Source organism: Stenella coeruleoalba (genome assembly GCF_951394435.1).
Source record: "Stenella coeruleoalba genome assembly, chromosome: 1".
Lineage (NCBI taxonomy): Eukaryota > Metazoa > Chordata > Mammalia > Artiodactyla > Delphinidae > Stenella > Stenella coeruleoalba.
Window position 1 is genome coordinate 118,195,300 of NC_137169.1, and position 72,089 is coordinate 118,267,388.

The 72,089-nt window shown below is 36.5% G+C and overlaps 1 protein-coding gene and 1 long non-coding RNA gene across 7 annotated transcripts; one reads left to right on the forward strand and one right to left on the reverse strand.

Annotated features, from left to right (window-relative positions):
• Nucleotides 1-3,531: 3,531 nt before the first annotated feature.
• LOC307192308 lies at nt 3,532-8,527 on the reverse strand. The gene is made up of 3 exons (XR_013830031.1): nt 8,413-8,527; nt 6,766-6,827; nt 3,532-5,761 (listed from the first exon to the last, which is right to left on the reverse strand). It is a non-coding gene; the product is annotated as an uncharacterized lncRNA (long non-coding RNA).
• A 204-nt stretch (nt 8,528-8,731) lies between these two features.
• On the forward strand, nt 8,732-38,590 carry NUF2 (NUF2 component of NDC80 kinetochore complex). 6 transcript variants are annotated; one of them, XM_079933056.1, is made up of 15 exons: nt 8,732-8,863; nt 11,501-11,618; nt 12,263-12,405; nt 13,606-13,680; nt 14,664-14,740; nt 15,253-15,314; nt 21,065-21,162; nt 22,366-22,439; nt 23,801-23,897; nt 24,788-24,850; nt 27,623-27,760; nt 29,765-29,905; nt 30,905-31,080; nt 32,039-32,174; nt 38,159-38,590. In XM_079933056.1, exons 3-15 carry the CDS (start codon nt 12,283-12,285, stop codon nt 38,291-38,293), a joined length of 1,395 nt encoding a protein of 464 aa, XP_079789182.1. In that variant the 5' UTR covers nt 8,732-8,863; nt 11,501-11,618; nt 12,263-12,282; the 3' UTR covers nt 38,294-38,590. The 6 variants fall into 6 exon arrangements, with proteins under 6 accessions (XP_079789182.1, XP_079789186.1, XP_079789184.1 ...); XM_079933060.1 differs by having other exon boundaries at nt 12,306-12,405; XM_079933057.1 differs by having other exon boundaries at nt 8,749-8,867.
• Nucleotides 38,591-72,089: the final 33,499 nt, after the last annotated feature.

Genomic DNA, 72,089 nt, shown 5'->3' on the forward strand with positions numbered 1-72,089 from the left:
GACACATACAAATATTCAATGAATTCCTGTTGATGGTATCATGGCCGTTATCTCTAAAATTTAGACAAAATCTTTGCAATCTTGTCAATTCTGATTAACCTAGGGGTTAGAATCTTAGTTTAAATTTCTATTCCCTACTAAGCTACCACCCTATGTGGTTTGCCACTCTGCTTTCTGTCTCCAAGTCTAAAATGACAACATAACACAGTGAAGTAAAATGTCCTCACCCTTCCCCCCAAACAACCACACCCCCACTGTGGTTAGGGAAGAAATAAAGTGATTTTGAGATAATTCATTGTCACTCAAGTTGGGAATGATCTGCTAGCATAATATAGTCTGCTTTATTCCTAATAAATAAGTCAAAATTATGTTAATACTGTGATTATGAATTTCTCATGTAGAGCAAATAGTTGTTTTCCTAAGGAAATTAATCGTTGGGGTGGAGAAAATGCATTAAATGTGTCGTTTTAGTTAATATTAACTCCACGAAAAAGCTTTTGGTGGAGCCCACATCAATGAGCAGAACCAGAAGCAAATGACAACCAACAAATGGCTATAGCTGTGAAATTTCCTGTTAAGACAAAGGCAGAAACAGAAAGCCTGGAACTTTATTCTTTTTCTTTGGAATGATCATAGGTCCCAGGGAAATAAGGGCTGGGAGAGACCCTGGAAGCTGCCAAATTGTCGGAAAAGAGGGTTAGAAATGTGAGAATACCTACATAGGACATCTCTGAAAGCCTGGAATGCCCTTGTGAGGTAGGCTGCCAGTCTACCCAAAAGCCTACAAGGGGACATAATCCCTAGAACACAAGGGAAAAGTAGTTCAAAGAATCCAATCAACTAAATCCCACCCCAAAGAACCGCTCAAGGCTTCATAGGTATTTTGTGAGTATTGTAGGGGGGTGGTAAAGGGTGGAAGGTATCTAGGGATACAATCTTTCCTAGAAGGACCCAGGGATACAACCTGAGGAACATAAAAAGAAGGGGTCTACTGCTCACCAAAATTAACACTGTCCCTACCAGTTACAGGGTTCAAGATTAGGTAGCACAGTACAGCAGATAAAGACAGAGCTTTCTCCAATTAGATTACGTGGGTTCAAATTTTGGCTCCATTTTTCTAGATATATGACTATAAGCAAATTAAGTTTTCTTTAGTAAGTTAAGTTTTGGTTTTTCATCTGAAAAATGGGAATGGAAACTACTTCATGCAGTTGTGAGAATTAATGAAATAATACATGGAGAGGACCTAGCACCCAGAATATCTTCTATGAATGTGAATTATTATTTAAGTACTGTAGGCAAAAGGTATATAAATGGAAATTGTCATAATGGGTTATCTTAGGAGCAATATTCAGGTATCAATTTTGAATTTATATGGTCAACCTGTTTATCAGGTTGCCTGCTTAATAGTCAGTGAAAACTGAAGGGTAATTTTTTCAAATACTAACGATGAAATTAGATACTCTTACTTGGTATTTAATGTAGAAATGTTTTGATAAAACACTCAGATACAGTCTCCTTCTTGAGAGAAAACAGGATTAGGGGCTATGAAAAGATGTTGAGAACTCAGAAGTTATTTCCTTCTAAGGGTTCATTAAATAAAGTCCATACTAGAAGATTTACTCTAGATAATAGAAATCACTAGTAAAAAAGAATCTATAGGAATGACAACATGACACTAACACTCTGACAAAAAAAAAAACTAGTTATCTCCAGAGTTTTCTGATTTGTGATACTCTGTCATTATTGGTTCTGTTTTTAACTTTCTTTTCCAAAATTTGTTATAAATGATTAATTTTAACATAAGCGTTCATTAACACTTTCCCCCATGAGAATCTTTTAAACTCCTTTGAAATAACTGGAAACACCACAGAATATTATGATACCAAAATCGGTCATACCCAGGGAATAAAAATTGCATTTTAAAAAGTCAAATTGGATAAATATTTTTATCAATATCCAACTTTTTGGGCTATTAATTCCTAAGGCTCTCCATACTGTGTTAAAATAATATAGGTTGACGTGAAAGCTGGGGATAGGATACTAGGAGGTTAGAGTATAACGTACCAAATTTTTGCTTCCTTAAATCTGCTTTAGAGTTCATCGTAAATTAACAAAAGATATATATTTTATGGTTTCAAACTGAAAATTTCATCTGAATCCAAAACAAAGATACTGTTTACAGTACCTCAAATGTATAGCTCAGTTTCCAAATCTACTAACAAAGATGAACACAGCTGAGGAATGAAGTAGATTAACAGGTCTAGAATGATTAAAAGGTAATAAAAAGCAGACAGCTACTTTGAATTCAATGCTGCTTGTCTTCTTAAGCCTGAACTCTAAACACGTATCTTAAAGCCAATAAATTCAGAATCTAATTTTTTCCACCTAGAACATTGTGTTCAATGTTTATCACTCTAATTCTATTTACTTATGTAAAGGAAAATGAAACAGAACTTCCAAATTGTAAGGTTAACATTAATACAATAGCGCCACCCAGTGAATATGCTGTGCAAATAAAAATGTTACTAGAATTTACCACTTTAAATATTAGTGCATCTTCAGTATACCTATAACCCCAACCTTTTAAATAAAATTATACACTAAAATGTCAATTCACAAATATATAAAAGCATTTTTACCTATTCATTCATAATTAACTACAGTTAAGATGTGTAAAGGATATTCCAACACTTGTAAATAAAGGTTTTGCATATTAGATACTACTTGTAATGTTGGCAAGCAATGAATGTTAGCTGCCAGGTCAAACAGGCATGCTGTTTCCTCTCACATGAATTGTTAGGCAGATGTAAAACTATGCCACTCAGTTGCTTTAGTAGGTTTTACCTATCCCTCACGATACATCGTTTCAAAGATTTTTTGATGCCCTTAATATAAAGTATGTGTTCATAATTTCACTTTAGCCTGCTACTCATGGTTAGTCATTATTTTTAAGACATGAATAAATATTAATTATTTGCGTAAGTGAATTGAACAATGGCATCAATGATAGTCATCAAATTTGTAAACCAACTGATAATGTGATGTCGTCAAAAATGCTAGTATGACCTTAGATATCATTACTATTCTACTCTATACCAATCAGATCATAGTTGGAGTAGTTTTCAGTATAAAGTTCATAAAAATAGAACACTTCTTTCTCATCTTTTTATTCTTCATAGGAAATATAAGCACATGGGGGAAAAGTATAAAGAACCAAAGTATATTCAATAAAAAGAAAATCTTTTCACTCTGAGCCCCAGTCTCCCTCCTCAGAGGCTACTACTATTACTAATTTCTCCTGTTAGATGGACCATGTTTAAAAAGGAGTAGTTCAATTCAATAAAAAACATTGACTGGGTACCCAGTTTGTGCTAGACACAAGTGTTAGGTGCTAGGGAATCAAGTCATTTAGCATCAGCCCTGTGCAATAGTGGAGACAGATACAAAACTGATCATTTCAATAAAGTATAAACTTTTATTTTTTTCAGTATACAAAGAATACACGTGAGATCTCTCCCAATCGCACTGTATCTATCATTTTCATGTGTATCTCCCACAGGCATCTTGAGCTATACATGTCCAAAACTCAATCATCAGTCACCTCCCAAAATGAGTTCACCTCTATATTTCCTAAATCAGAGAATAGCATCCCATTTATCTAGGGGCTCAAGCCAGAAAACTCTCACTCAGCAGATATTTATCAAGCATCTACAATGTCTAACGACGTCTAGGCCATGAACATATGATAGCAAATAGGGTCCTCACTAAAACTTGTTTATGGAACTCTATCCTTGATTTCTCTCACCTCTGCCCTCCCAATTCAGTCACCAAGTCCTGCCACTTCTACTTCCTGAATTCCATCCATGCTGGCAATACCCTAGTATAGGCTGCCGTCTTCTTTCCCCTGGATTACTACAATGAGGTCGTAACTGGTTTTCCTTCCTTCAGTCTTGCCACTCTTCAATTCTATTTTCTCATAGCAGCCAGTCATCACCTAAATACAAACCTAATCTTGTTGAAGCCCTTCAAACTTCCTATTACTTTTAAGAAGTCCAAACGCCTTAACATGACTAGTAATACTCTTCATGATCTGGTGCCTCTTTACCTCCCCAGCCCTGTGTCTAGGATCTCTGTTCCTAGGCTGTGCTCTCCTCTTATGTCTGGGCCTTCACAGTTGTTACCTCTTTCTTGCCCTCCACCCTTTAACCTGGCCAATTCCTAGCTATTCTCCTGCATGGAGCCACTCAGACTAAACCACAATTTTTTTTTAATTACTTTTCTCCCTTCCCTATGAGAATATAAGATCTATTAGGTCAATTATTAGATTGATTATTATCACATTTGCTTGTTCATTATTATACTTCCAGTACCTAGCTTAGTGTCTGGCATAAAATAAGAGGATCAATAAATATTTTTGAATGAATAAATCTATACCTAGAAAGTCAGAAGGAAAGTCAACGAGTTCAGACTGTGGATTAGGGAAAGGCTTCTTAGAAGACATCTGAAAAGTAAGTAAAGAAAGTAGGGATCAGGCAAAGAAAATCAAGACAGTCCAGACGGAGTCTACAAGAATAAGAAAAGGTCTCAAAGTATAAAACAGCCTCATGAATGGGAAATGGGTGTGATGGGAGATGACAGTGGAAACATAAACAGTGGCAAGATCATGGAGGTCCCAGGGTGCAGGCTATGGAGTTGGATTTTGTCTTGGAGTTGATGGTGGGAGGGGTTGTAGAAGTTTAACCAGACCAGTGAAATAGTCAGATTTACATTTAAGACTGATCATTACAGCAGCTACTTAGAAGACAAAGTGGGGGATGCAGGTAAGGGTTGTAAGGCTAGAGACAACAGTGAGACAGATTGGGCAGTTGAAAAAAGGAAAGGGATAAATTAGGATTTGAATGGCTCACGAGCCCTCCCAAATGCGTCTATCTAGTAGGCAAGAAAATAAAAATCTGAATCTCAAGGAGTAAGTCAGAGATAGCAGTAGTTTTTGGATCCTTGAGCAAATAGATTAAAACAATGAGAATGGATGGTACTCTGAAGGAGAAGATTTATGCAAAAAAAAAAAAAAGAAAACTCAAGGTTGAAACTTATACTGTATAAAGGGCAGGCAGAGAAAGAGCCCCCTAAGAAGCACACGATAGGCAGAAGATACAGGAGAGAAGCAAAGGGACTTAGGTTTCAAGGAGGGTCTGATTAATGGTGTCAAATGTAGCGGAGAGGTCTAGAAAGAGGCACTGATCAATAGCACAGGAGAAGTAGGCACTATTCATCTTCTGAGATCAGTAAGAGAGAGGCAGATAAATGTGGTGGTAAGGGAAATGGGTGGGCAGGAAGTTGAGGAATATGTTGCATGATGGCTTGAATTTTCTCAGTTAACCGGGAACGAGGTTGCTGGAAATGTCTGTGGCCCCTGGGAAATCTCTATATTCAAATAAGTGGGTTCTTGATGGCAAGGAGGGTGTAGGACCCAGTCTGAGTATTTTATCTATTCCTACCACACTAGACCAAGTGAATCAACTGTTCATCCTCACTGACCCACTTAAAACAAAGCAGAAACAACAATCTGGAATTCTTGTCACTTAAAAAAGAGATTTAAAAAATTTTAACCCAAAGCACTAGCTACCACAGGACCGCCACCTGAATTAAAGATAAAGTCCTAGTTGCAGGCTGCCATGGTCTCACTGAGCATCCCATCTTGTCAGTCAAAGGTCTGCTCAGTCCTTACAGGTCTGTCATCCAGGATCTAACGTGCAATCTAGAAAAGGAACATGGAATTAAAATTAGAAAAGAAACTGGCATAAAGGTCACAGATGCATGTGAATGTGTGTTAAGTGCTTGAAAAATATCTTTTACACTACTCTAGTCACCTTCGAATAAAAAGAGAAGTTGAAACTGAGGACGAAGGTAGTTATGAGCAATCACTGCAAGTTATAAGACAGGGAACTGACGAATGATAAAGGAGTGTCAAGAATTGGGGGTGAGCTGAAGCTGCAGACCAAGAATCTGTTGTACTTCGGGTGATTTTCTCCAGAGTGCCCAGCTGGGGATTTATGGGACAGATTCAGGGCGGGGATTTATGGGACAGATTCAGGGTTAGGATTTTGACAGGCACTGGGGTCAGAGGCAAGGGATGCAGGGAGTTTGGATGTTGATAAGCCATGCAGTCTAGGCTGGGAAGGGAGGTAATGGCAGGAGAGCTGACAGGGAAAATGAAATATAAGAGCAGATATAGAGCATGTGAGGGTATATAGGTCCAGGGGAAAAAAGGTGCTACACCCGTAAAGAGTACTGGAATCTAATTTTCTGCTGTAGTTAATGTCTTTATGGATAATGACAAAACTCTAGAAAGTTTAGGCTGGGATTTCTGGATTTCTGCCCTCTAATTCACAATGACCAGTAACAGACAACTGAATTTTGAAAAATCAAATCTACCCTTATAATCGAGACAATCTGAATAAATACCCATTCGTTTTTTCTTAATTTTACTTCTAATATAACTATCAATTTGCAATATCTACAGTAAAATTATCCGCCAAAGAAACAATTATTTTATTGTAAATACAGTCATCCTGCTCTTCCTTCTCCTCATTTTTCTCTTTCCATATGGTCCATTCTATTCTTGGTTTACATATAGGTCACGCTTTCCTTGTCTGGACTCTTAACAATGGTTCAGGCATTTGTCGAGTACTTACCATTTGCAAGATATTTTACTAGGACAATGTATAAATAATAATAGTCAAAATAACAGGTAATACCTACCGAGTGCTTACAATTCTGCCAGACACTTTACATGAATGAATCCATTTAATCTTCATGACACCCTATAAATAAGATATTATCGCTACTTTAAAGATGCAGAAACCAGTTTAGTTAGGTTAAACAACTTGCCTGAGTTCATACAGATAGTAAGCAGTGTGATGAGGGATTTTTTTATATTTTTTTGTTTGCATTGGGTCTTCGTTGCTGCGAGCGGGCTTTCTCTAGTTGCAGTGAACAGGGGCTACTCTTCGCTGCGGTGCGCGGGCTTCTCATTGCGGTGGCTTCTCTTGCTGGGGAGCACAGGCTCTAGGTGCGCGGGCTTCAGCAGTTGTGGCACGCGGGCTCAGTAGTCATGGCTCGCGGGCTCTAGAGCGCAGGCTCAGTAGCTGTGGCGCACGGGCTTAGTTGCTCTGCGGCATGTGGGATATTCCTGGACCAGGGCTCGAACCAGTGTCCCCTGGGTTGGCAGGCGGATTCTTAACCACTGCGTCACCAGGGATGCCCCGTGATGAGGGATTTAAACCCAGCTCTTTCTGACTCAAGAGCTGAGCTCTCAGTCATTACGCTAGCTATGGTCCTTTACCCTGCCTCTAAGAAGATACTGCCTAGTGGAGTATGCGCATGCACAAGTAATCGGTTTGATTTGGTAAGTGCCAATGAGAAAGGTCTTTTTTTTCTCCTCTCCTCACTCCAAGTATTTTTTTAAAAATCTATTTTCTAACTCACTTTTGAGTTTTACTAGATTCTGACTTTTGAGAATTACATCAGTAAATGGTCATAGAAAAGGGAAAAGGAAGCCCTAATGAATATAAAATGTATTTTTATTTCAAATCGGTATAAATTTCTATATCAATAGGTATAGCCTCCACCACCCCCCTACAACAAAGCACCAGAATTTGTGTACTTTCAATAGTATTTCCAGTATATTTTTCACTTGATTCAGTGCAGACTTCCCATCCAATACACCACCCTCACTAGATAATACTGTACACTGCAGTCAGAAGCAAGTCCTACTACGGCTTCTAGGGCTCCAAGCCATAATAAAACTAAATGGTTTCCCCCCGCTGACAATTAGGCCAGTCGTATCTTCTGCTGCAAGACCCAGACTTGTGATCATGTATGAAGTGCCACGCATCATTTGAAGAATGCAACTCACTCGCGGATGTGCAAATTTGGGGAAGAGTTCAATGTTGTTAGCACCGGGAGTGCCTTGGTCCTGTAGAGGGATGAATGAAGGGAGGGAGAACAAAGGACACGGGCTCTACACTAGATAGTGCCACTTACTATCCAAATGGAAACAAATCACTTCTGAGTCCCAGGTTTCTTGCCTGTAAATGTGAAAGGATTTGACCAGATGAACTGTTAAGACTGCTCCCACCGCTTGAAGTTGGGCTCACCAACGCAGAATCAGATGATCTGTGTCCAAATCCTGGTTATGCTACTTGTGAACTACTGCGCACAGCTTTGGGCCAGTTGCACAATCTCCCTGATTTAATCCCTCATTTGATGATAGTATCTATTAGCCCCCTTTCCCTTTTTAATGAAGCCTAAATGAGATAATGCCTATAAGCATCCAACACAGAACCTGGCGTCTCAATCAACGCTCAAAAAACATCGGTGTTACTACTCTGAGACTCTATGACTTACCCGGTCCCACTGCCCCACGTCCTCTTTCCCTTGTCACCTTGAGTTTAGCTCGTCTCCAGAAACCCTCTATTCACTTCCGCTCTTCACCTCGGACGCCAAAACCGTTCAAAGGTCTAACGAAACTTCGTATTAGCCTCGGACTCCTCCCCCAAACCGCGGCGCTCCCATTTCCTGCTGAATTTAGATCCGATAGACTCCAACTCCGCGAAAACTAGTTCCGCTCGTAGCCCAGCGTCCTCTCTCGCAACTCCAGCACCAGCCGTCTCGTGTCTATTGAGCCCAACCGGCACCCGGCGCGGCGGAGCGCAGGAAGTGGGCGGGGCGGAACGGGGCGGGAGTTCCAGTAGGAGGCGGCAGGTTTGAAAAGTGACAACGGTCGGTGTTCGCTGATTTTTGAGTTCGTCTGTAGCTGCTCCGCGGACTCGCAGCCTTCCTGTGGGCGGCTGGTGCGGTAGGTGAGCGCAGACACTCGCGGACAGAGGACGGCCGGAGCTGGGACGCGGAGCCTGGCAGTGTTTTCGTTACGCGCAGAGCTGGGGAGGAGGCTGGAGAAGCCAGCCCCTGGGAGGTGGGGGAAAGCTCATAGATCGTGTTTATTGGATTTTAGTCCCCCAAACAACCTGAGCCCAGTTGCTACGAAACGAATGGGTCTTTGCTGGTACAACATAGACTACGGGTGCAGCTGGTCAGTTAAATCTTGTATGTGTATATTTTTAACCCAGTTATTTAGAAGGTTATGGGGTTGCAGATGCTGGTCCACTGTCTTTGTAGATAAGTCTCCGTTGCTCAAACATCGCTTAACCAAAGTCAAACCCAAAAATCAAAAAGCAAAAATATCATACTTAATCCAAAAGTCAGAGGAAGAGAGCGGTGTATGCATGGCGCTTTGCATACGTGGCACGATCATTTTCCCTGATGAGTTCAGGAAACTGTTTACCTAATTTTTTGATGTTGGGAATCTTTGAGTCTTTTCTCTTTGTTTTTGTTTAGCCTCTGCTTCCTGGGATTTTGATTTCCACGATCTAGTTTATTTTAGAAAAATGAAGTGTCTGAAATTTAATCAGTATTCTTTCAATACCTACTGTGTACAGGATCATGGTGTTGCAAATAAATGAGGAACGGAGGGGTAATTTAGTAGTAAATGCCTGCTACTTGGTAGGCGATCTGAGGGTCACTTTACATATACTAGGTCACTTATATACTTTATCCCACCAGAGCTCAAACTGTATTGAAAGGCCTCTCTCTCCCTCTCTCCCCTCTGTCCTTTTCTCTCCCTCTCCTCTGTCCGGCACTCCCTCCCTCTCTACACACGTGAATGAATTGGAACTGAAGTTGTACTATCAAAGAAAGGTAGAATTTGGATATGGGAGGTGGTTCCAAAAGGAAACATTGGAAGTTTGGGAAACGTCTTGAAGGAAACTAACTTGTAACAGAAAATTCATTAGGTTATTTGATGTGGTAGGTAGGATGAGTAATTAAAGTATTTTTGTAAAGATGTTACATGATGCATTTGGTGTTCTATACAGATTCATCTGATAGCACAGTGTGCAAGACTTTAGAAGAGAAGGATGTGCGATAATAATTAATGAAGATATTTTAGACCTCTTTCTCTATTGTGATCATCTCTGATCCAGATATAGTTTGTTTTGGAAAGTTGACTTTTTCTGCAGTCTTTGGGCAATTGATGATTTTTAAATCTATGACTTAGGCGAAAACATAGAATGCATATTTATGTTGAAAAGGACATATAATATATGAGGTGTGAGAATCTGGATCCAAAAAGATTCTGGCTGTAGAAGGAAAGCTTGGAATTATGAAATTCAATAATAGGAAATAGGAATAATAGGAAATTCAATGATAGGAAATGCAAATTACAAAATTCAATAATAGGAAATAGGAATAATGGGAAATTCAATAATAGGAAATGCAAATCCTTGCTTAAGGTTCAAATAATCAATTATGTAAAAAGAACATGGAGAAGTCCTGGCTTGTTGGCTACAAAGTGATGTAAGAATTCATGGAGAAGCGGGCTATGTTGAAGAAGTTCTGGGAGTTTCAGTCAATCACACACACATATATATATTTGTCAGTAAGTGTTATAGTAGCACAAGATCAGCAGTGACCATCATCAACTGTGTTGATATTCTGCCCTAAGCAGACCATATCTGGAGTATTGTGTTCAATTTGAGCATTACACTTTAAGAAGACATTGACAAAACAGTTTTAGAGGAAAGTGAGTAGAATGGTAAACTTTCTAAAACAAAGTCGTAAAAGGAGTGGCTATTCTTAAATTATACTTACCTTAGACAAGACAGGGCTAAGCAGAGATATGATAGCTTTCTTCATGTTTTTGAAAGTGGAGTCATAAAAACAAGGATTATTATATTCTATGTAGTTGCAATGACTAGAAGTAGGACCAGAAGGTAAGAGTTACAACAAACATATTTCTACACAGTATGAGAGAGAGTTATCTGCTTATTAGAGACATACTAAGGTAGACAGAAAGTTTCCTTGAGACAGTGAATTCTGTGATGTTTGCAAGTGTTTAAGCAGAACTGAGAAGTTATTTGTTAATCATCTTTTAGAATGGCTTCCTGCATTTGTCAGTGGTTAAAGTTGACAAGGCTGCCTTTTAACCCTGACATTCGGAGAAACATTAGGAGCCTAAAGAAATAGATTTCCAGAATTGTGGGTCATTTCAGTTTGTTTGCAAAAGTGAGTGTATTCACTTTGTATCTCTGGGATCACACTACTTCCCTAGAGAGTAGGAGATCCATAAGCAATGAACGAAGTATTGTTAACTGAGTGGCGGAGAAAGTGGCTTCTGTTGCTGCTGCTTCTACTACTACTGTTACTATTGCTATTCTGTTAGGCATAGCTAGAGATATGGAGAAAATGAAAGTGTCTTAGCTTACTGTTGGCTCACAGTGCAGTGCCAGAGTTCTATAAACATTATCACAATACACTGTGGCAAGTATTATAACAGAGTTCAGTGCTAGCTGTAGGGTAGGATTTCTTAACCTCAGCATTATTGACATTTTGAACTGAGTAATTCTTCGCTGTTGATTGGCCCCCTGATGCATTGCAGGATGTTTAGCAACATTCTGGGCCTGCTACCCACCAGATTCCAGTAGCATCCTCACTCTAGTCCTGACAACCAAAAGTGTCTCCAAAGTTGTGAGAACTACTGCTCTAGGAGAACACAGGTGGGAATATTTTACTATCTAAGGACATTAGGGGAAATGGTTTTTTGTTTTATTTTATTTTTCAAGTTCTCACTCTAGTGATTGGAATTCCTGCCAATTACAGTTGTTGTTTTTTTCTCTCTCTTCCTACTTACATCTCAAACCTTATTAATCATCTCACTGTGTGTACATTGAATAGAATGTTAAATCATAGTACAGTTTTATTATTTATGCTGTTTTGCTGTTGTTTGTGTCTAGATTCTGCTGATAGTGTTGCCTATATATCTTGCTTTGAGGATTAATTCTCAGGATAGATCTTATTAAATTCTGTGCCCCCCAGATTTAAAGAAGTTTCTCATCTGTCTGTTCCACCTGTCTTCTTTCCCATAAGAAAGAAAACAGCATTAGGAAAACTAGAAAATGACTGTGTTGCTTTAGAATAAAAGTTATTTTAGGATATATATATATGTGTGTATATATATATATATATATATATGTCTTTAATGTTATCTTACTAGGATGTTTGATGATTTGGTGGTAGTTAACACTACTATGAATATAGTTCAACCTTGGGTTGTTAATTTTGTCCTTATATTTATCATCTTCTAGATAATGAAAACTGCTAGTTGTGCCATGTTTCTGATCTTTGTTTTCAATTCCTTCAGACTAACAGGAGACTCCCAAGATGGAAACTTTGTCTTTCCCCAGATACAATGTAGCTGAAATTGTGGTTCATATTCGAAACAAAATCTTAACAGGAGCTGATGGTAAAAACCTCTCCAAGAATGATCTTTCTCCAAATCCCAAGGTAAAATGTGGTTGTGTTTGCATGTGGTTAATGTTATTTGAAAAGAAATTAAACTACTAGGTCTATAGAATGTGGAGAAAGACATGTATATTACTATTTGATATAGGCTAGTCATCTTAATCCAGAGAAACTCTCTCATCTAGTGTAATTTTAAAATAACATTAAGTTTATATGTGAGGCAACTTCTACATTCCCATTAGGAATTCAAATCTTTAATATGGTTGTTTTCTCCCCCCGCCCTGAAAAAAAAGCTTCTAAACCATAGGCATATTAAAGTATATTAAACTTTTCATTATTGGGGTAGTGGTCTGAGGGTATCATTTATTGGTAAAGCTTGAAGGAACTTAACTCCACAAGTGGTTTCCAATCAGAAAAAGTGCTTAGAAACAGTCTTCTTTGGAAGCTTACAGATTAATTTTCTTGCATTATGCCCCAAGGGGGAATTGACTTGTTTTGACAGATACTGTTCTTTATATCTTTAGTTATTAAATGCAAAAAAGAACTATTCATGTGTCACAGAAAACCCCAAAGTCTCCTTCCAGTTTCCTGTGTTCATCTTGAAGTGATAACATAATAAAACCTGGTTTAATGATGTAGAACTTAAACTTTTGATATTGATGCCTCTTTAATTCTTTAAAATAGAACAAATAATCTCAGAATAAATGAACTTGTATATGGATGAGAACAGGTTGTATAGGCCAGCATTTGGGAACCACTGATTTAGAAGATAAAAGTTAAAAATCCCATACTATCCTATTAAATTTATACCTCCTGGATCATAGTAGTCACTTTAACAGCTAAGGCATCTTAGCCTTAACATCTGAGGCATCAAACAAGGTTTCCCATGTTCTTTTTAAAAAAATACACCCTCATTATTTTTGTCATATGTCTGACAACCTGTTCTGAAAGACTAACCCATCTTCCATTCCCTAATGTGGATAGATTGCCTGGAGTGGATTTGAATATACTTGCTAACATTCTGTATATAAGCTTAAACAACTGATCTTATTGACATTTATCACATGTGAGCAAACTGATAAGTATATAAGGTGTTTTAAAATTTGGAAAAATTAAGAAATATTTCAAGGGGAATGGAGTAATGTTATCACTCTTTTCTTCTTTGTATCCATTTACTATAATATTGGACAGTAATGGTGATAGTGGTGCAACAGAGTATTAAAAGTTATTTTTCTCTTGTAGCCTGAAGTCTTGCATATGATCTACATGAGAGCTTTACAGATAGTATATGGAATTCGACTGGAGCATTTTTACATGGTGGGTTTAAGATGAGGCAAAATTATGTTTTTTGCTGCATTTCTCGTGCTCACATCGAGTACTGGTTTTCAGGACGGGAAGTTATTGACTTTATTTTTACCAAAATCAAGGCTTATTTAAAATTAATGTCACTTACACGGGAATCTTAGGCATAATAATGGCCTATACTGATAGCTTTAGTAAGATGAAAACATTACTAAAGACCTAAATGACACAAGTTATTGATGCTATGCAGTTATTGACAGATTTACAGTTTGTCTTCAGAGACTATAGTAAGCAACAACGAAGTCTTTACAGATACTGTTCTCTTCTCAGTAAGGACTCCCAAATTAGAGTAGGAGATACACACTAAGATTGAAAACAATTGAAATAAGGCAATTGAGCTTTTAGCAAATTAGGTATTTCTAGTAGGAAGATTATTTTTCTTAATCTTTTTTTGCTGTTGTTGTTAAATCATCAGGGCATCATCTGAAGATGTACAAAAATGTAATATCTGTAGAGTCTCACCAATATTATATATTATTTAAAAATCAGAGGGTTTGTCACTTATTTGCTATGAAACCTTGCTAAAGCTTAGTTTCTTTGTCTATAAAATAGGGATAGTACTCTGTCCTACTGTGGTTATAAAAATTAAGAAAGAATATATTGAAAATGCTTAGCATAGTACCTGATATTTAGTAAATGCTAACCATTACCCCTTTATTTATTTATTTTTAACATCTTTATTGGAGTATAACCCCTTTATTTTTTAATTCATTTAAAAAGTCTTTATTGAGCACTGACTGTGAACCTAGCATTATTAATATTAATGACAACTCTAGTTTTGTGCCAGGATCTGTATTGTTTGCTTGTTTGTTTTAAATTAATGATAATAAGTTAATATATTTTGATTGTAATCTATGATTAAGATTTCTTGAGGTTGAAGATTTTTCTCATTTTGTCTAATCAATGTGTAACTTAGATTTTCTGTTTATTACATTTAGATGCCAGTGAACTCTGAAGTCATGTATCCACATATAATGGAAGGCTTCTTACCAGTCAGCAATCTGTTTATTAATTTGTGAGTAAAGAGTCATTATTTTCTTAGTCCACATTCGTATTTACATTACATTCAGCTTTCTTAAAGACATGATTTTCTTTGGGAGGGAATTTCTACTATTTTTCTTTCCACTCCATCCCATAAATATCCAAGATTGTACACTTTCAGCAAACACATCTAACTGCCTCCACCTGTGGCACCTTCAGTTCATTCAACTGATGTATTAAGATATTGTGAGTCTAAAATCGTTGGAGGGTTTTGCATTCTTAGAGAGTCCTAGTACCTCAAAGAGTGTGGGTTGTTTATTAGAATCTATAACGATACCTTGGTATTACATGAATATTTGTGTAATATACAGAAAAAGTAGATTTCAGTGCTGTAGGATTATATATTGTAGTAGACTTCTGACTTGGTCCTTTGACACTGAGAAATATATCCAGAAATCTTTTTGAAAATAAGATGTTTATGCCCTTTGGCTTAGTATGTAATTCACAGTACACTTTTCAATATGCTTGCTCCACTTTATCTTCAAGGGACTCATTTCTGCCCATCTGTCGGGTGAATGACTTCGAGATTGCTGATATTCTATATCCAAGTAAGTGAGAATTTAAAACAATTTTTAACGTTTGGCTTCAATCTAACATTTTACCTTTCCATCAATAAATGTGAAAAAAAAAAAAGAGAAAAGACTTCAAGGAACTTGGATTTAGAAAGTGTATCTGATTCTCAAGGATGAATTTTTTCATATCCTATTATTGGAAATTTTTCCTTTGTAAAGCCACAGAGAAGCTGTTTTTCTGATTAGTTTTTCTTAACTCCTTACATTTGAAAAATGTCCTGTAAATTTGAGAATATGAATACAAATAATATGCAAGCTATGATGTTGCATAGTGGGTTAATTATACCAGTTTTATCAAATATAGTAATTACTTTTTACCATGAAGAAAGTACCTTTTAACACTGATAATAGCCGTGATATTATATTAAAATGTAAAATTCTCCTAACTTTGTGTCCGTTTATTCATTTGACCCTTTTGTATATATATCAGGTTATCTTATGTTGGAAGATATTTGGTGTGCTATTTAAAAATTTGTTTTTTATCCTCTTTTGGATCTCCTCCTTTTTTTGTTGTTGTTTATTGACATAATTTACACAAAAGTTCACCAATTTTAATGCATAATTAATAAATCTTAACAAATATATACTGTTATATAACCAGTGCCACAATCATGACCCCCCGAAGTTCCCTGACATCTTTGAAAAGATGTCTTTTCAAAGCAAAATATATTTCAATTTTGAATATTCTAATTGATCATTGTTTTTCTTTTGTCATTCATAAAACTATTTTTTGGTTTCTAGCAAGAAATCTTGGCCTCAAGGATTTATTTGGCTAAATTTTATCCTATATTTTGCTGTAAGTGTATTGTAGTTTCAGCTATTATTGTTTAATGCCTGAATTTTTGTATATCATCTGAGGCAAAGGTCAAGGTTCATTTTTTTTCCTTTATGCATATGGTTATAAAATTATTCTAGCACCACTCATTGAAAAGATTATCCATTCCCCATTGAATTACCCTGGCACTTTGGTCAAAAGTAATTGATTAACCACCGTACATCTATTAGAATGGCAAAAATCGAAAACACTGACAATACCAAATGCTCATGAGGATATGGAGCAACAGGAACTCTCATTCACTGCTTGTGGGAGTGCAAAGTGGTATAGTGACCTTGGAAGACACTTCTCAGTTTCTTACAAGACTAAATGTATTCTTACTGTATGATCCAGTAGTCATGCTCCTTGGTATTTACCCAAATACCAAGTGTTGGAAGCTCACGTCCACACAAAAACCTGCAAACAGATATTTGTTGCAGCTTTATTCATAATTGCCAAAATTTAGAAGCATCCAAGATGTCCTTCAGTAGGTGAATGGATGAACTAGTACATCAAGACAGGGGAATATATTCAGTGCTATAAATAAATGAGCTATTAGGCAATGCAAAGACATGCAGGAATCTTAAATGCATATTACTAAGTGTAAGAGATCAATCTGCAAAGGCTATTTACAGTACCATTCCAATTATGACAATCTGGAAAAGGCAAAACTTATGAAGATAGTAAAAAGATCATTGTTTGCCAGGGACTGGGGGAGGGAAGAATGGATAGCCAGGGCACAGAGGAGTTTTAGGGCAGTGAAACTATTGTGTATGATACTATTGTGTCATTATACATTTGTCAAAACCCATAGAATGTGCAACTCCAAGAGTGAACCCTAATGTGAACTATGGTCTTTGGCTGACAATGATGTGTCAGTGTAGGATCATCTTTTGTAACAGATATACAACTCAGGTGGGGGATGTTTATAGTGGAGTAAGCTGTGCGTGTACAGGGACATAGCGTATATGGAAACTACTTTCTGCTCAATTTTTCTGTGAACTAAAGTGCTCTAAGAATTCTGTTTTAAAAGGTCAATGATTATATATATATATATATATATATATATATATATATATATATGAGTATATTTCTGGCTTCACTCTTTGCTCCATTGATCTATATGTCTGTCTTTACACCAAGCATACTACCTTGATTACTTTAGCTCTATAGTAAGTCTTGAAATCAGACGGTGGAAGTCCTGCAACTTTGTTCACTTTTTCAAAATTGTTTTAGTTATTCTGGTCTTTTGTATTTCCATATAAATTTTAGAATCAGCCTGTCACTTTCAACCCCCCTCCACTCCCCATAGCCTAGTAGAATTTTGACTGAGGTTACTTTGAATGTATAGTTCATTTGGGGGATAATTGACAACTTGATAATATTGGGTCTTCTAATCCATGTGTATATCCCTCCATTTATTTAGGTTGTCTTTAATTTTTCACAACAGTGTTTTATAATTTTCAGAGTACAGGTCATATACATTTTGATAAATTTATCCCTAAGTACTTCAATTTTAAGGGATATTGTAAACTTCTTTCAGTTTAAATTTCTGATTGATTGGTCATTGCTAGTGTAGAGAAACAATTGATTTTTATATATTGACCTTATTTCTAGTAGATTCTTTAAAATAGATTCCTTAGGGTTTTCTACACGGGCAATCATATTGTTTGAGAACAAAGGCAGTTTTACTTCTTTTCCAGTCTAGATGTATTTTACTTATTTTTCTTTCCTTCTGCAGTGGCTAGGACTTCTAGCGTAATGTTGAATTAAAATGGTGAGAGCAGGCATCATTGTCTTGTTCCTGATCTTAAGGGGAAAGCATTTAGGCTTTCACCAGTAAGTATAATGTTAATTTTAGGATTTTCTTAGATTGCCTTTATCAGGGTAAGCAACTTCTATTCCTAGTTTGTTTCGTGAATGGGTGTTGACTTGTTTTAAATTGCTTTTCTGCATCTAGTGAGAAAATCAAGTGGTTTCTCTTTTTCAGTCTAGTGGATTACATTGTTTGATTTTTGAATGTTAAACCAACTTTGTATTCAGGATGAACCCCATTTGATTATGATACATTATGTGTTTTAATATATTGCTGGATTTGATTTGCTAATATTTTGTTGTGTTTTTGTGATGATGTTCATAAGGGCTACTGGTCTGTAATTTTTTTTGTAATTTTACTGCACTGACAGACTTTGGATATCAGGGTATCGCTGGCCTCTTAGGATGAGTTTAGAAAGATTCCCTCTTTCATTTCCAGGAATAATTTTGTAAAATTTGTGTTATTTCTTCCTTAAATGTTTGGTAGAATTCACCAGTAAATCCATCTGGGACTGGAGTTTTCTCTGTGAGAAGGTTTTAAATTAATTAATAATTCAATTTTTTTTTTAATAAATAAAGGGCTACGCTGTTTGTTTATTCCCAAAGCTACTGAATGAGCTTTTGTAGGCTACCTTTTTCAGCAAGTTTATCCATTTCATTTAAATGGGCAAATTTATTAACATAAAGTTGCTCCTAATTTTCCCGTATCATTTTAATAGTCTTTGGGGTTAGTAGTGATGTCCCATCTCTCATTCTGACATTAGTAATCTGTTTTTTCACTCTTTTGTTTTTCCCTGATCAGTCTGGCTAGAGGTTTATCAATTTTGTTGAGCTTTTAAAAGAACTAGATTTTTGTCTCACTGATTTTTATGTATTTTGTTTCTGTTTTCTGTTTTATTGTTTTTTGTGCTATTGTTATTCCTTCTTTTTTCATGCTTGCTTTGGGTTTGCTCTTCTTTTTTTTTTTTCTCCTAGTTTTTTAAAGGTTAGAAGCTGAGGCCATCAGTTTGAGATATTTCTTCTTTCCTAAATAGGTGTTTAGTGCTAATAAATTTCCCTTTAGCCCTGCTTTAGCTGTGCCCCACAGACTGATCATAGACGGTTTCGTGTGTGTGCGAATGCGCATGTGTACACACACACGTGCATTTTGGATTATAAATTTAAGCTCATCTTCAGCAGGATAGTCCTGTGCTTCTTTGGCTTCTGGGGTTGAGGCCATATCCCTCCTGAGATATCTTTTGCTTTTGGAAGTTATTCCAGGATTATCATTGGCTAAAGATCACTTTCTATCTTAATTCCTAATTTCGATAGTTCTTGGGTCAAATATATAGTTTAATTTAAACCAAAAACCCATATGGCAATGGGCCCAAGGTTTAGAATTCTCAGAGGAGACTATTTCCTTACTAGAGACAAGGCTGAGCCACTAGTAACTTTGTCATTTCCCTGCACTGTTATGAGAAATTTTACTTTCCTTAATCTACCTTTTCTCTAAGGATGTAGCCTTTCTAGAGTCCCACGTCTAGTAGGGATCTCAGTTCCATTTCCCTGTGTCATGTGAGTCCAAAGCATCATCAACTGTTTCTATATGAAAGTTAATAATCTGAACCACTTGCTTACTCAACCTGGAGTTATTCTCTCTTGGTTCTCCTCCTTTCTGGCTGTTTTTTGTTTTTTTAAATAAATTTATTTATTTATTTAATTTTTGGCTGCGTTGGGTCTTCGTTGCTGTGCGTGGGCTTTCTCAAGTTGCAGCGAGCAGGGGCTACTCTTCGTTGTGGTGTGTGGGATTCTCATTGTGGTGGCTTCTCTTGTTGTGGAGCACATGCTCTAGGTGCGCGGGCTTCAGTAGTTGCAGCATGCAGGCTCAGTAGTTGTGGCTCGCGGGCTCTAGAGCGCAGGCTCAGTAGTTGTGGCACACTGGCTTAGTTGCTCCGCGGCATGTGGGATCTTCCTGAACTAGGCCTCAAACCCATGTCCCCGGCATTGGCAGGCGGATTCTTAACCACTGCGCCACCAGGGAAGTCCCCGTCTGGCTGTTTTTAATAAGACTTTCTCTTTATCACACGTTTTCAGCAATTTGATTATAATGTGCCTTTGGGGATTTTATTTTATCTTATTTTTTTACCCCCACTTAGATTTGCTCACTTCCTTGGATATGTTTATAGTTTCTATCAAATTTGGAAAATATTTAGCTATTTTATAAAAGTTTTTTCTGCCATTCGTTTTTGTAGGACTCCAATTACACATTTGTTATGCTGCTTGATATTGTCCCTCAGTTCATAAGTTCTCTATTCTTTTTTTTCTCTCTGGCCTTCATTTTAGATAGCTTTTATTGCTATGTCTTCAGTTTCACTAATCCTTTCATCTGTATGTCTAATCTGCTCTTAATCCTATCTAGTGCATTTTTCATTTCAGGTATTTTATTTTTCAATTGTAAAATTTGATTCAGGTTTTCCCTTTCTCTCCTTATAATGCTAATGCTTTTCTCTACCTTCCTGAACAAATGGAATATATTTATAGAATATATTCATAGGCTGAATGAATTCAAAGGCTGAATCAAGAAGATAGAGTTTTTATAAATTCTAGTTGCCTTGGCCTCTTCAGACTCTAAAAATTATAGTTGCTTTGGTCTCTCCAAGCTCTGAACTCTATCTTCATGACTCAGCAAAACCCATGAGTTCTGTTTATATTCTACCTTCCTGGTTTACAGCCTGAAAATTCCCTTAAGTGGTGGGCTAGTGCATTCATTAATAGGGTTCACCTCATTTACTTCTCTTGTGGATTGCTGTCCTATATTGCTTGTTGTTCAGTGTCTAAAATTTGTTGTTTTATATATTTTGTCCGGTTTTCTGGTTGTTTAAGATGGGATAGTAAATCTGGTTGGTCTCTGTTGTTCTTTCATGGTCAAAGTGCTTTTTTTTTGGTTAAGATAATTCTGATCATCAAGTTAGAGCAGTTCTTCACTTTGGTTAATTAGCAAACACATATTTTTGTTCTGTAACTATGAGCGGAATATATGGTGGAAAAAGGATAAATTTTCACTTTTATATTATATTGTTTCAAAAATTTATTTAAGGAGTCTTTCTTTGTATTTTAGAGGCAAAACGGACAAGTCGGTTTTTAAGTGGCATTATCAACTTTATTCACTTCAGAGAAGCATGCCGTGAGACATACATGGAGTTTCTTTGGCAATATGTAAGATTTAAGTGTCTTTTTTGGGTCACATACCAGATCAATAACATCATTTGTGCACCACTAATCTATTTTGAAATGGTTGTCACAGATACCTAATTGTTTTATGGCCATTAGAATTAAATTTACATATCAATATTATATTCATATGAAATTGCAGATTTTAGTAAGCTGATCTCAGAATGAGATTTTCTTCTATATTTGGTATCATTAGGGAGAAGCTGGGGTTTTTGTTTTAATTTTGTAGCTGAGACTCCTTTTCCTTTATTAGGAAATGTAAGGGAAGAGAATAGTGATAACCCATTCCTTTTCTTTGAAGTTTAATAGATAATGTAGTGTTCTTTAAATAATTGAGATATTTGACGTTTATATTTGCTTTCTAAATAATAGCCTAATTAGGTGTTTTGTTCTGTTTATCATGCTTACTTGACATTGCATTATAAGATTCAGTTCAAGTAAATCACTTTAACAGATAGAAACTCATTTCATCAACAATTTAGGGAATTTGGAAAGATTATGGGTCATCTGTGTGATTTGTTCCCATCTGTCCACAGTTTGAGGGTACCATACTTTTAGAAAAGCACCGGAGTGACACCAGAGAATTAGGCCTTTAGTGACTGAGCTTCATTGATAAATATTTCCTTGTACAAATCATGTTCAGCTTATACCACCTAAACATCACATACTCTCCAAAGTGTACAGATGTATGTGCCAACACAAACAAACACACAATTTTGTTTGGCTAATTTCACTTCATTTTTTTAAGACATGGCTCAGACATCTATCATTTCTATGAACCCTCTGTGATACACCTTCCCAGACATTGCCCAGGTTGGATAGGATGTCATTATAATCAGTTCTATGACAAGTTGTTTTGTAGTTTTATATTCGTTTTTCTGACTCATCAAGGAGACTGAACTACTTAAGTCGAGGAACTACAAGTTAGTCTTCTTGGGAATTATTCCTGGTACCTAGCACAGGGCCTAACTGTAGTTAAGAACTCAACATTTGTGTGTTGGATAAGTAAAGGAATTCCTAAGTCACTTGTTGTAAATGCCTAATTCTTTCTTAAATTTCTTATTTCTCATGGTGAAATTTGTAGAGTGAGGAAGCATTTTGTAGCCAGTACCGGTAGATATTTTTTTAAACATGTCTCTGATTATGTTGAAAAACACTAATATGAAATTGTTAAAATTGCTTTAATAGAAATCTTCTGTGGACAAAATGCAGCAGTTAAATACTGCCCACCAGGAGGCAATAATGAAATTGGAGAGACTTGAGTAAGTAGGAGATTTACAAATAAAATAAATGCAATTTCAAAATGCAAAATGAATGTAAGTAGTATTTTACAGTCTACAGTCTACTTCATCTCTTTTATCTTCCTTATTAAATAGCAGAGTGTTTAAGTTTACCTTTTTTGAAAAAGAAAAACTAGCTTTTCTTCTAACTTTTAGTGCATAATTTACTCTTCTACTTTTTTTTGTTGTTAATGCATCAGCCAGACATGTTTAAAGCCATTAACTTAGTTACTCTCCTAAATTATATCTAGTGGTATTTATCTTAGTAGGTGAGCAGTAACTGACAGGATTCTCTTTTTTCCTTCAGATCAGTTAATTCTGTTAAAATTTTTATTCCTTCCACAGAGGTTTTCTGTTTCGTTTTGTTTTGTTTTTTGGCTCAAAGGTCAAATAGGAGAAGGAATCATTCAAGGGTTATGATTTCTTGGCTTTATATGTATTGATTTTGAACAAAAGGATTTTTTTATTTTTATCCCTTCTAATATGTTGATGTCTTTGGATTTTTCTGTTTCAGGTGAGAGCTCTTTTTTAGCCTGTCCTGGCGTAAATTGCCTTTAGAGACAGCAGCAAGCTGAAAAGACTGGGAGTAGGAGGCAGATATTAAAATTTAACATGGTAAATTCACCATAAACCAAGTCAAAAGAGAAATGACAAACTGGAAGAGAATATTTGCAACATATGCAGCAAAGCCTTACTATCTTAATAACAAAGGCCATGTAATATTCTTAATATACCAAGAACTCCTACAAACTGATAGGAAAAAAGATAATGGAAAAATGGGCAAAGGCTATAAACAGGGAATTTACAGAGGATTAAGTACAAATAGCTAATTAAAAATATGTAAAGATCGTTAAACTCAATAGCAGTCGAGGAAATGAAAATTAGAGTAACAATTCTATACCATGTTTTAAAAACTAAAGTTGAGAGCATTCATAGGGAAGAGACTGAAACATGTGGAAGTGCCGTTAGGAAGGATTAGTAGAGCAGAAGAAATGGGTGATACAGGAGAGAGATGTGAGAAAATGAGAGCCAGAGCAGAGGCGGAGGAATCAGCACTAAAATTAGGAGTGGAGTTAGAAAGGGTAGGTATGTATGCAGATGAGTCCACACAGAGATTTGGTGGCAGGAAGTTGAAGGAGCTCATCTGATTTTTATTTTCTGTTTGTAGTAGAGGCCAGCCAGGTCATGGATTTTAAATTACTGTCATTTGGAAGAATGAGAACTCATAAACATGAAAGCAGATAGTTTTCTTCATTTAGGTTATTGGAGGGAAGAGACTGTTTTTGGCCTTTCAAGGTTAAGAACTTGATATATGTTATTTTAATTTATTTTGCTGTGTTCAGTTCTGTTCCAGTTGAAGAGCAAGCAGAGTTCAAGCAGCTTTCAGATGATATTCAGGAGCTGCAGCAGTCGCTGAATCAAGAGTTTCGTCAAAAAACGGTATCTGTTGTTGGACACCTTAAACTTTTTTAAAGTTTTTTTGTAGATATGGAGGAGCTAAGATCACATGGCTTTCAATTACTAAAGAAATGGGGTATATCGCTGTGTCCATTTGTGCACCTTATAACAGATATATACTTCTGTTGACCAGGTCAAACCATGATTATTTATTGATGTTGTCAAAGGTATATGCTATCTTGTTGACTAGAATTTTTTAAGATTTTTCTGTGTCTAAACCTGATGTTTCCAAACTGTGTGCTGAGGCGCCCTGGATACTGCAGCAAACCCTCAAGGGTGCTTCAGGTTATTTTCAATTTTAAAGGGAAACAACATTCAGCATCTGTCATACACTGCTTGAACTTTTCTAGCTCAAGGTAGTTCACAGTTGCAACATGAACTCACGTTACCTTCCTTTCGTATCTTTGTGAACATGGGTTTTTGGCTTTTGCCATGATAAAAAGCAAGTGCTATGCGAAAATCATCGTGCAACAAGAAATAAGAATTGTCTGTGTCCAGTGATTATAAGATGTGTGAATTTGTGTAGTGCCCAATTTTTGCAGTACACACATCCAATTTGGAAGTAGTTGTGGCTGTTTAAGAATAAAATAAAAATAGTATTTTTCTTTCAATTTGTATGTATTACTTTTTCAAAGGGCTACTAAGTTATTAGGACATAAATACTTATTCAGTTATTTGGATTTAACTACTTAATAAAGGAACTGATAGGTGTTTCTTTTGGCCTTAGGGTCATAATGAACAGAAAGTTTGAGATTATCTGGTCTAATCCATTTAATTCCTGTCCTTTCTTACTTTTATTTTATTAAAAAGCATTGACTAAATTTAAATCTGTTTTGAATCATTATAAAGCAGTTGTTTGCTTCTTTCCCTAGATAGTGCTGCAAGAGGGAAATTCACAAAAGAAGTCAGATATTTCAGAAAAAACCAAGCGTTTGGTAAGCATCTTTTCATTTAACTAGCATTTAAGGTTTGAATCTTTTGTTTGGAGGAGTATTTTAACTGTGTGTTATTATTGTTAAATGTTTCTCTCTTTTTCCCTTAAAGTGAAACTAATTTAACTTTTTACAATTTAAATATAATAGATGACTATTGTTTTAAAAAATGTGGAAACACAAAAATGTGTGACAGAAGTGAAAATCACCTGAAAGCTCATCACGCAATCAGATACATGTCATAGATTACATTTCTCTGTGCAAATATACACATGTATGTGTAATTCTACATAAATGATATTACTCTCTACATGTCTCAAACCTGCTTTTTTTCATTTTACAATATAGTGTAAATAGTTATCACGTCAGTATATAGCCTCATTATTTTAATAACTTCACATAGTTGTGCATTCTATGTATATACCTCAAATGTAGATTGTTTTAGTGTCCTATTGATAGACATTCACATTGCTTCTAATTTTTTTGCTATTGAACAATAGCACATGTGTGTTACACACCTACACATGTACCTGTATATTTGTGCACCAGGCTGCTTTTTATCATACACTAGATTCCTAAATGTAGGATTTCTGGGTTAAAGGAAATCACACTTAAATTTGGCCCACATTGCCAAACTGTCTTCTAAAAAGATATCAATTTGCACTTCTACCAGTAGAATATGAGAGTATTCTTTTCCCTACATTGTAGCCAGAAGTGGATGTTTTTATTTTTCTTTTTATCTTTGCCATTCTTATAGGGGAAAAAAAACACCTCATTTTAATTTTGATTTTTTTTTTTTTTTAGTGACTTAGACCACCTTGTTCAGTGATTTGTTGTTATTTCTTACTTCATGAACTACCTGTATATGTTCCTTGTTTATTTCATTTTTTTTTAAGTCCATAAATTAGAGGAATTAACTCTATTTGTCTTTCAAATTCATCATTTTTTCCTATTGGCAGGTTTATGTGTTTATGTAGTAAAATTGATAGATACAGTGTTCTACATTTGGGTTTAACTCTATACATAGAAAGGCCTATCGCATTCCTCATTTTTTTAATCCCATATTTTCTCTTGTACTTTTATTATTTCCCTATTATTTTTTTTTGTTTTCTTTAATGAATTTATTTATTTATTTATTTTTGGCTGCGTTGGGTCTTCGTTGCTGCATGTGGGCTTTTCTCTAGTTGCGGTGAGCGGTAGGCTACTCTTCGTTGTGGTGCGCAGGCTTCTCATTGCGGTGGCTTCTCTTGTTTTGGAGCACGGGCTCTAGGCGTGCAGGCTTCAGTAGTTGTGGCTTGCGGGCGCTAGAGCGCCGGCTCCGTAGTTGTGGTGCACGGGCCCAGTTGCTCCGTGGCATGTGAGATCTTCCTGGACCAGGGCTCGAACCCATGTCCCCTGTGTTGGTAGGCGGATTCTTAACCACTGCGCCACCAGGGAAGTCCCCCTGTTATTTTAATGTTTATACTTTATAGCTATCTGAAATTTACTTTGGTATAATGTATTCCTTATTTTTCTGTCACTTCTTATTGGCAGATGTTTTCATCAGAGTAATAGTGACTATGATTCAATTTTATTATTCATTTCTCTCTGTCCCATTTAAATCTATATTAAAACAAAATCACTTTGTAGTTAAAATAGCAAATTTAGGCTCTTTGTAAAGGGAAGAAAGTTGATGAAAGTCAATGCTAATGTAAGGAAAATGATCTCTAATTCTGTAGGGCGTTAAAAGAGTAGATAATGTGGTGGTGTGCTAAATTCTAAGAAAAAAGTAAATAATATTGTTTCAAACATTCAGTTTTGGCCTCTGAGTTAGTTGATGAAAAGGTAAGAACTTTTTAAAATTTTTTAGTTAGAAATAATTTAGGCAAATTATACAAGCTGTATAGTAATACATTCCTATTGTAAAATACTCCGATAACACACATATGCATATATAAAGAGAGAGAGAGAGGGAGAGAGAGAGAGAGACATGAAAGGCCCTCTTCTCTCTGCCAACTGTACCTAGAGGTTACACTTTTCCAGTCCTTTTTCTGTGCTGTTACATGCACAGATATAGGTGTATATAGTCATTTGTTGCTGTTTTGTTGTTCTGTTTTCATAGGAATGGATTTGTGTTATATAAGAGAATTCTCAGATACCCTTCATCTTAATTCCCCCAATGGTTTTAAATTCAGGAGAAGGAAATTTGTTTTAGTTTAGTAACTGTGTACTGAGTACCTTCTCAGTGCTATTGCTTTCAGTGGGTTCTGGGAAAGCAAAGATAACTGTTCACAATCCCAGGTTGCTCAGTTAATTCAGAAACACATATTAAATACATAGTTATAGTATCACATGTACAATAACTGTTTATAGAAGGAATACAGGGGAAGTAGGAACAGGATTTTCAAGGATTAATAGAAACTCACTTGCAGTACAGGAATGGGATGATGGTACTCAGGAGGACCATACTATCAGAGAGAGATCACTTATAATTGTCCAGACATAAGACTGACTATATTACCAGATTGTAGAGTGTAGTAGGAAGCTGGTGGAAGATGACACTGGAAAGGAGAGTAAGAGCTACATAATGAAAGATCTTGAATGGTGTGTTAAGGAGCCTGATCTTTGGCCTGCAGACAAAAGTGAGCAATCAAGCAGGGGAGTGATGCGGTCAAAATTTAATTTAACCCCCACTACAACAAACACAGACCCATTTCTTTGTTCTTTTCCATTACCGTAGTGGCTAATCACCAGTTTTATTATTATATCTAACATATAAAAATGTTTTCTCAACAGAATGAACTAAAATTGTCAGTGGTTTCTTTGAAAGAAGTACAAGAGAGTTTGAAAACAAAAATTGTGGATTCTCCAGAGAAGCTTAAGAATTATAAAGAAAAAATGAAAGATACAGTCCAGAAGCTTAAGAATTCCAGAGTGAGCTTCCTTTTTATTTTAATGCTTTTCTCTTTTTCTTTTTAGCAACTCTTGTTTAATTGTGTGTTAATTTTCTGATTTCCAGATTATCTATACATCTCTTCTTCTTAGGTTTTTTGCCCTTGTCTTTAATTTTTAGCTCTTCTCTAAAATGGATGTAGGAAAAGAAGTATAATTTCAAGACATTTGTTTAATTATGCAACAAATTTTTGAGGCTTTTGCCCTGGGTGATCAAAACAGAAATGACCTGTCCTCATGAGACTTAGTTACTTTATCTTAAGTGAGAAAGTGTTAAACAATTTTAAAATCAGTTCTATAATTATAAATTATAATATGTATTATGAAAAAGTATAGGGTGTGCATGTGTAGAGGCAGGAAGTATATGGGAACTCTCTGTACCTTCTGCTTAATTTTGCTATGTACCTAAAACTGCTCTAAAAAATAAAGTCTATTTTTAAAAAAGCACCAAAGAGAGAAACAGACAAATAGGATAGGGTGCTTCAAAATAACATAATGAGAGTAACCTAGTTTAGTATTGTGGAAATCAAGAGGTGGAGGTGGGAAGGAATGGAAATTTATGTTGACATCTGAAGGATGAACAGAGGTTATATTAATAAATTGATATTGAAAGAGCATTCAAGGCAGAGGGAACAGCATATGCAAATTCTATGAGGTAGTAGTAGAGAGTAAGTTATATTCAAGGAAGAAAGCATGATGTATAAGAAGGAGAATGGCATGAGATGATGATGGAATGGGCAACGGGCAGATTATTCAGGGTGCTGGTTTACCTTAAAAGCAAGGGCATACCACTGGCTAGTTTAAAAGGGTAGTGTTGGAACGTGGTATGATTTAAGTTTAAAAAGATTATGGGTTACTCTGAGAGATGGATTGAGGTATGTGGGACAAAAGTAGAAGTGGGTAGACAATTTAGCATCCTTTATGAGGAAAGGTTTTTAAACTGTTAATTAAAAAGAACATTTCTGGTTTATCTCTGAATTTATTATTCAAGTCATTCCTGATAATTAAGAATTATCACACGGGAATAGACAAAGATTACTAGAACAGAAATGAGAGCTCAGAAATAGACCTGAGTATTTATGAGATCTGTTTATTTAATAAGCAATTCTGATTCAATTGGCAGTTCATCTAGACGAAAAGCAAGCTGGGTCTATACCTTGCACCATTTACAAAAATAAGTTTTAATTGGATTGAAAATTTAACAAGTTTAGAAATTTTAGGAGAACACTTGTATTATCTTGGACTGGGATAGAGTTTTTAAATTAAGATTGGAAACTCAAAAGCTATAGAGAAAAGTAGACGTGTGGAACATATATATAGTGCATATGACAGGTAAAGGGATTATATCCATGATATGCAAAGACACAAAAGAGTATTTACAAATTAGTAGGAAAAAGACAACTTAATGGAAAAATGAGCTGAAATATGATTAAGCATTTCACTGAAGACAAAATCCAACTGGTTAATAAGGTGGGAGGAGAGATAGACTAGTGGGGAAAGGAAAGAAGCCTTTGTATTGTTGCAGTGCTTGTGGTAAACATTATGCTCATTTCCTAATTTTAGGAGAAGAATTAATCTTTTTGAAAGAATTAGCTGTAGTAATAGTTATTATACAAATGAATAGGAAGATTATAATTGGTAATATAATTGCCCAGGAATAATCAGGAGTAGTTTGAATATTAGCAGAAATGAACTCTTTATAAATTGTTATGAATAACCTTTGGAAGGTACTTCAATGAGTGATTTAGTAAAATTATGGTAGTTTTTCTTTGTTCAAGGATATTTGGCAATTAGGAAGCATAATTATAGGTGCTTAGACACATGTCAGTAATAGTGCTTTGCTACTGACCTAGAAACTTAATTGTTCTCTGCTCTTTAGCTTTCAGTATCAAGTACAGAAATTATTTAAGAGCAAACAAATTGACATTACTGCAGTTTCATAAAGGAGAGTGCCAACCTGGTTTCTGTGTTTTTTTTCTTTCAAAGCAAGAAGTGATGGAAAAGTATGAAATCTATCGAGACTCTGTTGACTGCCTGCCTTCATGTCAGCTGGAGGTGCAGCTATATCAAAAGAAAATACAGGACCTTGCAGATAATAGGGAAAAATTAACCACTATCTTAAAGGAGGTTTGTATTGTATGGAGTTTTTATGTCTTTATTATGTAATAGTTTACTGTAGTCCCTTGAATTTGCTTTTACTTTCTGTTGCTGTTTTCCTACAGAAAAGCTGGGTCGTTCTACATTATAATAGATGTGGCAATGTGTGCTCAAGGATAAAACAGTGTTCTTTTTAAACATAGCAATAGTAGACCCATTTTAACCTTCAGATGAAATGAATAATAAATTAATTAACATAGCATATTACCATGTATATTTTGGAAAAAAGTAATGAATTTTAAACTTGTTCTGACAGTTGGAAATGATCTTCTAATCAGTAAGCATAAAGTCCCAACTTACTGTCTAACACTGTAGCTAGGATCTATAAAGAGATTTAAAGTTTACGACACAGACCCTGCCCTGAGTGAAGATGGACAGCTAAGGCCAACGTTTTTAAGTTTCTTAGGCTAGAAACTTGAAAATCCTTTTCACTTCATTGGCCTAATCCAGACTGCCCCCAGGATCACTGACATAGCATTTAATGAAAGATTTCTTTCTTGAGGGAAGAAGGGGTTGAACAGTGAGTAGCCTGAGATATTCTTTCCCAGCTACACACTTCCCTTATCTCCCATCAAGAGTCAGCACAAAAAAGGATTGAGAGCCACTGCTTTTGTTTCTAGGGTCTACTCTTTCCTCTTTATTCCTACTACCTTAGTTCAGACCCTCACCCCCTCAACTTAGCTAGTTGGCTGATCTTATTAACGTGTTCCTCTATTCCAATCCTTGCTGATAAACTGACATGAGAAATAACACGTCTTTTGGTGTCAGGTTCTTTCTCAGTATCCCTAGTGCCTTCCTGTTGTCTGTTTCGTTCAGTCTGCATTCTTGTGCTGGGCTTTCAGTGTTTAAACAGTTTTATCACATTTTAAAATTGTATTTTATTACAGCGCATCCTAGAAAATAGTCCTTCATTTTATTTGTAAATCCTAATTGGTTGTATTGACTTTAAATACATCTCATAAAATACAGAGCCTGAACTTGGAGGACAAAATTGAGAGTGATGAGTCAGAACTGAAGAAATTGAAGACTGAAGAAAATTCCTTTAAAAGACTGATGATTGTGAAGAAGGAAAAACTTGCCACAGCACAGTTCAGAATAAATAAGAAGCATGAGGATGTCAAGCAGTACAAACGCACCGTGATTGAGTATGAACTTATTTTAAATTTAATGTGTTAGAAAGTAATTAGAAAAACCTAATTCACTTTTTCCCTAAGATTCCAAATCTCCTATAATTTCAAAAAGGTATTCTACTATTAGGTGGCTAAAACAGATGAGTTAATTATGAATCTCATAATGTTGCTATATCTAGATTTAGAGATGTTTTAGGTACTAGTTTTTTTTTCTTTTCCTGATATCACAATTCCAAATCCTTTGCACAATTCTTCAGAAGGGTTCTGGTGCTCCTGCTTATTTCAGTGCACTTTAGAGACAGTGGTCTAGAGTTGTATTAGAGTGAATCAACTGGTTCATTTTACTGTCCAGCTGGTCTATAACATAGCATATTTTGAGAAAAAGTCTTATTTTTTTATTCATATACGAAGTAGTACTTTGCTAAGCATTTTGTCATGGCTGTCGTCATCGTTGTTGTTGACCAGTATGTTTGGGTGTTTCATTGGTAGAGTCTTCTTCCCATCAATTCCAAAAATGTGTTTTTAGAATAAATGCCCCAGATATGTCTATGAGATGACACTATTTCAGCCTCTAAAAGATGTATTAGGATGGTCTGAAGATTTCCTTTGCTCTCCTCATGTAGATGAACCAAAAGGGCAGAACCTGAGGGTTTTAATTTGTTGCCACACGCCTTGCAGGAAAGTTGTGCTGATTCACACTGCTAACAACAGTACATGAGTGAGCACAACTGGGGAGATGTGACTTAAGATCTCCATGTTAAATAACAGCTTTGTGTGGAAGAGCTTACTCTATGCCATGAGCTGAATATAGCGCCACGCTGTGATTCGCGTATTTGCTTTCGTATCTTGAGAAGAGTTTTAGGTGTGTCAGTCAAATACAAACAGTCTCTTTGGAATCAAAATTAGAGTTAAATGCTTGACTGTTTAGATGCTTAAGAGGAATTATAATTTAGCTGTCTCTATTTTCCTTTAGAGATTGCAATAAAGTTCAAGAAAAAAGAGGTGCTGTCTATGAGCGAGTAACCACAATTAATCAAGAAATCCAAAAAATTAAATTTGGAATTCAGCAACTGAAAGATGCTGCTGAAAGGGAGAAACTGAAGTCTCAGGTGAGTGTATGTTCATAAGAAATTAATTTCAGATAATCTCACAAGTTTAAAATGTAAATTATGTCATCCTCATTTTGAAGATTTTGTCAGTTCTCCAGAGTAGAAATTGACCCCTCAGGTCTGTTGCTTTTATTTCCATTTATAGCACCTTTTCCATTACCCTGGGATAGTTTGCATGTATGCAACTATAGTTTGCATACCTTTTTTTTCCTTGCATACCTTTGCATACCTTTTTTTTCCTTGCCTTTTTTCCCTGTTAGCACCTAGAATCCTGCTTTGCAATGCGAGTAGGTGCTCCATAAAGGTTCTGAATTTTTTTGATACATGAATTTAGATGGTGATTTAAAGTAATGTCTTCTAAAAAATTTTTGCATTTTTTCCTGATAAAAGGATCTCAAAAGTATTTCTTATCATCAGTGTTAAATGTATTTGAGTTGTTACCGGTATTTTGAGATGTTTTTCTTTGATGATAACTTTATCATAATTACCTAAAGTTACTCTGCTTGTTTCAAGTATATTTATTTTATTGTTTCATACACAGTCTCAAGTTTAATGAGGACAGGCATCTTGTCTTCTACATTTTTATCTTCCAAAATGTCAGTATAGTGCCAAACATAATATGTTTATTATGTTTATTTCTCTTTTTTTTGTTGACTGCCAAAGACCCAAAAAAGTAGTCTATTCCTGCTACCTTTATCACATCTCATTCTATCCTTAGCCTTTAAAGTTTGTTCAGTGTCCTCAAGATTGTCCCAAACTGCTCTACCAGAAGTCACTAAAAACAGCCCTTTATCATGTAAAATCCCTTGGCCTCCTTTTTTCTCATTCTTCATCTTGCCTACATTGATATCTTATCCTAAACCTCTGAAACCTGAAAGATATTTAAACATGCTATCATTACCTTTCACCATTCACATTTAATTTGCAAGGATTCTTAATACTAAAAGAACCACAGTAGTCAATCCCCTCTCTTGTTCTTAGGAGCTTTTATCCTCTGAAATATTAGATTGTTAGCACGTGCACATGTAAGTGTATATATACATAGTGAGGATTGTCTCAAGGCTACTTTAAAAGGAAGGGAAGAAAGAAAAAGAAAATGGCTGGGTTTCCCCTCCCATGGTCTGCCCAGTACACTGTCCTGATTTTTTCTATTCTTCCTTTTCTTTCTACATTCCAATCACTTTTTTTTTTTTTTTCTGTCCCTTAACTGGATATCTACCAAGCCTTTGGCCCTCTGTTTATCTCTAGAATGGGGGTTAGAAAGACCTTAGGAGATATTTAATCCTACTTCTTAACCAAATCAAATGAGCAGATATTTATTTGTTATCACATGGTCAGATACAATTAATGAACCAGTTACTAATGTAAGTACCTTTTGTCTATAGGTCATAAAAGGTGCCCGTGCCTGCCTTAAATTCCTTTTAGTTTTGTGCATATATGTCTTGCCAATAACATTTTAAGTTTCTCAACAATAGCAATCTTATTTTTTACCTTAGTATGTCTTATCAAACCATGCCTAGAATGCTGCCTTATATGTAGTATGCTTTCCATAAATATTTGTAAAATTGGAAAGCCATCTGGCATGCTGTTTCTTAAAATTAGCCATGTAGTAGAACTCAATGAGGAATTTAAAGATGAGCAACCCCCCACGAAAATATATTGAGTTAGAATTACCAGCAGTGGGGCCCATGAGCCTAAATTTTTTAGCATGGCTCTTGAGAACCACTGGTGTGTTCTGCTTCATTGTTTTCAATATTACAGAGCTCATCACTACCCAAGCTGTTCTACTAGGACAGCTATAGTTTTTAAAATGTTACTTCTTATTTTGAGTTTAAAAATGTTCATTTCTGTACTCTCGTGAACCAAGATCACCTCTCTGGAACAAATCTGTATCCTCTTCTACTGAATAAAACTGTACTTAAGACACTTGAGGGTAAAGATCATGGGTTCTTTCAGCCTTCTCATCCAGGTTAATTAGCCCTAGTTTTCCAGCCATTCTTTATATAGTTTAATTTTCAGATTCATTATTCTGTTTTCTGTCCTCTCTACTCTGTTTCCTGCTTTTTTTATTCTGTTTAAAATGTAGAACCCAGTACAAAACATAGTCTTCCAAGTAATGGTGTGACCAGCCCCAGAGCACAAGGCTGCTGTTAATGAAGCGTAATATTGGGTTGGATTTTTAACAGCAGCATCTTGCCCTTGGCTCATACTGTGCTTGTGATCAATTAAAGGACCTCTGTCTTTTTCATATGAGGTTCTGCCAACTTAAAATTTTTTCACCACACTTTCATGCAACTAGTTTTTTGAAATTTTAATTCTGGATTTTACTGTTATTTATTTTAGGTTTCATGTTATTTATTTCCACCTTGATTTCCAAAATGTCAAGGTCAGTTTAAATCTATGTATCATTCACATTAACTATTTCTCTTGGCTTAGCATCACCTACAAATTTGACCAGCATGCCTTTTGCTCCAGGGGAGATAAATGTTGAGTAGAACTGGGCCCTTTGCTGTGTTGTATTTCTTCCTTCAGAATGGCATAGAACTACTGATCAAAACTTTGGATACAGTTGTTCAACTTCCTAAGTTGTTCTAACCATACCTTTACCCAGACAACACTGTGGTATCCATTTGTTCCAAAATAGCTTGGGAGAGTCTGTAAGTCTCCTGGTGAAATCAAAATATATTTTGTCAAAGAAGCCTCCTTAACTTACTTCATAATCATCTTTCATGAAAAGGAAAGAAGGCTATGTTAAGATTGCCAAACTGTTCTTTGTGTAATTCTGTTGGACCCTAATGATCATCATATCCTTTTTTTCACTAATTATTCTTTTCCATAGATATTTCATCTCTTCTAGTTTCAATCATCGTCTTTATTTAGGTAGCTTTCAAAAATCTGTTTCCTGTTCTGTCTTCCTCAACTCTACTCCTTATTTTAGCTGCCTGATGGATATTTTCAATGGATTAGCTTATCACAACAAAAATAAACAATTATTAAATTACATTCAACATCTTTAGTGTCTTTCCTCTTCCTCACTTTCTCCTTCCCCCTCTGTCTCTCTCTCTTTCCCCTTCCCTTTCCCTCTCTCTTTCACTTAGTTTCTTCATATTCTTCAGCGGCATCATCATTTTCAAAATATCACAAAGAATTGCAATTTTGGATTTTCTTTAGATAATCCTGATATCCAATCACCAAGATAATGTCATTGATACTGTTCATAACAACCCCTTTCTAATCATACTTCTATCACATAACTTTCTAATACTCATGAATTCCAGCAAAAACTGGCTATATTTCTTCCTTGACTTAAGATCCTCCTGCATCAAATCTGCCCTGAATCCTAAGTATTGCCAAATTTAACCTGCTAAAATATCACTCTTATTACTACACTTTCTCGTTTAAAACAGGAACTCCCTGTTCTCCTGTAGTTATTCATGCATTTAGTCAGTCATTCAACAAATGGTCTATGCACCTACTAGGTGCCAGCCTTTATATTTGATTCAGGGAGTAAGTATGAACAAGGAAGGCATGATTCCTACCTTCTAGGATTTTTAAAGTTTTGTATCTAAGCTAATCATTTTCATTGTTTAAGGTTTAATGAAAAGTGTATTCTCAATATAACTTTCTCTGGCTCCTTTCAGGTATCTTTGATTTCTCTCCTTCTCAAATACTATCGCATTTTTAGTCTTATTCTGATCTGTGCTGTCCAATGGGGTAGCTACTAGCAACATGTGGCTATTTACATTTACTTTTAAATTAATTAAAATGAAATAAAATTTAGTTCCTTGTTTATACCAGCTCTATTTTAAGTGCTCAGTATCCAGTCTGGTCTGGATTGTATGGTTTTTTAGGGTAGAAAGCATAATTGCATGTTCCATCGTGCTGTTGTACTATTTACGGTGCTACTTGTAGAAGGTACTCAGTAATATAGTGGTTGATAAATTAATACAGACTTGGTGGGTAAATGGCTACACTGGCCGTAAAATTCCATGGATGTTATGTCATCTTGAATTTCTCTGATTTGAAAAGTGAGATAACTACCTAGACCAATGCTATCCAAAGAACTTACTGCTGGGAATGTTCTGTACTGCTCAGTACGGTAGCCATTAGGTACACGTAGCTGCTGAGCACTTGAAGTGTGGCCAGTGCAACTGAGGAACATGTAGCTGTTTAAATGTAAATTTAAATAATCACGTGTCCCTAGTGGTTGTCATGTTAGGCACTGTAGAACTAGAGTTTGAGTTTAAAAATATTTAACTTCAGCCAAGCTATCACAGTAAGACTTACTTATTACGTGAATGAATATGATAAAGTTCCACTTGGATACAGAATTTAATTGGAAATTGAAATATATAGCTTTCGTGAGGGCTGTGATCTATTGCTATTAATATCCTGTGACGGTTGGCTTAGAACTTCAAATGTTTGTTTGCTTCTGTGGATGTGCCAGTGGAATTGGGCTTTAATGTTTCATTCATTTATTGTGGCTCTACCTGTAGGATTTGGTTCCTCCTTGAGAATGTAGGTGTTCTCAGGAGAAAATTGTTCCTTTGAGTGTGTTGAAATGGTTGGTTCAGGTATTTACAGATTGTATATCTTTATTTAACCACACTTCATTTTAATAGTTTCTCATGAGTAATGTCTTTCTACCAAATTTATTCAGCTTTCTTTTTGGAATGAATAAATACATATCTCTGTAGAGCCAGGAAATTAAATTGATCTGTAGCTGCTGAAATGTGCTGATTTTTTTTAAAAAATGGTGTTTACATAAGGTAGCAACTAATTCACCTTATTTTTCCTACAAGATTTAAGAAATAAAGGTATCAAAAACTTTTGATTTATTTTCCTAATGATTAATATTCCATCATAGTTGTAGTAATTTGATGCCTGATTTAGATCTTGGGAATCTAAATACCCTCTTCTATTTTTGTATTAGGATTTAATGATCTATGTTTAGATTTTGGGAAAATGTTTAGCCTTAAGCTAAACATTTATATTCACTTAATCTAGAGCAGTAGTTCTCAAACTTGCATAGGTGGCAGTCTCTGGAAATAGTGTTGTTCTTTTTTGGAACATTTTGAATCCATACTATATTAAATTATAATCTATATAATTTGCTCAAAATCAGACAGTATCTACACTAGAATTTAAACTAAGATAAATAGTAGCCAAACTGTGGGTTTAAGAAAAGTTTAATGGAAGCAGCATTTAAAATTGAGAACATTTATACCCATTATACCCATTTATTGCTTTTTCCTTCCATTGGAAAAGGCCTGCTATTCTATTTCAGTGGTGAAACACCTTTTATAATCTTTCAGAATACTACTTTTTCTTGTATCAAGGTTTGAGAATTGTTTTGTTTAAGAAAAATCAATAATAAGTGGATCAAAATTGCATTTGATGAGTATGAGATAGAATAAAATGTATGCAAAGTGGTTCATTTATTATTTCATTCAGTCTACAGAAATTGTTTTGTAATTTTTTCTTAATTCTTAACACATCCATATAGGTTTATATGAAAACTCACTATTGCTTATAGTAGGACTGCCTGATCAGTTTGTTAAAACAATTCTAAAAGGTATTCCTATATTTCTCATTCCTGTAGATTACCTATTAAATCTGTTTACATATCATTTAAATAATGATCAGGGTTAAGTGCAGAGTACAGTAATCTAGGTATTTGCCAAGTAAACCTGAAAAGCTCCAAAGTAAAAATTTTTCTTTGATGATTAAAAATATGTTCTTAATGTCTTGGGATTCAAGCCATTGTTAATGTCTCTGCTTTGTCCTTTCTAAGTAGCTGAGTTTCTGATGCATCTGCACAGCTTAATAAGAGTAGGCATACGAGTGTGTACATGTGCATAAGGTACTTTAGGCTTTAAAATATTATTAATAAACATGAACGAGACTGTTGGAATTCTTGTGACTCATTTTTAGTTTAGGTCGTTGCATGGAATAATTCTTATTATATTTCATTTTCTACTTAGGAAATATTTCTCAGCTTGAAAGCTGCTTTGGAGAAATACCATGAAGGCATTGAAAAGGCAACAGAGGACTGTCACACTAAAATAGATGAGAAAACAGCGGAACTGAAGAAAAAGATGTTCAGAATATCAACCTGATTAACAGAATTAAACGTCTTTTTGTAAATAGCTTGCCAATTTTTAATTTTATATTCGGAAAGGGAATAGTTAAGTTAATGGAAGCATCAAAAGTACCAAATAATGTTGGCTCAGTTATTTTTTATATACTCTCATAGGTTATTATTTTGTAAGATAATGCATTTAATGTAGACTTTTGTGAACTTACAATTAAAATGGCTTGTGCAGCCATTCATGTCTCTACTCTGCTCCTTGTTATAAGTGTTGGTTGGAGTAAAACAGAAATAATTGCATTTGAAATATATAATGTTTCTCTGTTATTATCATGGCTGTTGCTGCTTCGTTTGTCGACATACAGAGGTGTAGTATTAGTAGTATTATTGAGCCCTGACTTTGCACTAAGCATTGTGGGATCTCATTTGATCTTCACTCAAGCAAATCTAGGTAGACATTTTTGTAACTACTTTATAGATGAAGTAACTATGAAGGTCCTGAGCCAAAATTTGAACCGTGCTCTGTATGAGACTGAGGTCTGGAATGTTTCTACTGTACCACACTTTCTAATGTAATTATTTAAAAGAGAAAGTTATGAGTGTGGTAGTCTAATTCTTCACTGATGCCATGGCATTTTTATGAGGAAAATAAGTTACAATGTGCAAACTGCTTAGAACAGTGCCACGGTAGACATATATATGTCTGGTAGACATATGTATATGTTAAGTATGGTATTTGGAGTTCCAGGTACTTTTCTCTTTGTCAGAAATACTAAAATACTACGGTAAGTAGAGAGTAGGCTTTCAGTGACAGGAAAAGCCCTGGAATAGGAGGAGTGGAAAGAGCTAGGTGTCCAGGGAGGAAGAGTTGGGACAAAAAAATTAAGCTATTGCTCTATCCCTTTCTTGCTTTTTTAAAATAGAATTTTAATCCATAGAAAGGTCTGTTTATGAGGCTAGGTAACGGGTGTAAACAGGACCATGTCTCTCATTTTATATTTAAAAAAGTTTAACTCCCCTGGACCCATCTCTACCTTCAGCTCTTGCTCTTTTCTTTTTCCACAACCAAATTTCTAGAAAACCTAATCTATACATGTGCTTCTACTTCATTCCCTGCCCATCATCGCATTGTTACTTCTCTCCATACTAATTCACTGAATTTTCTAAGATCACATTAATAGTTATCAAGATTCCCTGGATGTGTTTTAATCTTTATCATCCTTACATTCTACCTGTCCAGTACTTTTTTCCCTTTGTCTCAGTAACACTGCTCTCTTGGTTCTCTTAATTCTGTCTGTTCCTTTTAAATGTTTTTCCATGAGGGCCTCATTCTCTGTTCTTCTCTGAAGTGTTTGTGTTCTCTAGACTTCTGCCCTGGACCCTCCTTCTCTTCTCAACCTCTGTACCCCTCCTTGAAAACTTTTATCAACACCCACCACTTCAATCACGAATTAAACATCCATGCAACTTTTACTGCATTATATACATTTAGTTACACTTGTCATATTTTTCCGGAATTTCAGACTTGGGTATCCAATAGCCAGTACAGTTTACCCTTGACAACCCTGCTTTGAACTGCAAGGGTCCACTTTTACGTGAAGTTGTTTCAATAGAACTACATGATCCACGGTTGGTTGAATCTGGATGCAGAACCACAGATACAGAGGACCAGAGCATAAGTTGACAAAAGCTGAGGTGGATCCTGGGACCAATCTCCAGCAGACACTGAGAGATGACTGTAAATGGTTTTAACCTTTTGGCATTCTGGTGAAGCCTAATGGGCCTTCTCAGGGTCATGTTTTTCATGCATGAAATAAAACACAGGACTGCAAGCGATTAGATTCAAGTATGATTATCGAAATACTTAAAAACATGTTATGGAAAAGGAACTCACCCACTTTCCTTCTTATGCCACTACCCCTCACTCCTTTATATCCATTTAGTTAGCAAGAGCTCCATTGATGTACCCAAGTCTCCTTCTCTCACATCTTTGCCCATGTTGCAGTTTACATCATCATCATTTCTCAGCTCGTATACTTGCAGTAATCTTTGTTACCAGGCTTCCAGTCTCTAACCCACCTCTACAAAGATATTAGGTTATTCTAAACAAGGAAATTAGATTATGTCAGTCATTTTTACAAAGATTTTTAGATTTTCAAATTGTGCTGCTCGGGTGCCGTAGTGAACTCACAGAGAAACCGTGCAATATTTAAATTTGCAAAGAAAACAGTGATAGTTGCTATCTGTTGGACACCAATGCAAACTACTAGCTCAAGGCAGTTCACAGTTTCAATGTTAGATCACACTACCTTCCTTTCAATGATATATCTTTATGAAGCTGGGTTTTTGGCATTTGCTGTGATACAAATCACATATCACATGACAATCATTATGGAATAAGAAATGAGGGTGGCAATATCCATCTGATTTCAGGGTTTGAGAATTTGTACGGTGCCGGATAGGCATGTACATTCAATTAATAATCGGCTCTCTAAGAGTAGAATAAAAATATTCTTTCAGTTTGTGTGTTTTTCTTTCTTAAATACACGTTGCTAGGGTATAAATGCCTATTAAGTTGTTTGAACTTAGGTTCAACTTGATACTTGAAACTGCTTGATAATGGAACTGTTAAGTTTCTTGTTTTTTGATATTTTTGGCCAAGGGGCACAGTAAAAGAATTTCTGATACATTAAGGGTTTTATGAACTGAGGAAGTCTTGGGACCTGTCACTTACAGGAGAAATTTGCATGAGTTTCAAGACCCTTCATGCTCTAGACTCTCATGTCTTTTCTCTTGCCAGTTCTCATTTGAACTTTATCCTCAAGTAATACTGAACTGTTTTAGCTTCCTTAGCACCTCACACTTTTGTGTGTGTTTTCACATTTCTTCTCACGGTTTTTCTTTTGTATGTCCAACTGGAAAATATGCATTTTTCAAGTCTCCACCCGAACTACAGCTGTAATACCTTTTTAAATGTCAGGTTTTCCTTTTCTTCTGTTATTATTTTCACTATAACTTGTATCATTATACTATAATTTTTTACACATCCTCCACTGTGCTAGGCTTCATGTTTCTTGAGGCCAGTGACTGTGTCTCTTTTTTTAGTACTAATAGTATAGCATAGTACCAGGCACCTGGTTAGCCACTTTGTTTACTTAAGGAATAGCCATTTTTCTCTACTGTGACCAAATAATATAGCCATTGAGGCCAAGTTATCTTAATCCAAGAAGAAATACTTATCTTTCATGCATTTTTTTTCACATCAAACATCAACAGACCTGCTAGTAGTTCAGTATCTTCACTCATCTTTTTTTGCCCCCAAACAGATAAAAGCCTTAAGAAGCCCTCAGTATAATCCACATTAAAACCTATAGTTGGCTGTTTTGATTGGAGAACAAATGACAAAATTTAGAACTTTTTTTCTAACACCTTCTTGGAAATGACTATTTGGGCTATGTAACCTTTAAAAGTTTATTAATATAGGGAAATGAATGCTCCGAAAGAAGGCAGTGGCATCGTGTATATGCGACATACGCTGAGGCCTGATCTTGAAGGAAATTCTTTGTCTATATAGACTTTAGTTATCTTTTATGAGTCCAGCTACTTATTAGCTATATGTAGAGCAAATATTTAATTTCAAGTTCAACTGACATATTTCAAGGAGCTAATCCATTTTATGACAAAGCAAGGGAAATTGAAATATGCACCTTCATAAGAGGCTGAAGTTAATACATCTGATTTTAGTTTAACGGGATGTTTCCTATTTTTAGTAAGACCAGAAAAGTTTTATATGAAATTCCATTTCAGGTTCAGGGCCTGCCACGTATTTCAATTAAGTTGGCTCTCTTGATTGAAATATGTTTCTCATCTTCCTATCTATATTGCCACCAGGGGGCATAACACAACTTGTATAACCAATGCTAGAATAACTCGATTTTAATATTTGAAGCATCAAAGCTGAAAAATTTTAAAGTGATAGTAACTTAAAAAATTGTCAAAAGGAACTTAAAGACAATCTATTGGATTGTTGAAATCTATAGAATTGAAATAGGTTCTAAACAGTATCTTAAAATTATTTTAAAAGTTTGCTAAAAGGATGTTCCTTAGGCCAAAGCTCCATCCCTGACCCTATTTTGTTATCTTTTTTGGATTATCTTGTCTAAGTTATCTTCCTAGTACTTGCTCAGGATTTCTAGCTCAGATTCCATGCAACTCTTAAAACTGAACTTTCCTGAGACAAGAATTTGAGATACTTAGGGAATGAACCCTAGACCACCACCTGGCATTGATGTCTCAGTGTGACATGCTTTTTTTCTGATAAGATGATAAAGTCAGTCTCTACTACCACCATCCTCCTCTAATCCATTCATACTGCCACTACATAGATCTCCCTAAAATACAAATTTAATCATCTCTTTGCCACTGCTTTACAAATCTTTGATGCTAACCCATTTCAGGGTAAGATCCATAATACTTTGAAGGCCAGTACTTTGATGGAGGCAGTGTGGTGTGGTATAGTAGTTCCCAAACTGTAGTGTGTGTAATATTTGCCTGGGATACTTGTTAAACATGCCTTGATTTGGTGGGTCTCTGGGAATCTACACTTGAAACAAGTGCACTAAGTTCTTGTAACAATGATCTTTGGAGATCACTTTAAGAAGCTCTGCTGTTTGATTAAAAGCATACACTTCAGAGTCAGTATGTACATTTCTTATAAAATGAGGATAATAAATACATCTATAGCTCATAAGGATTGAGTGAGTTTTATGAAACAGCACACCGCCTGCTACACAGCGAATACTCACATGGTAGCTGGTGCTGTTATAAACATAACTGGTAGTAGATTGCTCCAGGGGCCAATCTGATATGTTTTCTGCACAACCTCTATTGGCAGTCCTTTACACCTACTTGGTGATGAATGAATAAATGTTTGATGAATTAAAAACTCTAGTCTGCTTCACCAAAATGAATGCAGGATCCTGAAGCAAATAGTTTACAGGGAAAGAAATCAGCTTTGTATTTTCAGTGCAAAAAACACAGATCATGATGGTTTTATCTTACCAGGGGAAGATAGCAGGTACACTCACAGAAAACGTGCAAGCTTCCCTTGGCTCCACAGGGTGTCACTGCTGACTCCTCTTTCCAGGTTGAGCATAAGTGTGAGTGAGGACTGTGTGGCGTTTGGAGGAGGGTTCTCAAAGCTCAGCTTTCATCAGAATCACATGGAGGGCTAAGACAGATTGCTGCCCCAGTTTCTCATTCAAAAGGTCTGGGGTGGGATTCTAGAATGTTCAGTTCAATCAAGTGCCCAGGTGAAGCTGACACTCCTGGTTTGGGGATCCCACTTAGAGAACCACTGCAGTAAAGAAATCCACCCACAGCTGGGGATAGGTTTTTTTCATAGGTCTTCCACAGCAGTAGGAGCACATTGATGTGCTTACAAGTCACCTAGAGATCTTGTTAAAATACAGATTCTCGTTCAGCTGGTTTGGGTGGAACCTGAGAGCCTGCATTTCTGAAAAGCTCCTGGGTGATACCGATGCTGCTGAACCACAGACCACACTTTGAATACCGAAGTCAATAGCCCTCCTGTCTCTCCTCATTGATTCCACATTCATATCACCAAGTTCTTTGCCCTTCAAAAGAGATGGCATATGTAAAATCCTTGACACAGCACCCAGTGCATAGCCCAGCACTTTACATTGTGTTAGCAATTATTAGGATGAGGTATTTAGTGCAGTGGTGAAGAATGTGCGTTTTGGAGAGACTTTCAAATTCCATGTTTGCAACTTACCAGCTGTGTAAACTGGGTCATGTTACAGAATGGCATTGAGCCTTGAGTTCCTCAACTATAAATTAGGGATTATAGTAGTCTTTATTCCACAAAGTTCTTGTAAGAATTAAATCAGAGAATAATTGTGAGCTACTTAGCACTCTTTGTAAATGGCTATTATTACGAGTGAAATCCAAGAAATGGATGTGACAAAAATGGCTGCAGCAGATGCTAGGTGAGATTTGAAACAAATATAATCTAATCAGAAAAAAAACACAAGATACTCATGATTATGACCTACCCACTAGTAATGTTTATTTATTGCTCTCAGGTATGTCACCAGGCATACCTCAGAAAGGATTCAGAAAACACTGAGATGCTTAAAACCATCTTTTAGACTAGACTTGAAGAAGAAAATGTTATAGAAATATTAATATCTTTTTTAAAGTTCTCAGGAATCAATTGCATTTTATCTCAGAGGCAAATTTGTGCTCATGTAATCAAGGCAACTTTATATCAGTGCTCTTTCAAGCCAGAGACTATCTTTTTTTTTTTTTTTTTTTCGGTACGTGGGCCTCTCACTGTTGTGGCCTCACCCTTTGTGGAGCACAGTCTCCGGACGCGCAGGCTCAGCGGCCATAGCTCATGGGCCTAGTTGCTCCGCGGCATGTGGGATCCTCCCGGACTGGGGCACGAACCCGTGTCCCCTGCATCGGCAGGCGGACTCTCAACCATTGTGCCACCAGAGAAGCCCTGTAATTTGTCTTTAATCTACAGAATTTAGCATACAATGGAAGCAGAATAATATTTGGTGAAGAAACGAATGAAGAAACCCCACTGTATTCAAAGGTGCTAAGGCTGTCCCTTGTTAAGTTCTCCTATTAATTTTCCATTTTTCTTAGAAGGGTTCCTTTAGTTCTCTCACCGTCCCAGTTTTAGCTCTGAATGCCCCACATTCCAGGAAACCGGCTTCTGAGAGAACCCAGATGGTTGGTCTCCCTAGACATATATATTACATGAAGCCCTATTTGCTCCCTTACTCGTATCCATGGTTGGACTCCCTTTACTTTCACAGAATTTAGGTCTCATCTTCAATCAATATCTCAATGGTCATTTACTAAGAGTCCACTTTATACCAGATGCCATATGAGTATGTACACTGGAAGAAGTCAAGTGAAAAAGATAATTCCTGCTCTCAAGAAGTGTCCGTGGACATTGTCAACTCTTAAGGACTTTCTCTCCATCCAAATGTTATTAGTCTTTTTCTGCCCAAATCCTTAATTATCCATTGCTGTGTAACAAATTAGGTTACCAGGTCCCAGACACTTCTGGAGAAATGTTTCCCATCCTCTACCAGTACAGAGAAGGCTGACATTTTTTTTTTCTTCTTTTGCTTACCTTTTATGTTCAGGGTGAAGGAAACTACCAAACTTTCTATAAGCGAAGATTATTTTTCCAGCTGCTCAGAAAGGCAGGTGGGGAACAAAAGCCAGAGCTCCACATGCCTTACCCACCCAGAGGTATGCCTCTGCAGGGCATCTGCCCAGAGGTATGCTTCCTTCCCTCACTCCCCAGCCATCTGCAGAAGCCAGGGAAAACTTAGCCCCAAAGTCACACTTAGCCCTCCCCTTTTGTAGGTATATGAAAAGGAAAAACAAAGCAAACCATGGGGTTTGGGCTTGAGTTCCCCCAGTTGTGACTTTTAACTATGTAACAATGTATGGAGGAAATAGTTGATGTTCTAAGGCCCTCTGTGACTGTACATTCTCTATACTTGCACTTAGAAATATTAAAGATTTATTTAGTTATTTAAAAAACTTGCTTCCAGATAGGATCTGATCTTCTTTGAACTTTTAATAAAAGCAAACTCATATTAGCCATCTTTCTAGAATTTAGGAACCCATAGCCTGAACTCTACAAACCAGGTGAAATTCCAGAAATTTTAGATCTGAAAACTTTGGGAAGCTCTGTTTGGCTCTTTAGCTGGGGTGCCTATATAAGAAACACAAATATGGTTTGGGGATGCCCGGTTTGATGCCTTTATAAGATACAAATATGGATATTTTCCCACCCTTGTTTCTATTGTGGCAGTCTGGGATTACCATGTCCCATATGTGTCTTGGTTGTCTGCACTTTTTCCTTGAGGACTCCAGACCAGCCTGCCCTACACTAGTCCCAATGATTTGATAGCTACATACCAGGTCCCAAAGAGTGACTCCTCCCAAAGGTGATCGCAGAGTAAACTAGTTCCTCCAATGTAGTCCTGCTTTCATCCACCCCAGGAGACGTGTCCCCTCAAAGTCTTTAGACTAGGTCATCGCCATGCGAGGTTAGGTGGCACTGCTATAGTGGAAGAAGACGAGGAATCATAGTCACATTTGTAAGTATCCACTGAGAAGTTTTCCCTAACTCTTCCGGATAAAATTAGTTTTCATTTTCTATTTTCCCTAAGGTCACCATCTTTTTTTTTTTCCTGGTTAAAAGTGAATTTCTACTAAGAAATTATAATCATCTGACACGGGGCCCTAGCCCAGAAACCCTGACACAACATCAATGAAGGCTATGTTTTAATCCATACTTCACCAAATCACAGTCACCAGCACTGTTCTCAATGTAACGAAAAATCTCTAATGTGCTTAATTTGTCATCAGCAGGCGGAATCTATTCTGGATATTCAGAATGTCAGGCAGACTCTTTAGTTTGTTTTTTAAAAATTTGGTTGTAACATTTAATAATCAAAATCTTTACATAACGACTGAGCATAAAGATGTTTTTGTTTTCCTTTAAGAAAGGTTTTATATTTCAGAAACATACAAGGCTACTATATTGTGAATAATAATGAACATCCATGGACCATTGCCCAACTTAAAGATATTAGCAATATAATCGAAGCCCTTTCCATAGCCCGCCATGATGACAAGCCCCAGTCACTGCTCTCAGGTAACTATTATCCTGAAATTGATATTTATTATTTCCATGAATTTCTTTATACTTTTACTGCCTAGATGAAGCATCCCTAACAATATGTAGGCATATTGTTGAATGGCATACTCTATATTCTCCTGTAACTCACTCGTCACTTAAAGGGAACAACTTGAGAGTGATGACTTTTTTGTTCAATGCTGTCCATATTCACAGCACCTAGAACAGTGCCTGACACATGGGAAGCCTGCAAATATTCTTTGAATGAATAAGCATTCTATTTTTGAGCTATGTTCGTATTTATATATGCAGCTATTTTTGTTTCATTTTCCACTTCTGTATAGTATTTCATTGCATGGTTATATCACATACTCCTGTTGAGGGACAGGAGTTTGATTCCTTCCTGCATTTTTTTTTTTTTTTTTTTGGCTATTGTAAATATGCTAAGCACTAAGAAAATTTGTTTACATATTTCTTTATGCACTCATGGTGAAATTTCTCTGGGATATATACCAAAGAGTAGAATTCCAGGGTCTCCAAAGTGGTTTGCCATTTTTCATGAGTACTCGCAGCATTTGTGTGTGCCAGAGATTTCATATCTTCATCACCACTTGGTATAATCAGACTTCCTAATGTTTGCCAATGAGATGAATGTGAAATGGCATTTCATTTTAGCATTCATTTTCCATTTTCCTGTTTACTAGTGAGGATAAACGTCCTTTCATATATTTATTGACCATTCAAGTTTCCTCTTTGGTGAACTACCTGTTCATGTATTTTGGTCATTTTTCTATTTGGTTACTTAGTTTTTTCCTTATTGCTTTCAAGGATACATATTCTTACATTCTGGATACTACATTTGTTGTATGCTTTGCAAATGTCTTCCATTTGTGGCTGGTCTTTCATGTTCTTCTCCCCACAGCACTTTTTTTTTTTTTTTTTTTTTTTGCGGTACGCGGGCCTCTCACTGCTGTGGCCTCTCCCGTTGCGGAGCACAGGCTCCGGATGCACAGGCTCAGCGGCCATGGCTCACGGGCCCAGCCGCTCCGCGGCATGTGGGATCCTCCCGGACCGGGGCACGAACCCATGTCCCCTGCATCGGCAGGCGGACTCTCAACCACTGCGCCACCAGGGAAGCCCCACACACTTTTTAAAAACTTTCACTGTTTTACTTGTTCCACTGAATTGTAATTTTTTCATTCACTACGTCTATTAAATCCATTAAAAGTTTACTCCATTAGACTGTGAGATCCTTGAAAGCCAACTATTTATCAATTATGATTGAGGACGTTGCACCATGCCTTGTACTTACTGGGACACAATCAATGCTTTTTGATTTTGAGTTTTGATTTTTGAAATGAATAAGGCTCTTTTTCCTCAGACAAGGTGAAAAGTAGCTGGTAGGGGTAGTGCTGGGTTTGGTAAACCAGAGCCCATGGGCCAAACCAGCCTGCTCCCTGCTTTTGTAAAGAAAGGTTTATTAGAACACAGCCAAGCTCATTGCTCACATATTGTCTATGGCTGCGATCATGCCAAGATGGCAGAGTGCAATAGTTGTGACAGACAGCATATGACCCACAGTTCCAAAAATATTTACTATTTGGCCCTTCACAGAGGAAGGTTGTGAGCCTGGTCTAGTAGATAAAGGTGGATGCACTGGGAAGCATGCTTACATCACATATTTATGGCTTCAAAAGAAAAAGTACACCTCATCTCTTTTCTGTCACTTTCTTTACATTGTCAGACTATGTATGTTGCAACTTCTTACCTCATCCTACCTTAAAAGAATGAATAACAAATTATATAGAATAGTTTAAAATAATCTGGATTAATGTAGGTCCCAAATAATGCCATCAGCCCCCAAATAATGTCATCATCCTATCTCTAATCCATCATTACAGAGATGGATCTTATTTCATAAGAATGTTTACCAAAAATTGCCTCCTGGATCTTCAACTACTCAAGGACAGAGGGAATGTCTTTGGATTCCTTTGTAATCCACCTTCCCCCTGCCCTGCTCTCCTGGCACCTCATTCAGTGTTCTGGTCCCTGAGGTCAGTCCATAAATGTTGACTTGTGACTGGTGATGTTACAGTGGGTTATTTACCTTGTTGTGCTTTGTAAGAAATAATTGTGGCAGACAGACAAGGTGTAGGATGGGTGTCGGGCAGGCAAAGTGACAGGGGGAAGCAATGGAGGAAGTCCTAAAAGCATTTGCTAATTTACAACTCCTGGAGCTGCTGAAACCACTTTCAAATTTTGCAGCCTTTGACATTTTTGCAATTTTTCCATGTCTTTGCTGCTGTTCTAGCACCACAGATAAGAAACCCTCAAACCTTGCTCTGTTCTTGAATAATGAGATTGGAAAGAAAAGATCTTTTTCATCTTTTTAACATTAAAAAAAAAAAACTAGTCAAAGCCCAGCAGTTCAACAAATATTACTCATGTCACGGCAAGAAGAAAAGGGGACTTTTGAATAAAAAAAAAATGGAAAAGACGAACACAAGAGGCATTGTTTGCATATCAGAAAAATTAATCTACATAGGAAAGTGTAAGAGCCTGCAATTCAGAAAGCAAAGAATTAGGACAGCCCAGCTGAGAATAATTTTCTAGCCAGTTAATTTAATTGCATAAATCATTCCTTTGTTAGCAATAAAGAGATATAATTAAAATGAGATTGCCTCTAGTTTCTATTCTCTAGAAACTAAAGGAATTGATTTTGGGCAAAGCATTCTTCCAAATACCAGATCGGCAAATTACATTTACCTTTTTAGAAAAGCTAAATTATTTTGCCGTAATATCATGGTGGGTTTAATTAATTATAGATCTGCCATACGATCTTAAAGAAATAATTTATTTAATGTCCTTATAACAGAAGTTTGCAATCATGTGTGTATCCCTTTGGTAGATGGTGTGCAGATTTTTACAAACAGGTCAGAAGTTTAACAGGCAGCTGTCAGGAGGAATTTGAGGCAGTATAACGATTGTTTGGGGTTTTGGTTTGCTGTCCTTGTTTAAAATAAAAAACGCCACTGCTTAGTATTGCATAATTTAACTGAACTCATTTAGATTGGCTTTATTCTAAAATTGCTACTGGTAATTATTTGCTGTCTCTGAACCTTTGGGATTTAAAGAGCCTATAATTGTCTATTAAATAGGGGGAAATCAGATCAAAGAGGATTGCAAAAAGTCTCCTACTATAAAGCCCAGGTCTGCTGATCAGTCAATTGAATGTCAGAGAGAATTGCAAGCTGTGACAGAGAAGAGGCTCATTTTTATGGTAATGAATTTGAATTTTTTAAAATGTACTAAACTACAGTTGCTTGCTCCAGATTTTTGAAATTCATTGGCATTACTTAGCAACAGGGATTTACACAGAGGTGGGAGGGGATCCCACCAGCCTTCAGAGGGCCTGGGCTCAGGGAAAACTATGCCCCTGCACTATGGCTGCTGTCAAGTTTCCATACGACATCCTACACCCCGCAGAGACCAGTGACCCTCTTTCCTGTTTCAAACTTTAATTTCTTAGTAATGTTTACCTGAGAGCAGTGGGGGAGCTTGTCATCTTGGAGGGTTACAGAAAGTGTTTCAATTGTATTGCTGATGTTTTCTTTTAAGTTAGGTGTGGAACATGGGTGGTCATTATTAGTCACTCCATAGGATGGTACAGATGGATCTGAACTCTCTCTGCTTTAAAAGTTGCAGAAGATACCTGTCTCTGCTGGGCAATCTCTGTTTATGGACATCTTCTAGGTAGGTACTGCTAGAGCAGGTCCAGAACTTAGGTCCCAAATGCTTTGTAGACTTTTCACCTAATGCCACAACTTTCAGTCTCACATTTCTTCTCTTGGCTCATGGCCTGACACCATGAAGATTGGCTGGTCCCTCATCAACCCTTTCAATGTGCTCAAAGCTGGCAATATCTCCTTGTCTTTGTGACTAAGACCATTGACTCGAGCAGGATATTGGTGCAACTAATAACTAAAATGTAATGTTGAGGTTAATCAACAAATGTCCTGATTTATTTGGAAAGTCTGGACTGGAAAATTCATCTGGAGGCATATTTAGTGTTGAAATCATGGCATCAGCCAGAATGGATATGGAATCTAAATAATATTACAGTGTTAGCATTAGAAACAGCTCTTTACCCTCCAGTAGTTTCAAACTTATCACCTGATTCTGGATAATCTCTGTTAATTAATTTCAATTTTAGTCCCTCCTCCTACATATTGTTTGTCTTAATCCACGTCAATCAGATGAGGATTCTGACCTGCTCCACCAATAATGTGATTTTGGTTTTACTTGCTATTCTGTAAGTTCATTCATGGGTGGTTCAGATAATGTTGCTAATTAATTGGGTATATCAAGGGACATGCCAAGATGCAAAGCCTAGTCCCATGTACTTCAAATGTAATGCCTGTCCTGAAGATACATCTAAAAGACATATTAGTGTCACCAGGTGTAACAAGAATACTTAGGGTATCTTGGGCCATCCCCTGAGTGCTTGGTCTGCTTCTAAGACATCATGACATTCATCCTCAAAACATTCAGAGTGTCACATGCCGTTAACTAGATTACTGACTGGGGACCTTAGGGTCAGAGCAGCTTAATATCACACATTTAGCCCAGGTACAAGGAGCAAATTATCAGCAGTTCCTAGTAGCAGTCTCTGGCTTTCCTGCATTAAAACTTAGACCCCATTCAGTCAGCTGTCCTGCACCAGGTAATGGTGAGCTGATATTTAACCAAATTATTTTGCATCAGTACCATATGTGGCTCTCATTACTGTAGTGTTTGAGAATAGGTTCCAAATACCCACAAGCACACAAGTGTTTTTTGAACTGTTAGGAGTTTTAAGGGCTTTATCTTTGCAAGTACTGATAAGGGTTAGTAAAATTACTTGATATAACCTGTCCTAGGGTTAGGCATTTGGGCTGCAACCTAGGATGAAACTCACCACCTCCTCTCCATGGTGTTCCAAACCATTACTACCACTTCTCTCTTCTGTGTCCTGCAATTCCTTTACCTACCTCTTCATGTCTCACAGTAGCTTATTATTATTTCCCTGTATGAATAACTTCACCACCGTCTATGAGCTCTTGTGCTTATTCACTGTTTAATCTCCAACATCCAGCACAGTGCCTGGCATAGAGACACTCGGTTACTGTTCACTGTCGTTATTAACCAATAGGGAGTAGAGGGGTGCCACATCCTTGGCCTCCGTGGCATCCTATTCACGGCCTTGTCTTCTTATACACAGTTCTCATCAAGAGGTATGTTGAATGCATTATACCATGCCTAGCACAGGACCTTTCTCATGCTGGGTATTTAATAAATTTTGCAGAATGAAAGTCATCCTGCACCATGACAGGCCTTTTAACATCCACCAGGAGATATGTTTCGAGGTTGTCTAGAGTACATAACATTGGACATGAAAAACCGCCATGCTCCTGTGTGGCCGCAGCCTGGCACTCCTCAGGCTGCGTCTGAGGCCCTCATTTCATGCCCTGCACTTTCCCTAGGCTTTGTCTGCTCTTCTGATAACTCCCAATTCCACATGTCCAACCCAGACCTTTCTTCTGAGCCCCAGGCCCATGTATGCAACTTCCTGCTGGGCACTTGGATGTCCTAGGGGCCTCAATCCAACACACCTGAAATATAACTCATCATTTTCATCTCCCCTTCTTAGCAAGCAGTACCACCAGCCACCCAGTTGCACAAGACAAGGGAGAAAAAAGCCTTCCCTCATTCCTTTCTCTCCCTCATGCCCCACAACAAACCAATCAACAAACCAACCAACTCTCTTTTCCAACCTGATATTTTTTTCCCATCCCTTGGGCCCATCCGCCACATTCTGTCTTGCTCTTCTCCATTTCACATCCTACGGCAAAGCCAAAATCATCATTGTTTTTTAAAAAATTACTCATCTCCTTAAAACGCTCCGATGTTTTCCCATTGCCTTTGGGATAAAGCCTAAACTCCCAAACATGGCTTTCAGAGCCCTTGGTGATCTTCTTTGTCTCATGATCTTCTTCCCTTCCCCAAGCTTTAAACGGTCGCTTCCTCTCAATGTGCAGATCTCGACACAAATGTCATCTCCTCAAAGATATACTCCCTGACCACCCTGGCTAAAGCAGCCCTGCCCCTAACCCACTCAAACTCTGTCTCCATTATTGTATTATTTTTTCCTTTGATGAACTTATCAGTACATGAGGTTATCTTATTAATGTTTCCCTGTTTGTTGTTTGTCTTCTACTAGGATTTAAGCTCCTCTTCAATGCCTGTCATACTCAAAGCTGCACCTCTAGATTCTAGAACAGTGCCGGCACGTAGTAGACACTTTGTAAATATTTGTAGATTCTCTGAAGCCGGCTTTATGTTCTGGTTATTTCCACGACACATCATACTCTGTCTCTCTCATTAGGGGCCTTTATACATGCTATTTCACCCCCCTACCCCATGCCTAACACCCATTTTTCTTTTAAGCTTGCTAGCTGCATTATTTACAATATACAAGATATGGAAGTAAGTTAAGAGAAGGTGTGGTATGTATATACAATGGAATATCACTCAGCCATTAAAAGAATGAAATCTTGCCATTTGCAACAACATGGATGGACCCAGAGGGCATTATGGTAAGTGAAATAAGTCAGGAAGAGAAAGACAGATACTGTATGACATCACTTATATGTGGAATCTAAAAGACAAAACAAATGAACAAACATAACAAAACAGAAACAGAGTTATAGATACAAACAGGAAGTTGCGGGGGGTGGAGGGAAAGGGGGATATTAAGAGGTACAAACTTCTAGCTGCAAAATAAATGAGTCATGGGTATGAAATGTACAATGTGGGGAATATAGTTAATCACTAAGTAATATCTTTGTATGGTGACATATCATAAGTAGACTTATGGTGGTGATCATTTTGAAAGGTACAGAAATACTGAATCACTATGTCATGTAACAGGAACTAACAGTGTTGTAGGTCAATTATATATCAAAAACAAACAAACAAACAACTCATAGAAGAAGAGATCAGATTTGTGGTTACCAGAGGCGGGGTCTAGGTGGAGGGGGAATTAGATAAAGGCAGTCAAAAGGTACAAACTTCCAGTTATATAAATAAGTACTAGGGATAATGTACATAATGTACAATATGATAAACATAGTTAACACTGCTGTATGTTATATATGAAAGTTATTCAAAGGGTAAATCTTAAGAGTTCTCATCACAAGGAAATTTTTTTTTTCTGTTTATTTTTGTATCTATATGAGATGATGATGTTCACTAAACGTGTCGTAATCATTTCATGATGTGGGTAAGTCAAATCACTATACTGTACACCTTAAGCTTATACAGTGCTGTATGTCAATTATATCTCAATAAAAGTGGAAGAAAAAATAAAGTAAAAACATTATTTCCTCTAGGAAGACTTTCCAAACCTAGGTAAGGCCCCCTGTGGCATCCTCACACATACTATACTTTTCCTATTGAAGACATTCAACGCTATTGAGATAATTGAAGAATTAACTGCCTTCCACACTAGACTATAAGGGGCATATTTATGTTGTTCACAGTCCTATTCCTAGAGCCTAGTATAGTACCTGGCACATAATAGGCTCTCAGTAATAACGGGACTGGAAGAATGCATGAATGAAATCTATGTTTCTACTCCGTGTTTTCAGATCAGATCCCAAAGAGAAAGCACTGCTTCCTCCCAGGAGGGTGGATGAATATTCTCCTGTCATCCCAGCATGCAGACAGTCCACTGGGCAGAATGCTGATTGCACAGGCAACTCAGATTAGAAAGCTGCAGCACCAAGCAGACAGATAGAGAAGCTATTCCTAGGGTGGTAAGTAATTAGCATACACTTGGCAGAGTGTATTGGAAGGAGCAAACATCCTTAGCAGTACTCTTGGAAAATGCTCAGAACTTAAAGCTGAGAACAAACAATGACCAATTGCAGACAGACACTAAGAAAAATCTTCACATAATAATAAGAGCCTTATTGTTTGAAGGCATCATTCCAGAAAGACTTGTAGGACAAGAACAGAGTGTAATAGATGGCAGAATCTCCAAAATTAGAACTAGGCAGAAGAGGAGGAATCTGGCTGTCACTAGAACAGAGCTATTTTTCTTCTCTTGGCCACACCAAGCTAAATAATTTTTTTCTAATTCCTTTATGAGGAACAAATTGAAGAGGAGTGTTCCAATCCTATTTTATGTTTGCTCTGGTTGACGTACAGAGAATTCTTCCTAAATTGGTCATATTCCTTAAAGTGAATATTTTCATTTGCAGTTCATACTTTTTTTTTTAATAACATCTTCACAGTTTTTAAAAACTCCAATACCGTTGTACATTTAGACCAGGTAGCTGCTACTGTGACTCTACCAGTCAAAATGCTGGCTCTCAAGTGAGCAAATGAGGTAATTTGTAGTTTTGCTTAAACAAGCTTATTTCTCTCTGAGTAAGCTACATAAAATTCAGTGGAATCATTTGGTAGATAATGAAATCCATCAAATGACTTGCCCAACCAAAGCATTCTAAGGTGTACTGATGAAAGAAAATGCAGCTGGGGCTCGAGAACAGGAATTCTGCCCTAACTGCATAATTCAGACACAACCTCTCACCTCCGTGTTCTCCTATGCCTATTAATAGTCCTGTAGTTTCTCTAAAGAAGAGTCTTTGCCATCCCAGAAAAACCTTAAAATTAGGGTTGACAGATAAAATATAGGGTGCCCAGTTAAATTTGAATTTCAGGTAAACAAAGAATTTTTTTTTTTTTTGGTGGTACACGGGCCTCTCACTGTTGTGGCCTCTCCCGTTGCGGAGCACAGGCTCCGGACGCGCAGGCTCAGCGGCCATGGCTCACGGGCCCAGCCGCTCCGCGGTATGTGGGATCCTCTCAGACCGGGGCACGAACCCACGTCCCCTGCATCGGCAGGCGGACTCTCAACCACTGCGCCACCAGGGAAGCCCAACAAGGAGTAATTTTTTAATGTAAGTATGTTCCATATTTATATTTATTGTTTATCTGAAATTCAAATTTAACTGGACATTCTCTTGTTTTTATTTGCTAGGAAATCCTAATTAAAATTCATTCATCATTAAAAGGAAAATACCGTTCCTCTCAGTTCTTTCTACCCATAATCACATGAAACCGCAGAAAGTTAGAGAAGGAAGTGAATGAAGGTTCTTTGAGCTCTTACTAAGTGCCTATTGCTGTCACATGAAGCATAAATGTTACATTACATGGACTTCTTAGGAAGGGAGAAGAGTTAAGAATCTACTGAGGGAGGTGGCATTTGTGAAGCTGGTGACTGGATTTCCACACGTGGTTTTTCATTGTTCGTATCTCTGTTGGCAAAGCAGATTGGTGTGTTTTGTAGCATTTATCTCCTTTGATAAAAGCCAGGTACTGATGAAGCTGTGGACTCAATTTTCAAGAGTATAGGGTGACTCATTCTCTTAGTTTAGGGACCTCAGTTACATTACAGTGGAAAAAAGAGGGGCCCTTTGATAAATCGTGAACAACCAGCTGATTGATTGGTCCCAGGAATTTAAATATATAGGCATTCATTATAATTAAACCCTTCATTGGAAAACACATACCATAGACTATAGTCTCTAGAACTGTGACAGCTATATTGCAGTTTTATAACCCCAAATTTAATCAGCAGGTGCTGATTAATCCTGCTCTAAAACTCTTCCATAGCAAGGCAGTTGCCCAGATTCTCTGTGCTTCAAAAGGGGAAGCGGGGGTGGGTGGATGGGGGGTGGTCAGTGCTAAAAACATAGATGGTCATCCTTTTATTTTTGCTCCCTCGTTCTCTGGGAGTTTTGATCTCAGCTGAAGGCAAACTACCCTCTTTAGCACATGTGTTCATATAAACATCATTTAATATTTTTAAAGACTTAAAGAAGAGTCCCCTCTTCAAATTATCCAGCTTGGAGTTTATAAAGACTGGGTTCAAATTTTCATAGCTCACTTTCAATCAGTTAAATATAAGACCCCTCCTGGCACCACCTTCCCAGACTGACGCCCCTCCTCATTTCGGTACTCTTTCCCCAAACTGCACAGGGCTTCTCCCCTTGACCTGTTCTCCTGCCTAGAATGTCCTCACTTTCCTTTGTTTAGCCAAATGGCCTTTATACTTCTGTCAATCTCCAGCTCAGAGGGCACCACCTCCTGAAGCCGGCTCTATCTTCCCCCTCAGACTGTACCAAGTGCTCTTCCTCTGTGACCCCACAATCGCTTTGATGTGTCTGTATCACTAGGTGCATGTACACTAGATTCACATTTTAAAATATTTATTTTTATCTGCTTCTAAAAGTAAAGTTTGCTTGTAGAAAATGGAAAATGGAAAAGTATAAAAAACTAAGAATCACCAGTAATTCTGCCATTCAGAAATAACAGCATTAATATTGGATGTATTACCTTTTGGACTCCTCTCCACATACCTTGTGATGCATTAATTACAAACATTTCCCCAATTCTTCCCCCCCTGCATGCATTCTTGTCATTTGCAATGTGACTTTGAGGGTCCTTCTGTCAAGAGGTGAGGTCTATTTTCCCTCAGTTCTGTTTAGGCTGATCTCCTGACTTTATTTGGAAAATAGAATATGACAGAAGTGACAGTGTGCCAGTTCTGAGTCTTGTACACTTCCACTGTCTCTCGGAATCCTGATTCACCATGAGAACAACCCCAGGCTAGCCTGATGAAGGCTACAAGAACATTTGGAGAGTAGATGAGTCATTCGAGCTGAGGCCATCCTACATCAGCCAGCTCCCAACTGACCAGCTAATCAAAGATGCCCAAACAAGCCTAGCTGAGATAAACCTAGATGAAAATCGCCTAGGTGAGCCCAGCCTAAAGCGACTGCAGAATTATGAACTAAATAAATGGTTATTTTAAGCCACTAAGTTTGGGGAGTCGTTTGTTATGCAGCAATAGCTTACTAATACATATATATGGACAGGGACCTATATATGCAACAGTAGTTTACTGATACATACATACATATGTATACATATATACATTTACATAGTAGAGAGTACAGCAATTACAACAAATTTGTATCCCGCTCTCCCTGAACATTTGAATTAAAACCATACCATTAAAAAAATCTTGCCAAGGATTATATTTATCACTATATGATAGTCTATTTTTTGAATGCAGCATATAAAACCTTACATTTTTCTATTATTCTGTATCTATATTGTTTTTTTTTTATTTTTATAATAGCTAGCAGTTTAATGGACATCTTTAAGGTAGAAGTAGAATTACTGGGCTAAAAGCCATATGAACATTTTGAAAGCCCTTGATACACACTGAGTAATTTTTTTCCAGAAAGATTACAACTATCTACACAGTCACTGATGCTGCCAGAGACAGCTCATCTTACCATGATCTTGCCACAGTCAAATATTACTTTTAAATAAATTGTAAATTTTCATGGCCAAGAAATGCATTAAATTATATTTAAAAAATTATTTTATAAGTGAAGTTGGATTGAAGTTCTTTTTTTTAATTAGCTATTTGTATTTATTCTTTTGTGAGTGGTCTCTTCATGCACATTGTTCATTTTTCTTCTTTTTTGTATTGATTTGTATGCTCCATATATTAATAGCGTATATTACCAATTACTACTATTTATTTCATGACTATGAAGAAGCAAACACTTCATATAAAGTATCTCATCTAAATTCTCACAAAAATCTTTTCAAGGTAAATTCTAGTATTTTCCTTTTTTACAGATGGGAAAAGTGAGGCTGGAGAAATTTAGTATCTTGCCCAAGATTATACATAGAAGATCCAGGTTCTAGAGTCTGACTTTTACCTTTAGACACTGTTACTTCACTTTGTTCATCACAATTTTGCAGGAATTTTTTTTTTTTTTGGTCCTAACTTGTCAGTTATGATATTACATAGAGATTATCTCTTTACAAGTTCATCTGTCTTTCCCACTATACTGTAAACTTCTTGTGGTTGGAATCATATCTTTAAAACCACTGTACCTAACATGGTCCCTGGACATAATATACATTCCATAAATATTTGTTAAACTAAATGGTTTGCTCTCACATTGGCACTGATACTTGATGGCCAGAGTCTTTGTCTAATAGGCTATTAAATATATTAGAATTCCCTCTTCCCCAACCAGATATTATAAAATTAGCAGGCTGATTACATTAGATCATTTTACTTAGTCAATTTATTTTTCCCAGAATCAGGTAGCAAATGATGCCAGACCCACAGTCTATAATCATGATTGAAAGCAAATAACATTGGGTTTTAGCATTCCCCAAATGTCTACGATCCCGAATCACCTGAGGTAGAAAATCATTCACAATACTCCTCAATCCTCTTCCATATGACTGGAATTTGGTCAAAAGTACATTGGTGGTAACTTTACCCCTTCTCCTTAAAAATCGTTAGTAGTCAATCCGACTATTCCTTGAAAAATAGTTCTGGAAAAAACAAAACATAGTTACTGAATACAAGATCTGTGCACAACTTTTATGGTCTTTTTCATATATCGGTCACTTTGAAAATAAGATCCAAAACTATGTTTAAGAAGATATTAAGCTAACATAATGATACACTGAACTGATGATTTGTTTTACAGTACCAACTTAAAAACTGTGCATGATTCCCCTGCTTTTAAATTTTAAATTCACCCTAAATTGGCCCAATTTTGGACTTTGTAACTTTTCTGAATGCCAGATTATACCTGTTATTTCTGTGAAAGTTCTTCGAAATCCTTGGTCAAAATAGAAAAGTTTCTGATCAGATTCATAAAAGAGAGCCTTTCCAATCTGCACACATGTTGTCTGTGGGTACAGTGAAATCTCCTTGGAAACAGGAAGGATGATGCCATATATATTTATACAATGAAATAGTTACTAGGTTAACAAATGAGTTCTCATAGGCGCTTACTAAAATTTGTGTGTATATGCTTTCTAAAGCAAATCAAAATTAAATAAGCAACACTCTTTTCTTTCCTGGTGGGATGTTTAGCAACCTTGGGGATAGATTGACAGAACTGCTAGCTTCAGCCTAGGGAGGGGTTTGAATAGCCTGGAAATGCTGAGCTGTGCCTTTGTAGAAATGTGCAGCACCTGGCACTAGTATTTTAAAACCCCCTGGAGAGAGTCACCAGTTTTTTAAAAGCTGAGCAACAACTTGCTGGGCTCCAAACTAGGTCAGGGAACGTAGAAGGTGGGAACTTTCTGTTAAGATCAACTTCTCATTATATTTAATAAGAGTTTCAAAAACAAGGTGGGGAGGGCATGCACATAGGATTTCTCAAATGGAAAAGACCACCTGGCTCCAAAATTCTGAAGTCTATTTAATGATACTCCAATCATTTTTTTTCTATGTTTTACAGCAGGGTTATTAATCAGTAGATTGGAATCCTTTAGCAAATACCTTTTTCTCTTAAAAATGAATATAATATCAGCTCAGAAATATGCAACTAGATCAGCTCAGTGGTATACCACTGAGCTGATCTAGTTGCATATTTCTGAGCTGATATTATACTATAGTATAAATAAATAGCGTAGAAAAGATATTGAAATATATATGAATTTATTAGATGATCAGTGTGACATTTCAAAATGATGGGCAATGGCTGGTGTAGATACCAGAGGCTACTTATCTATTTTGAGGACACAAAAGCCAAATTCCTGTCTTGTACCTTGCATAAAAGTAAATGTCAAAAGAACAAAGCATTGAAAGTCAGAATTTAAAAAAAATTTACAAATCTCGAGCTGTGTTCTTCATTAATCCTGCACATTGCCTTACATATTTATTTCTGGATACTTTATCTTTTTTCTGCCAATGGGATACCCTTTTCAATTATACTTTCCATCTGATTATTAAAGTTTTTTTTTTTTTTTTTTGCCGTACGCAGGCCTCTCACTGTCGTGGCCTCTCCCGTTGCGGAGCACAGGTTCCGGATGCAAAGGCTCAGCGGCCATGGCCCACGGGTCCAGCCGCTCTGCGGCATGTGGGATCCTTCCACATCGGGGCACGAACCCGTGTTCCCTGCATCGGCAAGCGGACTCGCAACCACTGCGCCACCAGGGAAGCCCTAAAGATTTTTTTGATGTGGACCATTTTTAAAGTCTTTTTTGAATTTATTACAATATTGCTTCCGCTTTATGTTTTGGATTTTGGCCGTGAGGCATGTGGGATCTTAGCTCCACGACCAGGGATTGAACCCACACCCCCGGAATTAGAAGGCGAGTCTTAAGCACTGGGCCACTGGGGAAGTCCCACCACCTGATTTGTTAATATCAAGGACAGCTGTTTAATGTTAATCTTATACCCAGCCACTTTCTAAATTCTCTTAGTTCTAATAGTTATTTTTATTTTTGGTAAATCTCTTGGAATATATACATATGTCATTTTATTTCATTTATTTCATTAGCTATTAACTCCAAAATAGTGTTTAACTGGTGAAGACAGTAGGCATTTCTCTCATTTTTGGCTTTAAGGAAATATATCCAGTTTCACTATGTAATTTTACGTTTGTTATTGATTTCTATTACATGCTCTTTGTTGTTTTTAAAAATTTTCATTGTATCACTATTTTGCTTATGATTTTTTTAATGAATTGATGTTTATTTTTATTAAGTACATTTTTAACAGTCATTTTTCAATGTTTTTTTCTGTTAAATAACAAACATATTTAAAATGGAAAACCACTGAACACTAAGATTTTTTAAAGCATTTAATAAAAATACACAAGTAATATCATTTATTGCTACTTTTTGCTCTTACTGAAGCTTCTCAGAATAAGTTCAACTTGGTCATGAATAATTTTTTAATGCATTGCAAGACATTGCTAATGTTTTATTTGGAATTTTTTGTATCTAAATTCATAAATGTTATTGGTCTCTAATTTCTATTTTGTGTTTGCGTCCACCTTTTCTAATCTTTGATATTGTATACAATATCCTCTCTTATTACTGGTCTATTCAAATTTCTATCTCACCTGAAATAAGTTTCGGGTAATTTATTTTCTTAGAAATATGTCTATGTCATATAGAGTTTTCAAATTAATTATTATGCTTTATATTTTTAAATAATTCTTTTTTATTTAACTGTATTTGTAACAACTTTGTTTTCTGAATTTGTATATTTTTGTTCCCCTCCTTTTTTTCTCTTTTATTTCCTCTTTGAAATGTGTTTATATATATTTTTCAAGTTGTTACAGCTTTGTCATTGTCTTTTTGTTATTTTCTAGTTTTATTGCATCATTCTTAAGAGAATTTTGGAGTCTACTTTCTTTGTGTGCACAAATGTGTATTCTCCTTCGGTTAGATACAAATTTCTATATATCCACTAAAACAATGCATTATTTGTGTTAATCAAGTTATTTCCTTATTTATTGAGCATCTACCATGTGTTGGGCACTGTATGAAGTTCCAGGTTCGTAGTGGAAACCAAAATAGACATCCTTCCTGTTTCAGATTTTAATAATTTTAATGAGGTAAATTTTACATAAAATAAACTGTTCCCACTCAAAGCACACAATTACATGAGTTTTGGCAGGTGTGTATACTCGTGAAACCACAATCACAGTCATCATACACGACATTTTCATCCTTCCCTAAGTTTTCTTGTGCCTCTTTGCAATCCATCTCATCCTCCTGGTCCCAGGCAACCAGTGATCTCTATTCTGTCACTATAGGTTATTTTGCATCTTTTAGAGTTTTCTATAAATGGGCTCATACAGTATACACCGTTTTGTGTTTGGCTCCTTTCAAGCTGCATAATGATTTTTGAGATTTATCTAAGTTTCTCTATATGTCAATAGTTCATTCCTATTTAATGCTATGTGATATTCTATTGTACGGATATACCACAGTTTGCTTATTGATTCACCTGTTAGTGGACATCTGGATTATTTACAATTTTTTCTATGATAGATAAAGTTGCTATGAACTTCTGTGTACAAGTGTTTGTGTGGACATATGTTTTATTTCCTTTAGGATAAATAATTAAGAGTGAAAGACTGAATCCTAAGGTAGCTATATTAGATTAATCTTTATAGACAGCACAAACTTAGATTTTGGCTTTGGAACAATGTGTACATTTCTCTTTATAACAATAGAATTTATTCCATATATATTTATGGGCCCAACTGAACTATATAGTCTCACTTATGTTATTTTGTTTTTATATGCTTTCTTTTCATTTTTCTACTTAAATGTTTTTCCTGATAATTTTTTTCTTTCTGGTGTAACATTTCCCAAAATATGTACTGTAGAATAAATAGACCTATTGAGAAGCTTTACAAAAAGTAGTTTTCATAATCAAATAAACTGAGGAAATGCTTCTTCTTAAATATTTACAATTCATATTAGTGTTTTTTAACTTATTTTTTATTTATTTATTTTTGGCTGCATTGGGTCTTTGTTGCTGCATGTGAGCTTTCTCAAGTTGTGTCGAGCGGGGTCTACTCTTCGTTGCGGTGTGTGGGCTTCTCATTGTGGTGGCTTCTCTTGTTACAGAGCATGGGCTCTAGGCACGCAGGCATCAGTAGTTGTGGCACGTGGGCTTCAGTAGTTGTGGCATGTGGGCTCAATAGTTGTGGCTCGTGGGCTCTAGAGTGCAGGCTCAGGAGTTGTGGTTCATGGGCTTAGTTGTTCCGTGGCATGTGGGATCTTCCTGGAATAGGGATTAGAAGCACTGAGGATTCAGCAAAGTTTCTGTACCCATGTCGTTTACCTTTTGATGGGGCCAGCCAGCCAATAAATGTCTAAAAGTAAACAATATGTCAAGTGATAATGAGTGTGTGAAGAGAATGAATGGAGCAGGATAAGAGGATAGGGTATGGGACTTTGATTTATAAAGGTGGGCAGAGAAGACATCTTCTGTAAGGTGACATTTGAATGAAGACCCAAAATGAGTAAGCAGTGCTGCTATCTGGGGAAGAGAATTCCTGAGAGCAAAGAGCAAGGGCTAAGTCCCTGGGGTGAGAACTCATTTGGCAAAGAATTGAGTATAGCGATAGCAAGAGGACTGCCAGGGAAAATGGTGGGTGATGAGGTCAGAGAAGGTGGGAGGAGGGGCATGATGTTGTGCAGGACCTTGAAGGTTCTGCTGAGAGCCTTGAATTTAACTCTGAGGGAGATGTGAAGGTATTGAGCAGAGCAGGGATATGATGTGATTTATTTTAGAAAGGTCACTGGTTCTTGTGTGGTGAATATCATAGGAGGAAGGAAGATTGTTAGAAGTCTTTGGTAAAAATATAGATGCAAGACATAACTAGGTAATGACACACATAGTGGGAAATGGCAGGATTCTAGATATATTCAATATAGAGACACCAGGATTTGCTAATGGATTAGTTTTGGGGTGTCAGAGAAATACAAGAGTCAACCATCACTTGTGGGGTTTTTGGCTTAAGCAACAGTTCAAATGGTGTTGTAACTTATTGAGAATGTAGATTGTGAATGAGGAGACCTGAGTTTCGTTTGATCTTGCTAAGTTTGAGATGCCTACTAGAAATCCAAGTGGAGATGTAGATTAGGTAATGGCATATATGAGTCTAAAAGTCAGGGGAGAGATCAGGGCTAGAGATAGAAATTTGGAAGTCAGCAATACATTGATATTTTTTAAAACTACTGGACTGGATAAGATCACCAAAGAAATGAGAATAGATCAAAAAGAAAAGGAGTCCAAAGACTAAACCTTTGGTTCTTTAGTGTTATATCCTCACGGTAGTTAGAATTGACAACCTCACTATCTAAGAAAATAAAATTGCCATAAAAAGCTTTTCTCCTTGTTGCCCAAAATTTTTTTTTAATTGTATGAGAAAAATTTCTCTTCTCCTTTCTTTTTGAAAACATATTTTTGATAACCATTTAGATCAGTATATGCTCACAGCTTTCTCGTCTTTTTTCATTTTATATTGATTCATTCCTCAATTAATAGCACATATATATGTATATGTATAACTTATTCACTTTGCTGTACAGCGGAAACTAATACAACATTGTAAATCAACTATACTCCAATAAAAATTAATTTAAAAAATAGCAAATGACTTACACATTTTCAGGATCAGTACATAAATGATATCTTTTCTTAGTCCTCATATATTTGAGAGTATCTTTTTCTTAACACAGGTATTACAACTTCACTGAATATGGAATCCTTGAGTTATAGCTATTTCCTTTGTATGCAGCAGTTGCTGATCTCTTGTCTTCTAGTCTTCTGGCATTTACTGTTAGAAGGAGAGATCCTGTGTTTGTCGGCTTTTCTTTACTTTTTTTGTTGTGGTTATAGGTGTTTGCCTTTTTTTCCCCTGACTGGATACTCATGGGGTTATTTCTTCATTAAATTCAAAAAGTTACCACAATATATTGAGGTCTTGATTTCTGTAATTTTTTTTCAGATTTTAGTATTAAAGTTATACTTTCTCCATAATATAAATTATAGAACTTCCCCAATTTTTTTATGGTTTAAAACAGTTTAAACAATACCAAATATAAATGATAGAATTTTAATTATTTTCCAATTTTTTCTGTGGTATCTGGGCCTTTTCAAATTTTCTATTTCTTCACGGGTCATTTTTATTCATTTACATTTTATTAGTAAATTATACATTTTCTCTAGGTTTTCAAACATGGCTCCACAGAGGTGCATGTTATATTCTATTTCAATTTTCAAAATTTCTTCCTCATTTCTTCTTCTTTTTTTAAGTTTTATATTTTTACTCATTCTTTCTTTTCCCCTTAAACAAGATTGTGTGGAATTTTTTAAAAAAATTGTTCTTTCAAACAGCTTTTGGAGTTATTAATATTCTTTAACATTTTGGGGTTTAATTGTGGCATTTATCTTTACTGATTCTCTTCTACTACTTTCTTTTGAACCCATTTGTTTCTTTATAAAGTTCTTAAATTGTGTACCAAGCTCCTTTGTGACTATTATATATTTTAAAAAGAACATTTTATTTTTAATAAATTTTAAATAAATAAGTAACATTTACTGAAATTTTCCTTTGAGTAGAAATTTAGCTATTTCTCACAAGTTACAATATGACATTCTTTCTTTCTAGAGATTGTAATTTCAATTTTCACTTCCTTTTGGATCAATGCCTTTGTATCAATAGAACTACTTTCATTAATTTCTAATGAGTTAAAATTTTTATGCCATCTTTATTTCTATTTGTATTGAAATAGATTATAAAATCTGTTCTCTGAGAATTGTTAAAGTTTGTTTTACGGTAGTTACATAGAGTGATATTTATATATCAGGCTGGGGAAGACAGGAGGGTAGGATAGGGAAAGGATGATATGGTTAGATGTAGGTTCCGGTTGCTTTCTTGCCAGTTATTTTAGGTAGGGTTTCTCAGGTGTTTGTAACATAATTAAAAATAATGAACAAAACATTCAACTAACTAAATAAGAGTAAGCTATGAATGGACCAATGGTGATGAGAATATATCATGAACTAGGAATTATGAATAATCCACTTTTGTGAGCCCAGGTTCAAATAAAAATAATAAACTGGGCTTTTAAAAAATCAACTTTGATTTGTTAATTTGTTAACAACTCTTCGATTTGTTAATTAACTTTAAACAGTACCCCATCTGATATTAATCTTGATACTAACTTGTTTTGTTTGTTTGCATTTGCCTGGTACCTCTTTGCCTAACTCTCTATTTTCAATGTCCTTTTATAAAATTGTTTTAAACATGTGTCTTGTAACATAATATTTCTCAAACTTTAATGTGCATGTGAATTACATGCAGATTCTTTTTAAACTACAGCTTTTGTTCAGTGGGTCTAGGGTGGGACCTGGGATTTTGCATTTTTAGTCCAGGCGATGTTGATGTTGCTGGTTCTACACACTTGAGGTAATAAGGTTGTTACAACTGAGCTTTGTTTTTTTGTTGTATTTTTCCTTTGAGCTTCATTTTTTTAACCAAGAAAACCTCAGTCTCTGTATTTTAACAAGGGACTTCAGCATATTCACATTTAACAAAAACAAGGAATATATTTGGTTTTAATCTTTTCATTCTACTTTATTTAGCATAATTTAGCATTTTATTTAATTCATTAATTTATTTATTTTTGTGGTATGTGGGTCTCTCACTGCTGTGGCCTCTCCCGTTGTGGAGCACAGGCTCCGGACGCTCAGGCCCAGCAGCCATGGCTCACGGGCCCAGCCGCTCCGCGGCATGTGGGATCCTCCCGGGCCGGGGGAAGAACCTGTGTCCCCTGCATTGGCAGGTGGACTCTCAACCACTGTGCCACCAGGGGAGCCCTAGCATTTTATTTTTTATGTTAGTTGAATCAAGTTACTATTTATTCACTTATCCTCTTGTTTGGAAGTTCTAAAATAATTTTCTATTCAACTCATGGTGTTTTTCTCTTTCTCAACACCTGCAATTTATTACTTCATCAAATATTAATAAATGCCTACAATTAGTTGTTGAGTGTATTTCTTTACTATTCTTTGAAAATAAAATGCCAACTATTTCCTCCTTCCATACAGGATTCATCCACTGATTCTCCCACTCCAATATAATTAGACCTTCAGACTATTTTCTTCCTCTTTCCCCAAAAGGGAATATCTTTTTAATTCATTCAACCCATCCCCCTAGTCTATAACCCGCAGGTATTACTGAAGTAGTGTTATACCTTTAAGTTCAAGCTATATTTAGGTTTTCCCTTTCAGCATGTGCCTTTTATTCTAAGAATTTTAGCTTCACAGTGATGCTGCTCATTATCATCACTCTGTCATTATTCTTTTAGATTCAATTATACACATTGCAAGTTTCATCCCTCACTTTGTTTTCCTCTCCTTTTTGTCTTCCCCTGACTTAACTTCTTTCTTGGGATTCATTCGTAGTTTAAAGTCCCTTTCATTTATGTTTCTCTCAGGGAGGGTATGTGAATGGTATATTTTCTAAATTCTTATATATCTTTCTCTTATTCTGATAGATAGATGATTGCTATCTTGGCTGGGTATAGAATTCTTGGGTTGCATCTACTAACTTTTAAAATTCACAACTTACATTTCAAGTTCTAGGAAGTGTCTGTGCTTTAATTTACTTTCCTTAAGTGTTCATAGTATTATTTTACCATTATTTTCAAATTATGTTCAAATTGCCATCTCTCACCTCCAAGAGTTCTTCTTCACTAGGAAGGAGTTTGTGTGGGTGCTTGGCTTGTTATTCTTCTCTTTAAATATTTGTTTTTATCCCTTTTCCTTTTATGTCATTGCTCTTTTAGATATTGGGGCTCAGGTTCAGCCACTATGCACTCTCCATGGGGTCAGTGTTGGTCATGAAGTTAAAATAGTTATGTCTATCCCTATGGACCAGGACCAGGAGTACAATGGCCAGCAAGTCAGCTCTCCATCTCTCAGCTCCAAAGGCTAGGGCTCTTTAAATTTAGATGCCAGATACTTCTGCAGTTTTTCAGGAGCTGGGGAGACCAGATGGTCCCAACACCACTTGTTCATGTTCACTCTGTTCTTTCCCTTGTGGGTTCATTCTACAGGAAGACTAAGCTCCCTAAAGACAGCGTAATCAGGCAGTTCTCCTATGATCATTCACCTCCACATTATCTTCAACACCAGGATCCCTACTACAATGATTTTCAATCCAGAGCTTGTTTCCTAGATCCAGATGGCATGAGTAACTGTCTAATTGGACCGGGCAGTTATCTGATTACATTAAATTATGTCACACATCCAGGTGCTCAGGGCTCTGACATGATATCAGCATAGAATAGAGTTTTAATAAGATATTTTTCTGAAGGAGTGCCTTTGTTAGTTTCTTAGAGATTAAAAGCAAGAAAACTACTGGACTACCATGGCAAATTGTAAAAAATACAGAAGTTAACCATAACATTTAGACAAACAAATCAACTCTTACTCCTCTTTAATGTTTCTAAAGCAGTAGCTAGTGGAATATAATTGTTTTTATTTCCATTTTCAACAGAAAGATCTGTATTGACCACCTTGATAGGAAGTTATGGTTAAAACAGTTTTGGAATGAAAAACTATGCTGATTGCCCTGGGAAATTCATTGATTAATTTATTGTGACATCAACTGCACAGATACCTATTGAGTATCTGCTTTGGGTCTGCTGCAGCGGTAATAGCTTGGACTTAACACTTATGTCCACCCTCTGGATCAAGTTTCTTAATCTGAACAGTTAGGGATGTTGATATAATTTTAGCTCTTATCCCTCAGACTTCATAAGTCTTTGTATTTTGTCACTCTTAATATTTATATGACATCTAGTGAGTGATTGATCTTCTGTAGGACCCTATGGTCATTCACATTTGCTTATCATCGGCACATGGGGTCAATCCACAGATTTACGGCTGCCAATAAAAGTTGCTACCAAAAGTACAATTTCTTTTTTTCTGTGTGTTAATTTCTAATAACTCTTGTGCATGAGAGCAATTACTGACAAAAGTCAGCCTCTGTTAATAGAGTTTATCACACTTCATCATATATCCTTTGTAGTTGGAAGCATTTTGACAAGCCCAGGGTTAATTAAAACCAAGAAGACAATAAGATACACCTAATCAAACATTACAGGTACAGAAATCAATTAGCCGACTTATAGCACTTTGGAGGTTTCCACAATGTATAAAATTCAAAGAAACTGTCGTTTCCATTTCCTCAGGACAGTGTAATTAAATTTCTAATTGAAAGTATTTTTCAGTAGGTAATGTACAACCCACCCAAGTTTGATTTGCATTAAAGTGGTGTCTACAGAGGTTGAAAGAGCCTAAGAAATTAAAGAGATCATCAAGTCATTTCCATTACTGTTATTTTGTCTACCTGAAAGTTAGGAAAAGTTATACTGGATAAAAAAGAGAGGAGGGAAAGTAGTGCTTTACATGATAAAGAGAATAAGTGAAGTCATCGTATATATCAAGGATCTCTGTCTTTACACAGTGCAAAAAGAACATCAAAGAGGAGTCCATATCTCAGATAATTCACTAGATTTGCCGGCATTGTTAAATAATAAATCTGACTTATTTGTTTTCTCTAACTTGATTGATTCTTTTGACTGGATTGATTGCAATGATTTGTTGCTTTGGTATCATGTAGATGTGGCTTTAAGTAGATTACATCTTTTTGCAGTTTTATCCCCCACCCCTACCCCCGCCGCAGCTGGGTTAAATGTGGTGCTGATTGCCATGCCTGGAACACATTGTCTCAATGGGGAGTGGGCAGGGGGATCGGGCAGGCAATGTGTATTTGTTGAATGTCTGCAAGGCTGTGTTCAAACTCCTTGTGGGCTAGCTGACTAATGGGCACATTTTCCCTTACTGTCTGGGTTTCTTTCCTTTAGCCATTTGTAAGAGTTATTAACAAATATCTTACTAGCTAAGCATAGAAATGATCATATTCTTTACCCTGCATTCAAAATGATCCCTGTTTTGAAATTTCTGTGCAATTGACATTTGATTTAAAGAAAAAAAAAACTTCTTTTTCTTTTAAGTACTGTCCTCAAATGTAATTATTATATTAACAACAACAAAAATAACTTGTATTTATTTCCTGAATTCAGAACCAAACCACACCCATTTTCAGAGTTTTACTTTTACACTCTTAACAAATCAAAATTTACTATTCCTTTCATAGAATGATTGCTATAGAACAAACCTCAAGGTTAAATTTAGGCTTTAAATATTTCTTTTGGTTTGTGGGGTTGTGCCTACATAACGTCAAGAAAATCCAGATAATTTGAATAATTTCATGGAAAAAAATCAGTTAAAACATTTTTGGGGTTAACATAGACAACAGCTAATTAATTATATTTTTCTGTTAAGAGTTAAGATATGTTGTTAACAAAGTAAAACAGATGAAAGATCCAAATGTACATAAGCCAGTTTTAAGTCAAGCAAAGGCAGATATAATAATGTTTTCATAAATCAGACCTCGGGCTTCTTCTTCTTCCCTAATGCTACCTGTTTTCTGGCCAGTTCATTATTTTCAACAACTTCAGTTGAGTGTTAATGGGCATTTGATAGATATGAAAGAGGCAATGATCCCGTGGTGGCTGATTTACACTCCAACATGTCCCTGGGTTTAGAATGGTGCTGTTTTCTGGGCTTGCTCTGCTGTTGGTCAGTGGACGATGCATCAGGACCAAACTAAGGCCAAAATTAGACTTTAAGCTTGAGCGGTCTTTGTTATTTTCATATACAGTCATCCCTCGGTAATAGGTTCCAGGAGCCCACCCACCCTGGGGATACCAAATTCCATGGATGCTGAAGTCCTTTTTTTTTTCTGTGGTACACGGGCCTCTCACTGCTGTGGCCTCTCCCATTGCGGAGCACAGGCTCCAGACGCGCAGGCTCAGCGGCCATGGCTCACGGGCCCAGCCGCTCCGCGGCATGTGGGATCCTCCCGGACCGGGGCACGAACCCGTGTCCCCTGCATCGGCAGGCGGACTCCCAACCACTGCGCCACCAGGGAAACCCTGAAGTCCTTTTTATAAAAAGGGATAGTATAATAAATACAGCTGGCAGTCTGTATCTGCAGGTTTCATTGCCACAGATAAGGAAGGCTATCTCTAAACCTTTCTCAGTTCTTCACTGGCCCTTCTTCCTTCTTCCACTCGTACGTATGAACATCTATTTAAGACTCAGCCCTCAATTCTTATTCTTACTTTCTTATACACTCTTCACCTGAGAATTCGTTTATTCTATGGTGTCAACAAATTTTACTTTGCAAATAACAACTCTCTAGTTCCTATTGAGTCCTTTCTCTTAAGCTTTGGTCCTGCTAGCTGCCTGACTTTCTGCTCTGTTTTAGTATTTTCTAAACCCCCAAATGAACATCCCCTTCCCAGCTCACTACTTCTGTTAGTGGTGCCACCATTCCTAAGATAATGGTTAGATCATCTGATTTCTAAAATAATAGACAAAAATGTATAATGATTCAAACTCAATTGAAGTTTTCTCTTTACAAAACAGTATAGGGTAGGGAACAAGTCTGTAGGGTAACCCTTCTCCAAGCTGTCATTCTGGAGCCCTGAGGTTTGTCTCCATTGCAGCCAAGTAAAAGGGAGGAAGAGAATGGAAGATTGCCTGCAGGGGGTTTTATGGATGAGGCCAAACTTGACC

What these genes read in the sequence shown, in the direction of transcription:
- NUF2 (XM_079933056.1), top strand. Translation starts at nt 12,283, where the DNA reads ATGGAAACTTTGTCTTTCCCCAGATACAATGTAGCTGAAATTGTGGTT. An exon ending in GACTGGAGCATTTTTACATG is followed by an intron (nt 13,681 to 14,663) that starts GTGGGTTTAAGA and finishes TATTACATTTAG; the next exon opens with ATGCCAGTGAACTCTGAAGT. An exon ending in TGCTGATATTCTATATCCAA is followed by an intron (nt 15,315 to 21,064) that starts GTAAGTGAGAAT and finishes TTTGTATTTTAG; the next exon opens with AGGCAAAACGGACAAGTCGG.